A 72,089-nucleotide genomic window follows, 5' to 3' on the forward strand; every position below is an offset into this window, starting at 1 on the left:
CTCAAACTGTATCTCCACCACTGAACATTATTTTGAAGATTATATGTAGATCAGTTCTGTATATAAAGTTAAGTGCTTCTGTAAATACACTGCATTAACCTCTTAAAAGGGGTTGTTTTGTTTTCTACGCAGCATAAGTTTCATAGTTAAAGGCACAATTTCATTTCAGGGTACCCATAACCTTTGGGGGGGGGGGGGGGGGGGGGAATAAACTGCAATTTTTATTTAATTTTTCATTTTCAAATTCTGCACCATTTACTCTGAGGCATAAATAACTTTCATTATGCAGGTCAGTATGTGTAGAGATGCACCAATTACTTATGATTTACTACTTCTGCACAATAGAAACACTTAATGCATTTTAATGTGGAAAAGGTTTACCTTTTTTTTTATTATGAAACAAACATTGTATACATTTTTGTTTCTACATTAACAAAAAAAAAAACTCTTGGTGTACACTTTGATTGCTAGTATAATACATTGCAATGCATAAGTACTGCAGTGTATTATGTCAGTTAAGAAATACAGAGAGGTATCCTGAGGCTGTGTCTCTGGAGCATGGCTAAGTACTAAGAAGGCAGTTACAGAGGACGCCAGGGGGCAATGGATTTGTCAGTTACCTTGCTGAACTCCTGATATGCCGTAGTCTGAGTTATCGCCAGTCTCGACCACAAGCCGAGGATAAGCATTATATTTAAAAAGTCACCTTTCTGTGCCGATTTTTTCCATATATACACATGTTGTAAAATTATGTCAATGGGCGACAAAGAGAATTAAAAACATATCTAAAAAGAAATTTTATTGCTGTGCAGTGCAAAGATTTCACATGCATTCAATGCAGACTAGCACAATACTTAAAAAAAAAAAAAAAAAAAAAAAAAAAATATATATACACATTTATAACATTCAAACCCCTGTTCACATTTACCAATTTGAATCACAAACATGAACAGAATAGGAAGCCAAAAAGGTTATAATAAATTGCCCTTCCTTCCATTAAATCTTTACAAAAAGGCAGAATTGAAAAAGACAAAAACAAGGAAAAACTAGGAAAAGGTACAAACGAAATGCAGGGGCATATTCTGTTAATATATTTTAGCAGAGGGAGATAAACACTCTAGCCCTTCCAGGAGGGGATGCCATGTGGGACCCCAATGGCATTTTGAAATTGTTGCTCAAGTGTGTTTATTGTACAGTGTGAACAAGACGACTGCTAAAAAATACACAACGCAAACAAGTGCATTGGGCTTCTCAAGTTCTTTGTTGCGGGGCTGCTGGGTACAACGGTCCACCTTTCTTGTTGAGCACTACAGTGATTTTCAGGTCTTACTATGTGCACAAATATCCCGTAGGAGTAAATGTTCCACCTTATTAGGAATGGAGCATAAACTGCAAAACTCCTTTCCACTTAATGTGCTGAAGTCAAAGCATGCAGCAGTCTATCCGTGTGTGTGTGAATGCCTGTGCTCAGTATCCCATTGCCCCTTTCATTTCCTGGTCTTTCCATCAGTCTCCAGTGACCTGTGTAGCTTGTCCATCATTTCCCTGACCGCTCGACTGGATGAACAAGGGCTGTGCGATATCCTGGCCAGCAGGCATGGTAACTTGCTGGATCTGATATAATTGCTGAAAAACAGGAAATGGACATTACACAAAGCCATAACTGGGAGAGAACGGTTGTTTTAAGACATTTAGAAATTCCGTTCTGGACTTTACCTGTCCATCAGTGAACTGGCTGAATTGCTGTTGACCTTGCTGCACTTCTGCTTGTGTTAACTAAAATAAAAGTATCTGTAAGTAACATATTTCTTAGGTATATACTGTACTAATACCTCTTAGCACTGATTCTGTATCTCCCATGATTAAAATATAAGAAACAGAAAAATTTTCACGAGTGCATTTGCCAGCAGTATTAACCCCCATTAAAACCAAACATCTGGTCCGATCGTGTTGATCCTGCTTACTCAAAGGATACCTTATTTATGGTTCTACATGGCCCTGTTAGTGAAAAATGTATTAATATGCAAATGGGACAATTTGAGCACCAAGCGGCTGGACTGAGCCCCCAGAGCACCACCAGGCAGCTCCGGCCACTCCCCTCTTAATTGTTAGGGGCAAACCCTTCACCTGGTCCTGTATTCTTGTGCCTGTGCCGTTGTTTCGGGTATCAGCGCCCGTGCAAAGGATCTGCTGCTGTTTCCCAAGCAGTGAACACCATGAAGTGGAGGCCGCAGCTTCAGAAAGAGTTGAGCAAAGATCTGCTTGACTCCTTCACCCAAAGCAGCCACTTGTGGGTCTATACTGATGTCACTGACATACATGCCGATAACCAGAATAGCAAAAGCACAAGAATACAGGGCCAGGAGGGGATGTCTGGTTCTGTCAATCAAGGGGAAGGGGGCAAGTGGTCAGAGCTGCAGGTTGGCAATAGGGTGCTTCAAGGGCTCAGGCCAGCCCCTTGTTTCTCCAATGCTCTTACATGCATATAAATAAAAAAATCTTAGTTTCTTGGGAACAGTGCCAACAAAACAAAATATAAGTCGGGTATAGTTTGAATCAGCAGGATCAAACCTACTAGGCGGAATGCCTGGCTTAATAAAGTTGATCCTGCTGACAGATGCACTAAGCAAATAAAATGTCGGTTGGTGGTGGTGACTGCATGTGTGTCACCACCACCAGATGTACATAAATATATTGGTGCAGGTTCAGTAATGGATATAGGTATAAACCATACAAAAAACATGTATGATATACTAAGCCAAAAGTGCATACACTAAGTGCCAGAGATAAAACACCAGGGTACACACACCACACTTGAGGCATGTTTTGCCAACAGGAAATCCTGTACCCACCCCCCACACACCCATTTTTTTGGAACATCCATAACATGCCAAAGAGCTGTTTTTAAAAGAAAAAACGTGTACATACTTTAAACAGATTGAGTCATCTGGCTCCACAAGCCGTAACAGATGAGATCACCAAGAGGTAAAGGCAGTGGCCTACAACCTGGTAGTTATATATGCTTAAAAGGGAAAGTCTACCTGGGAGCCAAAAGCACTGACTGTCCCTCTGGAAACATATATCCTCCATATTTCTTGCCTTACTAAGGCTCCATTCACAGATCCGCAATTCCGTTACGCATTTTGCGGAACGGAATTGCGGACCCATTCATTTCTATGTGAATTGCGGGTCCGCAATTCAGATCTCGAAAAAACAGAACATGTCCTATTCTTGTCCGCAATTGCGGAAAAGAATAGGCATTTTCTATTAAGTGCCGGCGATGTGCGGTCCGCAAAATGCGGAACGCACATTGCTGGTGTCTGTGTTTTGCGGATCCGTAAAAAACACACGGATGTGTGAATGGACCCTAAATCTGATGCAGTGTTATTCTAATCAACAGCATTATATAGGAATAATGCCGACAAAAAGCCTTGTCACAGTTATACGTGAAATAACAATCTTACCTGCTGCCCATTGGCTGTTAAGGTCTGAATCTGTCCCTGCACAACCTGCGTTCCAGACACTGGCTGAGCAAGACGAATGTACTGAAGCTGCCCCGTGTTGAGCTGCACCTACAGGAAAGCAGGGAATGCCATCAAAAGCAAACAAGCATGAGAGGCAATACAGATTCTCTGTCTAGTCCAATGGCCTGAGCATGCATGCTCCATCTGTAATGTTCTCCCATGTTCAAAAACAAGTAAAAAAAAAAAATCACATATAAATAAACGAAACAAACAGTCAATGGTCAAATTCCCTAGTAATCACAGGATCTCAGCTAATGCACAACACGTGTATTAGTAGAGGTGGAAGCACTGAGATCTTGCATCCCTGGCAAGGTATGACGACTCTGATAAGGATATACTAACATTAAAGAGAACCTGGCATATTGAACATGGTGTCTGACTTGCAGGCAGATTATTATAGAGCAGGAGGAGCTGAGCAGATTAGTGTTAGGTGTGTGGGAACAGACACAATAAAACTTGTATTTTACACATTTAGATTCTACTCATTCTGGACTTAGGATCGCCTCCCTGACTTTATTCAGTGATTGACTGCTCTCTCTGTATACACAGTCATACAGGGAAGGTTGTCAATCACTGATTCGACCATCTCCTCCACTTCAAATACCAGAATGAGCAGGAATTTAAAGATTGTAATATTGATGACCTACCCCCAGGATAGGTCATCAGTATCTGACCGGTGGGGATCCGACACCTGAGACTTGTGCTGACTAGCTGCTCGAGGCGGCAGTGCTTGCAGTAACGCTGCGGCCTTCTTGCTGCTTTCCCTAGGCCAGTGACGACACGTTCATCTGTCATGTGGCCTTGGTGCAGCTAATCCCCACAGAAGTGAATGGGGCTGAGCTGCGATACTAAGCACAGCTGCTATACTATGTACGGAGCTTTGCTTGGTGAGCATGGAGAAGGCCGCAGCTCTCACAGGAGCATCAGTCCCACCAATCAGATACTGGTAGCCTACCAAGAGGATAGGTCATCAGTATAAAAATTTCAGAAAACCAGTTTTAAAATTAATAAAATACACATTTTACTGAATCTTTTACCATAAAACGATATATCAATCTGCTGAGCTCCTCTTGCTATATTATATACTCCCTGCAGCTCACAGCCCATGTTCAATTTGTCATGTACATGTCCAAAGAAGTATGGTAGTTTATGGAGAAATGCAAAGGAACTCGAGCCCCTGAATCTCTTTATTAGAAAATCGCTTGAAATCCAGTACAGGAAACCTTTATAGTTGACGCTTGTCAGCTGAAAGTATGTGAAATAAATCTGGCAATGTTATGTCGCTCGCCAGTTCCTGTCATACTGTTAGAAGCGTATCTATGGGCGAATTGGTTCGGGCCAAACAACAATGTCTAGCTGTCAATGCTTGAGATCACGGGGATATCCCGGCTGAATGTTCAAACATGCCTCACATACTGTGATTAAGAACAGATTGGACCTGATCTGTCCCAAATTAGACTCCGATTCAGGCTCAAATAAAAAACATTCCCCTATACCGTTTGGAATTTTCTTCCATCTGTAAACATATTCACAAATAGCTATCTGTAGTCCATCAGGATCCGGATCTGTCTTTTCTATAGGATACAAGTGTGTCCAGGAGGGCTCCTACACTTGGACAATTAAGATCTCCTAGTTTGAGCCCATCATCTAGGAGGTCCCAATTTCATCATGGCTTTCCCCGAGGGGAACCTATAGTTGCAGGCGTTGTTCTGTTATTAAGGTTTCACACTCTTGTACCACAGGCAGGAGTTGTAGATTGGATTACTTGCACATCTTGCAATCTACAATACATGCGTCGCCTGCACTACATGTACCTTGAAGACATGGATCAGATGGCATATTTTTGATGCATTTAAAGACCAGCCTATTTTGACCTGCAGTATCTTTATATTTTTTGCAGGTTCACGATAAAAACATTTCTAGCATGTCTCTTGGCCATCTAGGGGAGCTGATCAGAGAACGTTCAGAGACTTTTTGGCCTTTTCTGTTGAGGATATGTGCCCCCTTGGTCTGAATGGAAATAGAGATTTCATCTTGCACTACTATGCTGTTCCTTATTTATTTCAGGGGTTTTGCCTTTGATTGTACCCAGTCATGTGCTACTCTGAAGGGCCATCATTGGTTCTTGGCACCTTTTAGTACCCATTTGTTCACCATGTATTTTTGGTCTATACCGTTAGCCGAAAAGTGATTTGCCAATTAAGACTCGGAGATTCAGATGTTGGGGTTCTTTTGCATTTGTCCATCTACAGCGTTTCCTGCAGGTCCGTGCATCCTCTGGTAGTCGCTGAGCTGGCTTCTACTTTTTCTTTTTGGTAGTTTACGGTTACACAAGTCAACACTTCATGTAGCATTACAGAACGTATAACAGAAAACCAGGGAATTAAGTACCTACCGTTGTTCCTAAGAGAAAATTAGCATCTAGTCCTCACCTAGGTATGGAATTACTTACATTTCGTATAAACCACATGCAAAGCATTAGCTAGTTTGAATACAGGAGATCTGAAAACAATGCAACTAACCAGGCAAATAAATTATGAGGAAAGCAAGTCGCTAGTTGTCATACATACAGGAATCTGCTGGATCTCTCCGGTATTGGTGATTATTTGCTGCATAACTTGCATAGTTTGTCCACTCTGACCTTGCTGGTTCTGACCTTGTGGTTGAGCCTGGAGAATTTGCACTTGCTGACCTTCTCCCACCTGCATTGTTACGGGTGCATTCTGTTCAGGAAACACACAAATGGCAGATGAGAACACATTATTCAACCCTGCAAGCATATACCAGGGCTGTCCGCAAAAATGCAGATCCATTTTTTTTTTGCGGATTAGATGCGGACCCATTCACTTCTATGGGGCCCTTTTGTTCCATTCCACGGCTTAGCAAAACAAATGATACATGTCCTATACTAGTCAGTGAAAATCAAGACCTGGCCCAATTGAAGTTTACGGGTCCGCAAAAAAACGGAATGCAATCCGTTTTTTTGCAGACATGCTGAACTGTCCGCATAAAAATGGATCCGCATTTTTTAGGAAAGCATATGTCAGTCTGAATGAGCCTTTATAGATATAATATTAACTAAGGGGGGGAATGGGGGGGTTGTAAACTCCTAGTGAAGGAACCCTCACATTCCCTTTGAAAAATGCAACCATGGACCTGATGGGGACATAAAAGGCAATTATTCTCTTTTTCCTTTGAACTAATTTTTGGAAGTTTTCTCCACAAACATTGCTTTAACTCCTGGATCATCATAACCACACTCTTCTCAGCTATTTTGTGCACTTGGTGGTTTAAAAGCTGAAATCTGCAGAGCTTCCAAAATAATTTTTGCAACGTTTTTTTTTTTTTTTACGTGACTCTTAGGGCCCTTGCACACGACTGTATGCCCTCCGAGACATACAGTCCATGAGCAGGCCACATGTCCCGGAGTGGCATTGATTGGGAGCACACAGCATCAAAGATTACAATGATGCTGTGCACGTCAGGCCGCCCCCGGTGCTATTGTTCTGCAGTCATATGATTTTATGAGTGCAGGACAACAGCATCACGGGCGGCCTGACGTGCACAGCATCATTGTAATCTTTGATGTGCCGTGCAGTCCCGATCAATGCCACTCCGGGACATGTGGCCTGCTCACAGACTGTATGTCTCAGAGGGCATACGGTCGTGTGCAAGGGCCCTTAGGATGTTTTTATACTTTTGTGTGTGTGTTTTTTTTATTTGTTTATTATTAGTTTTATTAGGTAGGGCTACATTCACATCAGTGTTGGAGGCAGTTAGGAACCTCGTCGCAGAACCTGTCAAAGCTGAACATCATAACACAGCATTCTGAACTACTACTGGTAAAATGGCACACTCCCTAAGGCTCCATTCACACGTCCGCAATGTGTTTTGCGGATACACGGAGCCACGGATCCGCAAAACACGGAAAGCGGCAATGTGCGTTCCGCATTTTGCGGACCGCACATTGCCGGCACTAATAGAATATGCCTGTTCTTGTCCGCAATTGCGGACAAGAATAGGACATGTTCTATTTTTTTGCGGAAACGGAAGCACGGATGCGTAAGAGCGGATCCGCAAATGTGGATGCGGACAGCACATTTCGGCCCCATTGAAAATGAATGGGTCTGCACCCGTTCCGAAAAATTGCGGAACGGATGCGGATCCATTTTGCAGACGTGTGAATGGACCCTAAAAGAAAGCAGCTGGACCCCCTTAAAGTCAAAACAGTCTGTCTGACCCGTTAGTTTCAGCTATGTTCTGAATATGGCACTTCAGTTATTTTCGTGGTTCGGCTTCTATAACAGCAAAAAAGAAACACTGGAGTGAATCCAGCTAAAGTAAAGTGAAAAAACAAATTTTTACTTCAAATATTCAACTGGACAAAGTACTAAACTTGATTCCCTATGCTGCTTCGGGTGCTCTGCTACACAGTATAAGGGCTCAGACACACAAACGTATTTTCTTTCGGTGTCCGTTCCGTTTTGTTTGCAGACAGTATACAGAACTATTCATTTCAATAGGTCCACAAAACCACAAAAAAAAAAAAAAAAAGTGTGCATTCCGTTTCCATATGTCCGTTCTGCAAAAAAATAGAACATGTCCTATTATTGTCCGCATTACAGGCATTATTAGGGGCCAGCTGTTCTGTTCTGCAAAGAACGGAACGCACACTGACGTCATCCGTGTTTTTTGCGGACCGCAAAATACATATGATCGTATGCATAAGGCCTAATCGGTGTAGGTAGCAGCAGTCTGGGTTGATATGGGCAGTGTTTTTCCCCCTTTATTTATATTGTATTTTTAGATTTTTTCCACTGTAACTGGGCCCCCTACGGGGGGCATTCAGGGATAACATGTCTGCCAGGTCCAAATAAAGCAGCGGTATTGTCATTGCCTCTTTTCACCACCTAACACTCATTGACGGCCGGGAATAAATTACTTTTTATCTAATGCCTGCCTCTGTAAAACAGAAAATTCATACTTACCTGCTTCCTGCTGCTACAGGGTATCTATGTTCCGGCCCCTGGACTGTTTACATCTAGCAACACATGGGCATGGCCACATGCTCTGCTACCAATGACTGGCTTCAGCAGTGACAGGTACACAATAAGCTAGTCACCAATGAAGCATGTAACCATGGCCATGCCGTGCCGGATGTCATAACTGCGGGACCAGATCATGGCCACAACGTTTACGGATACAGGTTGCGAGCATTAGTTATTCCCAGAAAACCCCTTTAACCTCTTCAGGACACATGACGTACCGGTACGTCATGTGTTGTCCCGATCACTGCCGTCCGGCTGGCAGTGATCGGAACAACGTGCCTGCACAAATCATTGAGCAGGCACCTAGGCTAAATGCGCGGGGGGGTCCCGTGACCCCCCCCATGTTGGCGATCGCAACAAACCACAGGTCAATTCAGACTTGCGGTTTAATGCGCTTTTTGCCGTTTCTGATCCCCGCGGTCCACATTGCTGGCACCCTGGTATAAACGGCTGACATCGTTGATGCGATGTCAGCCGTTTAACCCTTTCCATACAGCGGTCCGTACGGACCGCTGTATGGAAAAGGTTAACAGCGCAGGGAGCTCCCTCCCTCTCCGATAGGGGGGCTGCTGTGCCTTTGCAGCCCCCCGATGGGAGAGGGAGAGAGCCCCCAGACAGCCCCCCGAAGCCCCGTCCTCACCCTTCCCCGTCTGCGAAGTTGTGGCAGACGGGGAAGGTTCCCATGGCAACAGGACGCCTGCTCAGGTGTCCTGCTGTCCATGGTGCTGAACAGATCTGTGCTGAAAGCATAGATCTGTTCAGTGTAAGTAAAATACAGTGCAGTACCCTATATAGAGTACAGTACTGTATTATACAGACATCAGACCCACTGGATCTTCAAGAACCAAGTGGGTCTGGGTAAAGTAAAAAAAAAAAAGTGAAAAAAAAGTAAAAATCAAAAAACACATTTATCACTGATTAAAAATGAAAAAAATTCAATTCCCTACACATGTTTGGTATCGCCGCGTCCGTAACGACCTGATCTATAAAACGGTCATGTTACTTTACCCGAACAGTGAACGCCAGAAAAATAAAAAATTAAAAACTATGATGAAATTGAAATTTTGCCCACCTTACTTCCCAAAAAAGGTAATAAAAGTGATCAAAAAAGTCGCATGTACGCCAAAATTGTAACAATCAAACCGTCATCTCATCCCGCAAAAAATGAGACCCTGCTTAAGATAATCGCCCAAAAACTGAAAAAACTATGGCTCTTAGACTATGGAAACACTAAAACATCATTTTTTTGTTTCAAAAATGAAATCATTGTGTAAAACTTACATAAATTAAAAAAAAGTATACATATTAGGTATTGCCGCGTCCGTATGGACCGGCTCTATAAAAATATCACATGAGCTAACCCCTCAGGTGACCACCGTAAAAAAATAAAAATAAAAAAGGTGCAAAAAAGCAATTTTTGGTCATCTTACGTCACAAAAAGTGCAATAGCAAGCGATCAAAAAATCATATGCACCCCAAAATAGTGCCAATCAAACAGTCATCTCATCCCGCAAAAAATGAGACCCTACTTAAGATAATCGCCCAAAAACTGAAACAACTATGGCTCTTAGACTATGGAGAAACTAAAACTTTTTTTGTTTTAAAAATGAAATCATTGTGTAAAACGTACATAAATAAAAAAAAATTGTATACATATTATGTATCGCCGCGTCCGTGACAACCTGCTCTATAAAATTACCACATGATCTAACCTGTCAGATGAATGTTGTAAATAACAAAAAAAAAAAAAAAAAAAAAAAAATGTGCCAAAAAGGTATTTCTTGTTACCTTGCCGCACAAAAAGTGTAATAACTAGTACCAACAAAACTGCCACCCTATCCCGTAGTTTCTAAAATGGGGTCACTTTTTTTTTAGAGTTTCTACTCTAGGGGTGCATCAGGGGGGCTTCAAATGGGACATGGTGTCAAAAAAAACAGTCCGGCAAAATCCAGCCTTCCAAAAACCGTATGGCATTCCTTTCCTTCTGCGCCCTGGCGTGTGCCCGTACAGCAGTTTACGACCACATATGGAGTGTTTCTGTAAACTACAGAATTAGGGCCATAAATAATGAGTTTTGTTTGGCTGTTAACCCTTTCTTTGTAACTGGAAAAAAAATATTAAAATGGAAAATCTGCCAAAAAAGTGAAATTTGGAAATTGTATCTCTATTTTCCATTAAATCTTGTGCAACACCTAAAGGGTTAAAAATGTATGTAAAATCAGTTTTGAATACCTTGAGGGGTGTAGTTTCTTAGATGGGGTCACTTTTATGGAGTTTCTACTCTAGGGGTGCATCAGGGGGGCTTCAAATGGGACATGGTGTCAAAAAAACAGCCCAGCAAAATCTGGCTTCCAAAAACCAAACGGCGCACCTTTCACTCTACGCCCCGCTGTGTGGCCGTACAGTAGTTTACGGCCACATATGGGGTGTTTCTGTAAACGGCAGAGTCAGGGCAATAAAGATACAGTCTTGTTTGGCTGTTAACCCTTGCTTTGTTAGTGGAAAAAATGGGTTAAAATGGAAAATAAGGCAAAAAAATTAAATTTTCAAATTTCATCCCCATTTGCCAATAACTCTTGTGCAACACCTAAAGGGTTAACTACGTATGTAAAATCAGTTTTGAATACCTTGAGGGGTGTAGTTTCTTAGATGGGGTCATTTTTGGGAGGTTTCTATTATCTAAGCCTCACAATATGACTTCAAACCTGAACTGGTCCATAAAAAGTGGGATTTTGAAGATTTCTGAAAATTTCTAAATTTGCTTCTAAACTTCTAAGCCTTGTAACATCCCCAAAAAATAAAATATCATTCCCAAAATGCTACAAACATGAAGTAGACATATGGGGAATGTAAAATCATCACAATTTTTGGGGGTATTACTATGTATTACAGAAGTAGAGAAACTGAAACTTTGAAATTTGCAAATTTTTGAAATTTTTTGGTAAATTAGGTATTATTTTGTGCAAAAAAAATAATTTTTTTGACTTCATTTTACCAGTGTCATGAAGTACAATATGTGACGAAAAAACAATCTCAGAACGGCCTGAATAAGTCAAAGCGTTTTAACGTTATCAGCACTTAAAGTGACACTGGTCAGATTTGCAAAAAATGGCCTGGTCCTAAGGTGTAAAAAGGCTGTGTCCCTAAGGGGTTAAAAGCAGTCATGCCAAGAGACGTGGCTGGAGACTTAGAAGAACCTTCACCATCAGCGTTCAAAAGATAGCCTAAATGTCTCACTTCTAACACCTTACCAATACAAAAAGAAGTGTAACAGAAGAAGCAAATATTCATCTGACCTGTCCCTGCTGCGGCTGGGCAATAATAATCTGGCCAGGCTGAAGGGTAGTTGTTGAAGTTGTAGTCTGCTGGCCTGCTGCCTGCCCCTGGACTTGCACAGCTGTTGGTTGTTGGGCCAGAGTAAAGTAGTACTGGATGGGTTCTGCTGGGGTCACTGCTTGCCGAACCTCTTCCTAATCAATACAAGAGCATAAAATAAAAGATGAATAAGCGTAAAACACTATAAAACTTTTTCACCGTAATTTAGCACACGTGTTATGATTTAGTGTACTTCATCTTACCATGAAACACCAAAATCTGCAGGCGATTCCATGCCAGGGGGGGTAAACACCCTTCTCCCAGCCGCCCCATATTCACAGCTGAGAGTGTAGGATGTTTACAAGCCCTGCACACAGGCTTAACTCCAGGAGAAGAAAGATTTCATCCGTCCTTTACCTTACCTGTCACCCGCACAGCTGGCAAACACCCAGACAAGTCTCATAAAGGTCTCCATTGTGGCTTGCCTTGTTATTCGGAAGCAAGGGGCAAGGTGTAAGAGATGCTCCCCACTAATAATTATCAGAGTCTCACCGCTGGAGGAATGTCAGACGAGTGAAAGATGCAGACAAGGTAGCTATTATGTTACAATAAAACCAAATCCGAGTTGCGGTGTAATCTCACACAGGGAAGAGCAATTACAATCAATTGTCCTCACGTATATGCCTTACATCACCAGAGTCTAAAACAAAACCAAGAGACAATTTATCTTTAGGAGCTAAATCATTTATGTGCAACGCCAACTGCGGTCACAGAATAATGCTCCTATGCAAACCCAATCTAATAGCATTAACCCTTCTTCCACTCTGCAGGTCCCATGCTAGTGCTCGGCGACAGAAATAACGTGCTGTGTGATTCTTTTCTAAATCACAGGATAGTAGGGGCCTGACCAATCACGAGAATGGAGACCCCTTGCCCCCATATGAATGAAGTGACAGGTTGAGTATTTCTGCTGCCAAACCATTCCTTCCCTACAAGGCTGCCGGACACAACCGAAGTACAGAGCTGTATTCATCTATTTCCAGCAGTCCCAGAGGATGACTGGAGCGGCAATAGACATTCACAACCTGCCACTCCCACTGACATGGGGTAAGGACCCTAGGTTTCCCGAGTAGTGTGGGTTTCTAGTAGGGATCGACCGATTATCGGATTTACCGATATTATCGGCCGATATTCAGGATTTTGAACGTTATCGGTATCGGCATTTATTTTGCCGATATTCCGATAACGTCCTGGGAACACAGATCGCGCTGCTGACAGCGCTCTCCGTGTTCCCTCAGCAGCAGCACAGGGGAGAAGGAGCAGTGTCTCCTCCCCCTGTGCTGCTGCTGCCGCTCCAGCCAATGGGAGGACAGGGGACAAGAGGAGGGGAGGAGCTATGGCCACTGCGCCACCAATGAAGCTTAATCTTACATTAATTCATATACAGGAGGCGGGAGCTGCAGGATCACATAGCCAGCTCCCGGCCTCTATGAGCTGTAGCTGCGATCTGCGGTAGTTAACTCCTCAGGTGCCGCGGATCGCAGCTACAGCTCATAGAGGTCGGGAGCCGGCTATGTGATCCTGCAGCCAGCTCCCGCCTCCTGTATATGAATAAATGTGAGATTAAGCTTCATTGGTGGCGCAGTGCGCCCCCCCAAGCCCCCCAGTATCAGACATTGGTGGCGCAGTGCGCCCCCCCTCCCCCCCCCCCCCCCAATATTAGGCCTTGGTGGCGCAGTGCGCCTCCCCCCCAAGCCCCCCCAGTATTAAGCATTGGTGGCGCAGTGCGCCCCCCCTCCCCCCCAGTATTAAACAGTGGTGCGCCCCCCCTCCCCCCCACCCCAGTCGCAGTGCGCCCCCCACAGGATTCCCTCTCCCCTGCTCCTCCGATCGGAGCCCCAGCAGTGTAATGCTGGGGCTCCAATCGGTTACCATGGCAGCCAGGACGCTATTGAAGCCCTGGCTGTCATGGTAAGCTCCATGCTGCTGTGTGCACAAAGCACACAGCAGCAGGGACAGTGTGAGCTCCTATTCACCCTGATAGAGCTCTATCAGGGTGAATAGGACAAGGGTTCTAGTCCCTAAGGGGGCTAAAAGTTAGTTAAAAAAAAAAGTAATAAAAATAAAAACACCAAAATATTAAATATAAATGAAAAAGAAAGATTTACAAAAAAAATAAAAATACACATTAACAATAAACATTAATTTTCAGCAGATTTGTGGGAATTTTAATTTTTTTTTCAAAAATGAAAATTCCCAGAATATCGGTATAAATTATCGGCTATCGGCCTGAAAGTTCACAAATTATCGGTATCGGTATCGGCCCTAAAAAATCAATATCGGTCGATCCCTAGTTTCTAGTGCTAGGTAGCTATCCCATCTTGTACTCCATTCACCCACCACTGCGATTTACTTGTCCCCCAGCGTCTTTGAATTTCCCCATTTCGCTCATACTAAACCCACCAGTGTCACAGACAGCACATTACCCGAAGAGATGTAGTCTGGAGGAAACCAGAGCACCCTAACAAAGGTGCAAACTGCCACAGAAGACAGTGTAGATGAATGCTAATTACAAAATACAGCATGTAATCATTTTTGACATTCCCCAACTAAAGTTATTTTCCCTTAAAGGGGTTGGCCTACCTGGGATATTGGTGGCATATAATATGCAACAAGTGTTCGATAAATGCTGGTTTCAACTCTGGGGTCGGCTCCTATCTAGAGGACGGGCACCCAATGTGAAGGAGGCGCATTTGATCACTATTTCAATAATAGCCGCACAAGTGCGCTCGGGAATCAGATGCTCATGAATGAGGACTTGTCAGCATGCACTGGAGCCATAAGGTAAGCGTAAAAACACAATGTATAAAACCAGTACCAATTCTCATTATTGAGGTTGCTGAACGGTTAAGGTGCCCGCTTCATTTCACCCGTGAACCTTGGCAGAGAGTAGCAGTCAACAGCTGTAAACATCCGACTGAAAGCCTTTTCCACGGTTTCACAGCTTCCAGTCAAGGATGTTTACAGCAGCTGAGACTGCCCGTAGATAAAGCAGAGCTGGAACCAGACATGTGGCACAGTTTACAGGACAAAACAGTGGTAATCAATTTCAGGCACCAAGTCTCCCACTGCTGGCTCCATTCACAATTCTACTCTTCTTACTGTCAAGGGAATCCGCTTCTTTGGGGTTTCTTTACACACATTTTGCAAAAAAAAAAAAAAAGTTCAGGCTTATTTTATGTGGCCGTTTATATTCTGTAACACTTTGCACAGGTAATCATCTTGGCGGTTTTGAAATTAAAAACAAACAAAAAAAAAAAAACACTAAGATAAAAGCACCACCTGCCACAAAAATGGAACAAACATCAAAAACAAAAAGTGTATGTCAAACTTGTAGCCCTCCAGCTGTTGCAGAACTACTACTCCCAGGATGATGGACGTTATAGTTCTGCAACAGCTAGAGGGCCACGAGTTTGACATCCCTGATGTACACCTTTCAATATTTTGCCATAAAACTTTTTTGAACTTTTAGAGTAGATCAACGTAGGATAGATTTTGGGCGCAGGTTTCAGCACAAAGCCTCCAATTGAAAGCAGGGTGGTTTTGGTGCAGATATGTCACAGTTCATGCCTCCTAGAAGTTTATTTTTGCCACGCAGTTTTTAAGACCATGCCAACAATGGTCCATTCTTAGCGTGGTTACCCCTCACAAAGCTACAGAGGGAGCTTGCTTGTGGTTTAGCTCCATTCAATGAAGCTAAACCTAGTGCTTGACCGCTTGAAACCCCACAGCAGAAATAGCAACCTAGCACTGCGGTTTATGTCGTGGGGTGCGCAGAGGATTTTGTCGCTGTCAAAATCCTCTTTGTGAACCTACTCTAAACAAAAAAACAAAATCAGCAGGAAATTTTTACTTCAAAACAGGTTTGAATATCAATAGCCTTGGTGTAGTCTGCATGCACCGTACAGCGTCACCATCTGTAGAAAACGTACCTGCCGTTTTGGAGGCTTTAACTCGTCCCTAGGAACAATGTCAATTAGGAAATCGAACTGGTCAAATTTTGTGATCGCCATCGCAATGTCGTTCCTCTAAGAAGATAAACAGAAAATATATTCTTAGTAGTAGTTCAAGGCCTGAATGGAAATACAAGAATAAAAAGGGTTTAACTACTATCAGATAAGTATGCAAACTGTCTACTTGAAGAACGTATGATGTCAATCACTATGCAGCCATCCATTCACTTGTGCCATACCGCAGTCTACACTAGAGGTACACATGCGGTACATCTGGCTCCACTTCCCCAGAACAGCAGATAAACACTAAGCATGTGACAATTTCATCCTCCAGAGTAGACACATGCAGTTTTTATTCCCACTGTTGGCGAAGCAGCGGCACTGCACGCGCGCCGACAATAAGCCGAGGCAGAGGCACTGCACGCGCGCCGACAATAAGCCGAGGCAGAGGCACTGCACGCGCGCCGACAATAAGCCGAGGCAGAGGCACTGCACGCGCGCCGACAATATAGCCCAAGATGCAAGTGCAAATTTACTTGATGATATGCCTGGAACTGTCAATCAGGGGGATGGGGACGTGGGAAGAGGTGCAGAAGCTCTGGTTCGCCCCTCTGTGCACTGAAGATCTAATTTACATGTCACTAAAAATTGATACATCTTGAGAATGGTGCAACGAAGACACAGAAAATAAGGTATAATGCTACTCACTAGGATCAACCCTACCAGGCACTGGGCCTGATTTAATTAGGTTGATCATGATGACAAGTGCTCTTTAAAAGCGTTGTCTGGCTGTTCCCTGACTGGTCTCTTCTTCCGTGTGCCTCATGACAATCACTGGCTGAGCAGGCATTTCTCATGTGTCAGGAGGGAACAAAAAGCAGAGAGCCGTGTCTGGTGCTGCAGCTCTGTCCCATTCACATAAGACTGAGCTACAATACCAAATGTACAGTACTGTTCCTGATAAATAATGAAGGGGATGCTCCTCTTACCAGCATGCCACAGCTGATCGGTAGGTATACCGGGGTAAATCACCCTTCAGTCTAATCCTGATGATAGGCCACCAACGTCAAACTCTTCCCATAATAGCAAATCCCCACCATTACCTGCAATGTCCTCCTTTTGTTGTCTTCTGTGTGAATCCAGGCACGCAGGGTCAACTCTGTTATAAAAATCTGAGCAGCTTTGGCAAACAGAACTGGGGCTTCAGCGCTGATCATCTAAATCACAAATGAACATAGTTAAAGTCTAAAACAGAATAAAGGCCATTTTAGGCTAATTTCACATCTGCGTTTTTTACTTCAGGTTTTAAGATCTGGCAGAGGATGTCAAAACCTTAATTAAAAGGAACCGTTCCATTCAATACATCCTGATGGCTCCATTTCGGCTGAACCAGGCTGTATTAAATGAAAATTAAACAACCCCGATCGGGCATGTAAATCACTGTAAGTCATAGCCAAGAGTGATCCGTCTCGAAAATATCATTGTAAGTCAATGTGGGATGGATCCACTTTCTTTAGTGTCAGAGAAAATGGATCCGTCTGCATTGACCTACATTGTGAGTCATGCTCCGCATCCCAGGACGCATTCAAAAACGCTGCTTTGTCGGCAGCACATGGCCCTGTCAGATTTCTCCAGTTTTCTCTTGGTGATACTGTGCCCCCATGCCAATCAGTTGTTCGGGGGGTAACTACAGTGCCGTCCACTGAGCAGAGGACAGAGCTGGTTACTACAGTGGTGCTCCCATTCACACTTCAGTAGGAGGAGACCTGCAGTAACCAGCTCTGTCCACCACACAGTGGATGGCGCTGTAGCTCCAGCACCAGAGATGGTGCAGAACAGCCGATGTGTCAGACCCCGGTAAGGCTAGGTCTACACGACGACATTTGTCGTGCGACAAAAAGTCGCGCGACAAATAGGGCGCAACAGTTGTCGCGCGACATTTTGTTGCACTAATGTCGCGCGACAATTTTTATAATGGCAGTCTATGGTGTCGCACTGCAACATGCGACATGTTGCGACTGCGACGCGACAGTCGCAGAAAAATCCATCTTAGATGGATTTTCTGCGACTGTCGCGTCGCAGTCGCAACATGTCGCATGTTGCAGTGCGACACCATAGACTGCCATTATAAAAATTGTCGCGCGACATTGGTGCAACAAAATGTCGCGTGACAAATGTCGTCGTGTAGACCTAGCCTAAAGCAGCTTTTGATGGCCTATACTGAGGAAAAGCAATTAACATAAAAGGACTAGAACTGCTCCGTCTCTTAGCGCGATTTAGTCTCATACTGAAAATCAAACATACATATAAAGACATCTTTTATGCATAATTGACCATCATTCCATTCAAGCAGGTTGGAAGCCCGTCAATCTAGAAGTTATCCCCTATTCAGTCGACGGGACAACATCTTTGCTATCTCAATAAGTTTAACCCTTTAATGAACAGTAAAATGTAAAAAAAAAAAAAAAAAAAATGTATTACATTTTTTTACTTATAGCCTTCCCAAAGCCATAACTTTTATTTTTCCATACCTCTATGAGGACTTTTCTGCCAGTTTTATGGGTTTTGTTTTTACAGCGTTTTGTGAATGAGGCATAAAACACCATGAGCAATGCCTGCAGGAGGTTAACAAGTCTTGTGCATGCGAGAATGAGCTAATGAGGGGGGCAAGGCTGTCTCCTTGTAAAGTTTAGCTTTCCAATAAAAGAAATAGGCTGGCACGGCTGGTGTATGTATTCAACTAAATATCAACCGACAATACTGCATAACCATGGAGTGCTGACACATTTTAAAAGGTCAAATAAAGAAATAAAGTTACATTTCACTCTCAAATTCTAAGCTCTATGCAGCCATGTTTTTTTTTTTACGATTCCAACACCGGTTACAGTGAGAATCCAAAACAACCAGCAAGTGGGGAGAGAAATATTATATATATATATATATATATATATATATATATATATATATATATATATATATATATATAATGTGCACCGAAATGAAAATTCTGGTCCGAAACCGAAAATTCAGGATGCCCTTGACCGAAAGCCGAAACCGACTTTTTGCCCAAATACTTTTAAAATACTTTTTTAAATGATATTTATAACAGTGCCATCCACAGACCCCCACCCACCCCATAACAGTGCCATCCACAGACCCCCCCACCCACCCCATAACAGTGCCATCCACAGACCCCCCCATTGCCGCTCCAGTACAGACTAGTTATAAAATGTGTACAATTAATAAGGATTCTATTCATGAGGCCCCCTATGCAGTAGAACATTCAATATAGCCACATCCTACTCACAGGGCTGTTATCTTAATGCTGCCCGGCCGGGCAGACGAGCGGCAGTGTCACGACTGACGTCACATGCCTGCGCCGCCTCCTTCATTCAGAAAGTAGGCCGGGCACATGACGTCAGTCGTGACGCTGCCGCTCGTCTGCCCGGCCGGCCAGCATTAAGATAACAGCCCTGTGAGTAGGATGTGGCTATATTGAATGTTCTACTGCAGAGGGGGCCTCATGAATAGAATCCTTATTAATTGTACACATTTTATAACTACTGGAGCTGGGGGCCGGAGCACAGTGAACGCACCGGCCCCCAGCTCCTCCCCGCTATTTTCTGCCGATATGTACCAATATCGGCCGAAATGGATTAGGCCCATTATATATATAATAAAATAAAATAAAAAGGAAGGGAATTTGTCACCAGAATACAATGCCTTGGAGGACTAGCTCAGCTGAATGTAACGATACCTTTCACTTAGCAGTCCATTGCTTAATTATAGAGAGTATAACTGTCATATTTTTTTTTATTTTTTTGAGTATTGGGTTGTGGTGATTATTATCTCCTAGGTGGCCCTATTTCAACTTTTCACTGGGTATTCAATTACCCCTTAATTCCACAGTTTTGTTCCCTCTACTGCCTACTTTTACCTGTGCTTAAAATCAGGTTGCTATGCAGGGTCTGTCCTCTGTGTTGAAGGACGGAGGACGCAGAAGCAGGCAGCGTGCAGGCTCACATTACTGACAGCCAGAGACTGTAAGTAAATTATTAAAGCCAGGTCCTCCCCAGCAGCTGATAACAGTGCCTGGGCTGTGTGCACTTCTCCCTGTCCCTGCGCTTGGCAGACGCTCCCTCACTCAGCAGACTGGAGAATGCAGAGTCGAAGCAGCGCAGACCAGGGAAGGGAGATCTGCCATCTGCTCAGTGTATAAATAAAAGCAACATGTGGTAAGAGGACCCCTTTGTGCTGCAGGAGATTAACCCTTTGGGGGGGGGGGGGGGGGGAGGCTCTGGTTACTGACACTTTTGGGGGGCTATTGTTACTGGCTAGTGAGGGCAGGCGGGATTAGCCTCAGGGTGAGGCCAGTGGCGGCCATCTTAACTGAATAGTGAAATTGCAGTTTTATGCAGACTGGTTGCTAAGGGCTGAATCTTATTAAATATGGGGTAAGTCAGTCTAATAGTAACTGATTCTGGAATATCATGTTATTTGTAACTACATATAGGAAAATTAGGGTCTAAATGTGATAGGTATCCTTTAAATCCATATGCAAATGAGCAATTAAGTGCATCGGGGGCAGGCCCAAGCCATCCTTGCTCCTCCTGCTTCCTCTGCCGGCCCTGCCCTCTCCTTGATTGACAGGGCCAGGTTCCAGCATAGTTTGTGTGGCAGTTTATATTTCTAAGGCCAAGTTCACACTTCGGTTATTTGGGCAGTTTTTTTCCCCATCAGTTAGGCCTCATGCACACGACCAGTGTGTTTTGTGGTCCGCAAAACACAGATGGCGTCCGTGTGCGTTCCTCAAATCTGCGGAATGGCACGGACAGCCTTTAATATAACTGCTTATTCTTGTCCGCAAAGCGCGAACAAGAATAGGACATGTTATATTTTTTTTTTGAAGACCACGGAACGGAGCAACGGATGTGGACAGCACACGGAGTGAAGTCCGCATCTTTTGCAGCCCCATTGAAGTGAATGCCAAAACTGCAGCTCGGATGCGGACCAACACAACGGCCGTGTGCATGAGGCCTTATTGTGAGCCAAAACTAGGTGCAGGTCAAGAACACAGAACAGGAGCCGATCTTTCCATTATACCTTATCTCTATGTAGGCCTTCACTATGAGTGAAGTTATCACAATAACTGATGGAATAACTTAATTGTGAACTCAGCCTTAGGGCCCTTGCACACGACCGTATGCCCTCTGAGACATACCGTCCGTGAGCGGGCTATATGTCCCGGAGCGGCATTAATCGTGTGCACGGGGGCGCACAGCATCATAGATTACAATAGCGGATTTTAAAAATCTCCTGGGAGAGATAGATATTTACGCTTCACAGAGCTGGAAAATTCGAGTGGCGGTGAATAACAAGTGATACATCAAAATACAGCAATTACCGCAGGAGTACAGATATCTATAAAGAGACCCAGTCTGCAGAGCAGTGAACGGAAGGACCAGGCAAGAGGCTGTACAAGGAGGACGTCCCAGACGTCAGCCTTACTTTAGATACCTGACCTCCCAAGCGATTTATCTGCTTATATCGAATTTTATACATCAAATTTGCAAATAACTTTTTCGTCACATAAGCAAGTTCCAAGACTTTCACATAACATCAGTGATAACTATTGGGAAGAAATTTAACAATCACCTTTTTAATATTGTATTATTTATGCATCATTAGGTTAAAAGCTATATTATTTGTACACACAGAAATATTTGCTCACGGATATGTTCAAACACTTTGTCGTATATTTGTTATAGAATTATTTAATTACGGATACACTGTCGAATATTTGTTATACTGATTTATTCACACTGCACATTTTTACTATACAATGGTAATTCTTATTTGACTGCAAAGAGTTGAAATTCGAAGTTAAAATAATCGCAGAATATTTAGTATCGTCGAATATTGCAATTATTATAATCACCGAATATTGTAGGGGTAAAATTTTTATTGTATATTTTTTCTTAATAAATTCAAATTATTTTAAACTGTTAGATGGTGAGTGCCTGTCTTGATAACCATTTGATTGGGTGAATCATCAAAAAGCAGAGCACCTTGACCATACTTTGGATTTGGGTGAGCCACGGTATATTTGTTATATAGATTACAATGCTGCTGTGCATGTCAAGCCGCAAGTGGGACTATTGTCCCGCACTCATAAGATCATATGAGTGCGGGACAATAGCCCTGCGGGTGGCCCAACGTGTACTCCTATGCGCACGATCAATGCTGCTCTGATACATATGGCCCCGCTCATGGACTGCATGTCTCGGAGGGCGTACTGTTGTGTGCAAGGGCCCTTAGGCTACATTCACACAAATGTATTTTGTTTCCGCGTCCGTTACGTTTTATTTTGCGGATAGGCTGCAGATTTATTCATATCAATGGGTTCGCAAAAAATGCGGACAGCACACTGTGTGCTGTGCGCATCCGTATGTCTGTTCCATAGCCCCTCAAAAAAGATGTCCAAGAATAGGACATGTACTGTTTTGCGGACAAGGATAGGCATTGTTACAATGGATTCGCAAAAAAAAAAAAAAAAAAAGCCGGATGCCATATGGGGCGCCCCGGGAGCCGCACGGATGGTAAGTATGCTGCTCCCCTGCTCCCCACTACACTTTACCATGGCTGCCGGGACTTTAGCGTCCCGGCAGCCATGGTAACCATTCAGAAAAAGCTAAACGTTGGATCCGGCAATGCGCCGAAACGACGTTTAGCTTAAGGCCGGATCCGGATCAATGCCTTTCAATGGGCATTCATTCCGGATCCGGCCTTGCGGCAAGTCTTCAGGATTTTTGGCCGGAGCAAAAAGCGCAGCATGCTGCGGTATTTTCTCCGGCCAAAAAACGTTCCGTTCCGGAACTGAAGACATCCTGATGCATCCCGAACGGATTTCACTCCATTCAGAATGCATTAGGATAATCCTGATCAGGATTCTTCCGGCATAGAGCCCCGACGACAGAACTCTATGCCGGAAGACAAGAACGCAAGTGTGAAAGAGCCCTAAGTGGAAACAAAAGAACTGGACAGGTAACCTACTGGATCTCGTCCAACCAGGACATAAATCATGGAGGGTATGCCATCCCCATACATATGAAATTCTTGGCAAGATCCACTAAAAATACTGAATGTGTATAGGTAACACATACTAGATAAATGCTAATTCTCTTTAAGAGCTGCCAGGATAATTGAAGCTAGTGATAACTGTCCTGTTGAAACCTACACATAAATACACAGGAATATGAAGCAAAGCTTTTGGGAGAATTTAAAGGGAACCTGTCACCGGGATTTTGGGTATAGAGCTGAGGACATGGGTTGCTAGATGGCCGCTAGCACATCCGCAATACCCAGTCCCCATAGGTCTGTGTTCTTTGATACAGGACTCATCTCAGGTTAATTTGCATATGTATGTGAGACGAGTCAGGGACAGGACTCATCTCAGGTTAATTTGCATATGTATCAAATTGTTTTTTTTTGTACACAATAAAAGCACACAGAGCTATGGGGACTGGGTATTGCGGATGTGCTAGCGGCGATCTAGCAGCCCATGTCCTCAGCTCTATACACAAAATCCTGGTGACAGGTTCCCTTTAAATACAAATTTTGATTTGCACAGGACACACTAAGGAAAGTTACCCATTAAGGAGGACCGGTCACATCTCCTGACTTGTCCATTTTAGTAACTACTTCCATTCCCAGTGTAATACCAATTCTGGAGCATCTATTCATATAATTCTACATTGTGCCATTCCTCTATTATTCCTTCTAGAAGTATATGAATGAATTGCCAAGTCTGCAATAGGTACATCTAGGTTATTACCAGTTGGGGAGGGGGTCTCAACACAGTCTTTATAGTGGCAAACTGCAGGGATACCTCCTCTCCCAACTGGTAACACCCAGCTGTACCTATTGCCATTCATTCATGCACTTCCAGAAGGAATAATAGAAGATCGGCAACATAAGGGTCACATGAAAACATGCTCCAGAACTGTTACTACATGGGGAATGGAAGTAGTTACTAAAACAGACATGACAGCAGAGGCGACGGGTCCTTGTTAATGAAAACCTCCCCCACATGTAAAGCTTGCAAAAGGTAAAAAACTCACTTTAACATCTTCATCAAGCTTCATGATTTTTTTGATTCGAGCCAATGGAAGCTCCTGAACACGGAAATCTTTCTGTGTGGAGAAAACAGAAAATATTTGTCTGATGCTTAGGGCCACGTTCACATGGTTAACCAGAGGCACAGATCCTTCCATTATACTTTGGGGCATCACTCCAGCCTGGTGGTGGGGCCTTTGTGAGACACCCCTTCAATACCACAGCTTAGGTACTATATACGTTTGGCAACAGACACAATATCTCTGCAGTCGTAACCCAAGCAATAGACCCTTCCATCAGCAGGTTATATTGTCAGCATGAAAGAGGATTATAATTTCTTATAAGAAAAATGGATTCCATAAGGCTCATTTCACACGAGCGATACAGAATGAGACAGGGTCTGCTCAGGGAAAAACTGATGGTTCTGCATGCAAGTTGAATCAGTTTTGTCTGCGACTGCATTCCGCCCTTACTTTTTCTACACAGATGCAATCAGTTTTTGATGCGTTTTTTTTTTTACGCACATAAAGGAAACTGAACAACGCTCAACATCTCCTAGCCACCATCAGTGAAAAACGCATTGTATCCAGATGCCTTCCGTTTCTCCACACAAACCCCATTGACTTCTATGGAGCCAGGGCTGCATGAAAAACGCAGAATATATATAGAACATGCTGCGATTTTTCCTGAACGCAGATAGGATCAGCGATAAACAACGCTCACAGACCCATTGAAACAGTCCTGACGCAAGGCGTTCACTACACGCATCGCATCTGGATGGAAAACTGGCATAGGGAACATGATAAATATAAAATGACTTTCATTTCCCCTATTTCAGACATGAACTCTTACCACTGTTAGGTTTCGGATATCCTCCATCACCCTTGGCCAGAAGGACTGCAAGCTCTGCTGTGCATCACTGTTTGCACCGAACCCTCCATCAGCAGACATGTTCAAATCTGAAAGACAAAGTGAAACATTTGGATGGATATCTTCTGGGAAACACACAGAGAAATGGTAGATTTAATGCCCTGCAATGTCCAGTTCTGTGGCAATACGCAATGCACTAAACAAAGGCCCCATTGAGACAGGAGCTTCACCTGCACGACCGCCATAAATTCCAAGTGCATGTTCTGCCATGCTGTATCGGTGGCCAGACTCCATACACTTGATATTAATGAAATGGCAGATTCTGTCCCCCCCCCACATACACTTTACATAGGTTTGAATAATTCTGTGAAAAATGGCATGTTGGGTAAGATATTAACTATTAGCATATTGTGAATGGCGGCCTGTAACAGACCTGCTCTTCACTGCTGTCTGCCGGCGGTCGGCTTCTAAGAACCCCCTTCATGTTCTCTGTGAAGAGTGAACAATCCCTGCACGCAGCTCGTGACATATACAAGTGCGCGGTGTGCTATGAATCATGGACAACGTGGAGCTAAATCTGGCTTCACACAAGTCTGATTCCGCGGTCTGAGAATGGGTAAACCGAACCGCTAGCAGAGCAAAGCCATTACACAATTACTACTGCCGACCTCTAATTAAAAAGCAAATGCCTCTCTCCACGTGGCGACAGGAACGCAAACCCCCTAACAGCGAAGATCCTGTCACAGGCTACACAGTCCACACCGACTGCTGCTGCCCTCCACTCTCTATATCAGTGATGGCTAACCTCCAGCACTCCAGCTGTGGGGAGACTACGACTCCCAACATGCTCCATGTTCTGAGAACGTAGTTTTACCACAGCTGGAGGATAGCCATTACAGCTCTGTATCTATAGAGGGGCGGCAGCAGCAGTCAGTGTGGAGCAAGTCTCCACAGTAAAGTAAATAGAAGACAGAGGAGCGCTGCTAAGGCACAACATGGGCCACTTTACAGCTATAGAGAAATGTCCAATTTTATTAGTATATTACAAAAATCACCAGTATCACTGCCCCTAAACATTACAAAAAATAAATAAAACTTTAAGCACTGATGGGCAAAAAAAAATGATTCCATTCTGCTCTGCATCCCCTCAGCTTCAGTAGAGAACAGGGACACAGAAGGTGGTGAGTAATGTCCCGGCTGTGCCAGCCAATTCCATTCTTCTATTTCCAGGTATCAGACCAGAAATGCTGCACTGCCCATGTCAGGAAGCAGTCGTCTGAAGTCACAGGGACGTTGGATACCATGATGCTAGGACTGAATACTGCCCTTCAGCCTTAATCTCATATTCAAAGGGATGGCCATAATGGACAGTTACACTTAAAGGGGTTGGCCACTCTTTAAATACTCTCCACTACAGTGTGGCAGGCAGGGAAAACATGACGTTCATTAAACACACCTGCCTGCTTCTCTGTCAGTTACAAGCCACGCCCCCTTAGTCCTGCTCTACCTTGCAGCCGAGTTCGTCCAGGGGTGCATGCGACATGGAGGAGCTTGAGGGGAAGTGCAGTCTGCTCCTGTCAGTGGTCGGCTCCCTGCTTCCCGCTCCAACTGTGACAGGAATCAGCTGCTTGTTCCCTCTCTACAAACAGCTGATTCCTGTCAGAAGCTGGCTGTGATAAAAACCTTCCAAGTCTCTACTGCAGAAGCTACTTAGTCAACCCCCCACCCCCCGCACTACCACCACAGCCGACCCGCTAAGCCACACCCACCGGTCCCGTTATTTTCATCTAATGAGAGTGCTGTGTGTGTGATTCAGAGCAAATAAATACACCGTAGCACGTCCAGTAGTGAAAAGAAAGTGGGATCCTTTATTCACCCATGCGACGTTTCGGTCCGCTTGCTGGGACCATTCTCAAGCCGGATGCAGATCAGTCTGACAAACGCATGGAAATACCGGATCCGTCTCTCCGGTGTCATCTGGAAAAACGGATCCGGTATTTATTTTTTTCACAGATTTAAAAAAGGTATGCGCATGCACGGACCGGAAGAACGGATTCGGCACCAATACATTTCAATCGAGATTAATGCCGTGTTCAGTATTTTTGGCCGGAGATGAAACTGCAGCATGCTGCAGTATTTTCTCCGGCCAAAGAACATAAGAGGGAGCATCCTGAACAGATTGCTCTCCATTCAGAATGCATTAGGATAAAACTGATCAGTTATTTTACGGTATTGAGCCCCTAGGACGTTACTCCATACCAGAAAAGAAAAACGCTAGTGTGAATGTACCCCAATACTGAGCATCGGTACAGGGAAGAGGAGACGCCAGGGTTTCTCAATGGGCATCTCATTCTCCCTGGCCATGCCGCAATCCAATCACATCAGAGAGCGTCACAGCCAGAGAGAAGGAGACACCCAATGAGAAACCCTGGCGTCTCCTTCTCCCTGTACCGATGCTCAGTACTAGCATACTGAGCGCGAAAACTACAGGGGGGCACAGCAGGGCGCAGGAGAGACAATTTTAAAAAAAAACAGGCAGGGTGGCAGCATCAGCAGGAAGTACCCTGCAAGAAACAGCATTTATCTTGAATAACACAAAACCATGAAAGGTCTTCTTTAAGTTTAGTTACCATCAAGGGCACTGTTTTCCCTCCCAAACCATTTTTAAGGTCTGACACCTATAATTTACCCAGGTCTGACACCAAATATATCTCCCCCCCCCCCCCCTCACTGTTCTACTAAAACCAACTCAAAGCATCACAGATTTCTAAAGGAGAGGTTGGGTGCTTCTTTGGAAAATGGGCAGTTAAAATATTTACTGAATTCCAGTGCGATCTGTGACACAAAAGTAGGGATCGACCGATTATCGGCCTATATTCAGTATTTTGACCGTTATCGGCCTCTATTTTGCCGATATTCCGATAACGTAGTGGGAACACAGATCGCGCGCTGACAGCACTCTCCGTGTTCCCTCTGCAGCATAGGGGAGAAGGAAGCAGCGTCTCCCTCCCCCCTGTGCTGCTGCTGCTGCCAATGAGAGGACAGGGGACAAGAGAAGGGGAGGAGTTATGGCCACCGCGCCACCAATGAAGAGAAATCTCTCATTAATTCATATACAGGAGGCGGGAGCTGGCTGCAGAATCACATAGCCGACTCCCGACCTCTATGAGCTGTAGCTGCGATCCGCGGTAGTTAACCTCTCAGGTGCCGCGGATCGCAGCTACCACTCAGAGGTCTCGAGCCAGCTATGTGATTCTGCAGCCAGCTCCCGCCTCCTGTATATGAATGAATAAGAGATTTCTCTTCATTGGTGGCGCAGTGCGCCCCCCCAAGCCCCCTAGTATTAATCATTGGTGGCGCAGTGCGCCCCCAACCCCAGTATTAATAACATTGGTGGTGCAGTGCGCCCCCCCACCCAAGCCACAGGATCCCCTCTCACCAGTGTAATCCTGGGGCTCCGATCGGTTACCATGGCAGCCAGGACGCTACTGAAGCCCTGGCTGCCATGATAAGCTCCATGCTGCTGTGTGCACAAAGCAAAGAGCAGCAGGGACAGTGTGAAGTCCTATTCACCCTGATGGATCTCTATCAGGGTGAATAGGACAAGGGTTCTAGTCCCTAAGGGGGCTAAAAGTAAAAAAAAAAAATAATATATAATATTAAAGTATAAATGAGAAAGATAAAAAAAAAAATCTACACGTTAACAATAAACATTACTTTTCAGCAGATTTGTGTAGGATTTTTATTTAATTTTTAAATGAAAATTCCTAAAATAATGGTATAAATTATCAGCTATCGGCCTGAAAGTTCACAAATTATCGGTATCTGCCCTAAAAAAAAATCAATATCGGTCGATCCCTACACAAAAGGAAAAAAAAATGTAATCAAAAAGGGTGCACAAGCTTTACAACACTTAAAGGGGTTGTCCACCTTTTACTATTGATGACCTATCCTCATAGGTCAATGATATCAGAACGGCAGGTGTCCGATTCCCGGCACCCCCACGATCAACTGTTTGAAGAGACGACAGCAGTCGTACGAGCACTGCATTCTCTTCTCTGCAATTCCTGCGGCGAGCGGGTAAATGGAGGTGTGCAGTGTAATTACAAGTATGGCGTCCCCATTCACTTCTATGGAACAGCTCTGTAGTCTTTACTTGGACACGAGCGCTGCCTTCTCTTCAAACAGCTGATTGGTGGGGGTGCCGGGAGTCTGACCCCTGCTGGTCTGATTCTGATGACCTATCCTGAGGATAGGTCATCAACGATAAAAAGCCTGGACAACCCCTTTAATACATAAGTTCCAAAACAACTTCAAACGGTTTTTAGGGCTCGCTTGACAAAGGGGGTGTAGCTTCATGAAAAGGGACACGATTTTATAAGGAAAAGGGGCATGGTTTAAAGTGGCACTGACCAACAAAATTATAAAAAAATTTTTTTACATAAACTAAGCCAAGAAATGGGTAGTGTAAAGTTAGACTACGATTTATACGTGCGCCAGATTTATCATTCAGTGCTAGCCACTGTGTTAAATAAATGTCTAAATGAAGCCTCCAAAGCTGTTGCACGACATTCACCTGCAAAGACTAGTATTACTAACACTTCACACGACATGGAAAGACTACACAAAGCATAACTGATAACGAAGGAGGGAAAAAAGCTAAGTCAACTTTTACTACAGTTTATCCTTTTAGAATTAACTCCCGGCTTTGGCTAATGGGAAAAAAAACGTCCTCACAGATTGTTTTCCAAGGGCATATGTTACTAAGGTGGTGGGAACCAAAAGCACCCACTGGAAAGCACTCATTATAGAAAAAAAGAACTTCAAAAGGAAAAATAACCATGGTGTTTGATTTACTCCTCCCTCGCATCCTTCAGATATCAGCCATCACGCGTGTCCCAGAGACATTAGAAGGCCAACGGATCCTCGTCTTCCCTGCTATGTTTATTCCATAGAATTAACTTCTATGAACAAATCTAGAAATCCAAATTCTATCATCTTTCTGTAAGGCTCTTACTGTACTGGTCAGCCTTGGTCCCAAAGCTTGTAGCTACAAGGCATTTGTTGATGAAATCTTACCCCTCTATCCATCGTCAGAATCTTCCAAGGACACGCACTGTCTACCAATTATGTTCTTATGGTGGGCTTTATAGCCAGAAATGCCCTCCATTTTACAGCCTGGAGAAGCAAACCATCTGCAGATTATTAACTTTATACTGCAAGCTGAACATTCTCATCCTGCTTAGAAGAACTGTCTTCAGGTCTTCTAAATGACATGCAAGATACCTGGAGGAACAAGTAGCTATGAAAGTGCTTGTTCTTACCAGATTTCTACCGTAAGGCAAAGGCCTGGACACTTTTTGCTCACTTAACGTGCTACACAAAAGTTTGTCCTTCATTCTCCCAACTCTAAAGCAGCAGCATTTCAAGGTCATACCAAGTGAAAGAGGCCCAAGATGGAGAGAAGTCAGAGAATTAGACAAGAATGACATCCTCCAAGCATCCTAGTAGTCTCTGCACAAATGCCTCAATCCCCTACGAGAAAGAAATGAGCAAGACAAATCCCTAACCACGGGGATGGGGGATGGAGGTGCCTGGGCTGCACACACACCACACATTCCTATGACCTTCATACCTGGTGTGAAAACCTCTAGCCTAAAAGCAACCCTCTCGTCACAACTAGGACTCTGGCTTGCCTAGGTTGGAGCTGGGGTTACCGTTACCTATGTGCAAGAATGAGTGGTGAGTTATGGATGCAAAGAGACTGCTTACCTGCAAGGTACAAGGGCAAGTGGAGGGGGGGAGCAGATAGCTTTCAACACGCATAATAAATACGATGCACTCATCGGAGGCGATGACTGGAGACCAGTAGATCTAAAGTTGGGTGGTTTAGGCAATTTCATTCTACATAACAGCTGTTCGATGGTGGCAACCGGGGAGGTGAAACTGAGCAGGTAGGGGGGCAGCAGATCTAGGTTAAAAGGTATAACCCCTCTTCCTGCGTTGTACCCTGTGTGGGGCATGAGCTGGGAATGGTGTAGGGGTTTTCGGTAGTCACATATATACACACACATAGGTCGAGTGCATTCTGTACTGGTTCTTATCACTGCCTATCAATAACACAACGGCAAAGAGGAATCCACACTGCACTGTGCAAGAGGTGCAGCAGAAGGTATGCCTGGAATGCAAGGGGCCATTTTCTTAGACAGTACAAACTTGGATTCCTCCGAAAATACAAAAAAAAAAAAATCATCACACAGCTTTACTTTACCAAGATAGTGAAGGGTAAGAACTTACCAGGGCAACCGGTACCAGTTCAGGCAGTTCCCATTTCATGAGGCCACAGCAGAGCACTTACATTTCTCCCCTTCAGCTTCACTCTCACCAGCCCTCCCCCCTCTCGGGAAAGAGGGGGAAAAAAAAAAAAAAAAAAAAACACACAGAAGGACAAAGGCATGAGGACATGCAAGGAAGAGACAGTGCAACATCCATCCCAAGGCCAAACTCAGTCAGCTCTCCCTGCAAACTCCTCGCCATTTTTCTTTGTCTTTCAGCTGACCCCTGTCTAAAGAAAAAACTCCCAAGTCTCCAATAAAAAAATCCGGCAGCCTCCTTCCACTTTAACAGTCAAAGGCATTCAATCTAACCTGCTACATGACACCAGCGCCCGCCTCTGCCCCCACCCCACTGGCTGCAGCCTGTTATTGCAGGGCACTGCTCGCTGGCTATTGGCAGATGGCGTTATCAATCAGCTCTACTGTAACACTTCCTGCTTAAAGTTACCTTGAGACAAGCAGGGGTCAGAGCAAGAGACTTTAAAGAACGGAGTACATTCATTAAAACCTATGAGCTCTTCAATGCAGCATTGTTCTCGGCTGCTCACCCTCAGCTTCCTCCGTGCTGCTGTGTCACAGCTCAGCAAATACTACCCCCGTCTACACCAGAATAAAGGACAACTTCCTTCCATCAGGGTTATTAACGTCAAATGACATACACCGGGGCTTGGCAGAATCCACAGACATTGTAAACCCAGCCACAAGCTTAGAAAAGTAGCAGCACTTCACACAGCATATGCAAAAAAATAAATAAATAATTATATATATAAGCAACATATTCCGCAGCGCTTTACAATCAGGGGGATGTTTGCGGACTTCAAGCAGAAAAGTTAACCGGGGTTCACGTTGCAGATTCTGTATAAATATGGTATAGCTCATGACAGACCCCAATATAGTCAGGGGACCATCAAGCGCCATTCATGTCTGACATGTGACAGGCCTAGCACTTATTTTCAGTGTTCTGTACCTCATTTAATCTGAAATACCTGGAGTAATGTGTACCAATGCTGCAGACCATAGGTTTTAAAGTTTTTAGATTTTTTTTATTATAGCCGTCACGACCATGGTCATGGCCGTGACTCCGGTAACCGCAGGCAGTTGCCTGCGGTCTGGTCTTGTTGTCAATCACAGTTGAGGGCTGAAGTATGTTGCCTCACCTGTGGTTGCCGCTGGCAACATAATGTATGTGGCAGCATAGCAGCCTGAGCTAGTGCTAGGCAGCTTGCTGTAAAGTGCATGCGGTTGCACCTGGCAACCTGTCTTTGTAGGTGTGCCTTGTGTCTGTTTGGTGTGCACAAGGGGTTTATGCATGTGTGCACTTTCCCTGTTTGTTGTGCACGAGGTTTATGTATGTGTGCACTTCCCCTTTAAGTGGCTACCTTACCCTCTCTGGTGTTGCAAGGGTTAACTCCCTTCCCAGTGTGTCTGTGTGGGTGTGACCACTGGCTATTTAGCTTCTGCTGAGATCAGAGGTCTGAGGGGTACTCCAGGCATGTTGCTGGAGTCATCCTCCTGATATCCTTATACCAGTGAGGGCCACCCTTGTGGTCATAAAAACATGTGGTGATGTTATGTTTTATGTTGGTTTCCTTTCTATGTTTAGTGCAGCTATGGATCTGTGTTTGTGTGTGTGTGCTGTGTCCATTTATGTTTGGTGTGGACATCAGCTTGTGAGCACGGGATCCAGTCAGCAAGGCTGTGGCATGTAGGTTTGGAACTAGAGTAGGTCACCTGCCATAGCCATGTGTCTGTATATGTTTCCACTTCCTTGCAGTTTGGCCAGTTGAGACTACTGTTTCTCCGCGTCCAGGAGGAACAGGTCGTCTACTCAGCTCCTAGCTCAGGGATCTGCGGAGGGTTAGTAGGGATGCGAGGTCCCTGAGTATGAGCCCTCCTACCATCTGGGTCGGCTCATACAGCTAGGAGTCAGGGTCAGAGTTAGGGACGATTTGGAGGTGACCTGCTCCCTAATTCTGTTGTCCTGGCCAAGCAGCTTCCGCATATGTGTAACATCGCACGGCTCAGGGTTTTCCCCATCCTCAAGCCTTGACAATAGCGTTTTTTCAGTACTGAATGCAACTTTTAAAAAGGTTGTCCTACAGAAATCATCACCTACCACTTATCCGACTCCTGACACCCCCACGATACCGAGTCCCTCCCTGAATGCAGCGGTAGCGAGCATATTAGTACACCACTCCACTCATTTCTATGGGACCGACAGCACTACCAATCCACTCACAGAGGGTACTCTGGGACCCCTCAGGATCATGGGGGAAGGGGGGTGACCAGCAGCAGCAGGACCTTGTGCAATCCAATATTTGTCACCTATTCTGTGAATAGGTGATTAATCATTTTTGTGGGGTAACCTCTTTATTAAAGGGGTTGTCCGGGATTACAAGAACATGCCTGCGTTCTTCCAGAGACAGCGCCATACCTGCTCTTGGGTTGTTTGTAGTACTGCATTACGGATTAAGTGAATGGGGCTGAGATGTAATATTGCACACAACCCATGAAAGGATGAGGGACTATTTTTTGGAAGAGAGCAGCCATGGCTCTCTAAAGCTACTTTAACATCTGTGTCTTTCTTTTCCGGTATTGAGATCTGGCAGAGGATCTCAATACTGGAGAAAAAGGCTTCTGTTTTGTTCCTATTCATTGTCAATGGGGACAAAACTGAACTGAACGGAATGTAGTGCACCAGAATGTATTTCGGTTCTGTTTAGTTGCGTTCCCATACCGAACAGAAAACCACTGCAAGCAGCAATTTTCTTCTCTGGCATGGGTCAACGGTGCTTGATCCGTTTTTGTGGACACAATAGGAAACGGATTCGGCACCCATTGACTTATAATTGTTTTAGTGCCAGATCAGTCATATACAACCAGATCCAGAACAGATGCAGACGGTTGTATTATCAAAAACTGAAGGGCTTTTGCCGATCACTACCGGATCAGGCAAAAACGCATATGTGAAAGTAGCCTAATCTTGAACACCTTTGAAAGGGTTGTCCAGTTTGTTTGTTTTTTGTTTTTTTAACAAAAGATGGTCTGATTGGCAAGGGTCCCACACCCTGATCAAGTGTCAAGTACAAAATGGCTCAGGAACTAAACAGCTCCATCCACTGTGTAGTGGTCAGAGCTGGTTTCTGCAGCACTGTTCCCAGTGAAGTGAATCAGAAACATAGAATATGTCGGCAGATAAGAACCATTTGGCCCATCTAGTCTGCCCAATATACTGAATACTATGAATAGCCCCTGGCCCTATCTTATATGAAGCAAATGATGGCCAATGGGATAGAGAAGGCGCTCATAGGGTAAGTAAATTCAAACAAACAAATTTCTAATGAAAGAAATGGTTTGCTCACCTACTGCGGTTGCATCAATTGGATGCAACTGCAATGGAGATCAAGTATAGATAAGGGATGGTTGGTGCAGCCAAGATCCGTCCTAACACCTTGGGCAGGGGCCACCCTGCCACTAGGGTAATGGAAATGAAGAGAAGTACGCTACACCTTAAGTGGAGCGTGTGGACTGCTGGGGGCGCACGAGACAACCAAACAAGGACCGTGTTTTAATTTCGGCAGTATTCCATTTATTTATAAGACAACGCGTTTCGGGGTAAAGTCCCCTTTATCAAGTCTGAGCCGGGAAGGTTAGGAGAGTGTCACGGCTCATCTGATGAGCCGTGACACTCTCCTAACCTTCCCGGCTCAGACTTGATAAAGGGGACTTTACCCCGAAACGCGTTGTCTTATAAATAAATGGAATACTGCCGAAATTAAAACACGGTCCTTGTTTGGTTGTCTCGTGCGCCCCCAGCAGTCCACACGCTCCACTTAAGGTGTAGCGTACTTCTCTTCATTCCTATCTTATATGAAGGATGGCCTTATGCCTATCCCATGCATGCTTAAACTCCTTCACTGTATTTGCAGCTACCACTTCTGCAGGAAGGCTATTCCATGCATCCACTACTCTCTCAGTAAAGAGAGCAACACTGTAACCAGCTCCATCTACTGAGCCATTTTGGCAACACCACCACTGTGTATTAGCTGATCAGTGTGGGGGGCAGGGTGTCAGACCTCCGCAAATCAGATAGTGATGACCTGTACTGAAAATAGGCCATCACTTGTAAAAAGAGGTAGTGCAGTGCAAATATATCGATGACCTAACCTCAGGATACGTGTCAGACCGACCCCCTGCCGATCAGATTGAAGAGGTAGCAGTGCTTGTTCGACTACACTGTAATTACAACTGACAGTCCCATTCAAGCATTACACTGCGCTGCAAACGAGACTAGTGTTGAGTGAAGCGAGCTTCGGATGCTCCATCCGAAGCTGCTTTGTTCAAAACTTCATATTAATATTCTACAGAGATTCATCTCCGTACAATTTTAAGAATGTAAGTTACTCATGAAGTCGCGTGTGACGTTGAATAACTTCGGTAGTTGATTTTTAAAGTGGAAAACCACTTTAAAACCGAACTCTGCTTTGGTTCTGACTAGTACCTCAGAACCAAAAGCAGACTTCGTGAATACCTTACTTTGGCTCATCGGAGCCCATACATTCTAATACTGTACGGAGAACAATCTCCAGACAGTATTATACCAAAGTTTTGAACGAAGCGACTTTGGATGAAGCATCTGAAGCTCGCTTCGCTCAACCCTAAATAAGATAGTTTAAGTGAAAGCAGCGCTCGCATGAGCAAAGCTACCTCTTGAAACTGATCGTGGGGGTCCCTGCCGATGTGATATTGATGACCTATCCTGAGGACAGGTCATCAGTACCTTTGCACTGCACCTTTTAGTAAGCAAATCCTAGAGAAAGACTATAAAGACTTGTATCACATTGATTTAAAAACACAGCCGTTTTCACCCATAGAAGTAAAAAGAAATGCCCTGACATTCCACAAAGCCATGTCTTTTGGCCACACTGTGAACTAGGCAGGGTTGGTAACGGCAATCTTAAACCTCATGTCTGTACAGATGTCAATGTAACCAAAAGAAAGGCTCAGATGCCATGAAGGTCTGGGACGCTCACCCCATACACGTTCACAAGAGCATTTGCTCGGCCTGGAACTGGAGTCACACAATGAAATGACGACCCCTCATGAATAACAGCACCAAACTCCGGAGATACCTGCATTTCTCACATGACAGGAAAACAACTGTGCCCCAATATTTTGTATTGGAGGGGAGCTTGATCTCACTCTTGCAATACTCTGGACAGGGACTAAAGGGGTCCCAAATACCACACCCATTGCCTATCCACAGGAGAGGTGAAACATTTACGACTGCTGGAGGTCTTCCTCCCCACCAAATCACTAGAACAGGAGTCCCGAAGATACTTGCACATGTGTGGACACCTCTCCTTTTACTTCACTGGGACAGGAGCAGTACAGTGCTCGATGATATCAAGCAGGTCCATCGAAGTGAAAGAGGCGATGGGCGCACATGTATACCACTCAGAGGACTCAGGACTCCAGTTCTCAGGATCACTGGGGCCCCCCTGTGATCACCCAATTATCTAATATGTGCCTTCAAAGACAGTAGGGGAGATTTATGAAAAATGGTGAAAGGAAAAATTGGCTTAGTTGCCTATAGCAACCAAATTCCTTTCATTTTTCAGAGCCACTTTGGAAAACAAAAGGTGGAACCCGACTGGCTGCTATGGGGAACTAAGCATCCTATATTTTGCAAACCGACTACCATTTTGCCTCTGCAGAATAAGGGCCCATTCAGATGGCCGTAGTGCTTTGCAGATGCGCAAAACACGGATACCTGCCGTTTGCATTCCGCAATTGGTGGACTGCACATGGCCGCAATTCCTAGAAAAATAGGAATAAGACTTACCGATAATTCGGTTTTCCAGTTCATCCCTCATTACAGCCCAACAGAAGGTTGTTCCCCTTTGACCTTCTTGGGACAGGAAACAGAAGTTAAAATGTCCCTCCCACATTCACCCACCAGTGGTTTTCCAGATTGCTACACCAGGATAGATGCAACCGATTTATTAAAATCATAAAAAAATTCTTATATGCAATATTTACATAGTAGTTAGTAAGGGAGGGCATGTACAGATGCGGTCAAAACGAATTACTGGCAAGTCTAATTCCTATTTTCCAGGTCATCCCTAATGACAGCACCACAGGAGACGTACCAAAGTATAATTTAGGGAGGGGGGACCAAATCTAAGGACAACATATCTCAGATATTTATCATTAGATAAAAATACCATTTCATAGAATCAGGAATAAATCTGAGAAACTTTTTGATTCTGCCAGAAAAGTAAATCTTGATGACAGAATTTGTGAATCCAGTCGTAACTCTGAATGTCTCTGTCTGCATCCTTGATCAACAGACTTACCTCTGTTTATAGACTTAAATACTTAGAGGAATAAGAAATTGTCTTATTAGACATCAAAAGGATGCCCTTTACCTCTAAGCTTAGTCTATATGGCAAGTACCATTGAGTAAAAGCAGCTCGCTCTAAAATCTGATAAAATACTGTAACATCACATACAACCACTACACTGAGTAAAAGTTTACTGTAGACCCCCATTGCAGTTCATTCCCAAGAGCTTAATTGTTATAATCTGAAACAACTAACTCCGGAATGTCTACAAGGTATATGTAATAAAACAGCGCCAAGCTGACAGCACTGGCATATGGCTGGCATGGACATAAACGATGAGGTAACCAAACTGTACCATTAACTTCATACCTGTCCAGGACAAGCTTGGATCCCGTACTGGAAGGCGTTGGTATGAACTCAAGGGAGAAAAAAATTATAGTTGATATAGCTTCTTTCCCATGGGAAATTAGAGAAGTTACCGAATAGGTTCTCTTTACCATTATGTGTGTTGCTTTCTGTTGTTGTGTTTTTTTTTTTTTTGAGGCTATGTAAGGCCTCGTTCACATCAGCGTTCAGCCTTTCCGTTCTCCTGCTCCGTTATAGGAGCAGGAGAACGGAAAGGACGGATTGGGCACATAACTGAGACGAGCGGAGCCTACGGACCCCATAGACTACAATGGGGTCCGTTAGTTTTACGCTCAGAAAATGATTTTGGAGCGGAGACAAAAGGAGGCGAGAGCTGGCTGCAGAATCACATAGCTGGCTCCCGACCTCTGAGCGGTAGCTGCGATTTGCGGCAGTTAACCCCTCAGACACTACTTCCTTCTCCCCTGTGCTGCTGAGGGAGCATGGATCGCTCTGAGAGTTCGTTATCAGAATATCAGCAAAATAGATGCCGATAACTTTCAAAATCCTGAATATCGGCCGACAATATCGATAAAACCAATAATTGGTCGATCACTAGTTTTTATCGTCTCCATTTGAAATTTCTTGTAGACCAGGGATTTGTTCAGTTTCTTCAAATTTAAAATGTTCCATTTGGTTTCTTCACCCCAAATAAAAGGGGAATAGAATTCTTTGCCCCTGTGTCTTGGGGACTGGACAAACTACTCCCTTGTCTAAAAGAGAAAAAAAAATAAAAAATCTCTGATTCTAAAGCTTTTCTTTTCTCTGGATTTTTGGGACGAACTGCGAGTGAAAAAATTTTTGGGACGAGAAATTAACTCCAGCCGTTATCAGTTTTCTATTACACTTAGGATACACTTGTTCAGAGAAATGGACCTCCAGGCTGGAAAGAACTGAAACAGTCTTCCTCCAACCTGACTTCTGGCGTCATCGCGGTTTGTCTCTTGGTCTGTTTTCCTGGGTTTTGAACAAAACCCCCCAGATCTTTTAGGATTTTTTTCTCTTTCACTTTTATTACTTTGCCTACCCCTTTGTCTTTTAAAACTGGCCTGGGGTTTACGGGAAAAAAAAAGTTTTCTGGGGAACAAGAAACCCCTTCTTTTTGTCAGAGTCTCTCTAAGATGTCATCAAGAGAGGAATCAAACAATCTAGAACCTTCATATGGGAGAGAGCAAAGTCTAGACTTGAACCCTTGATCCCCTTTCCATGATTTAAAGGGATTCTGTCATGAGATTTGAGGCCTATAACCTAAACATATGGCCAGGTCCCTACTAATACCCTGAATCCGAAACTGACCGTATTAAATGTGCCTGTGGCTCTATTAGCATATAAAACAGGTTTTTATAACCTGTCATTCACCTACCTAATCTGCCCAAGGGGACGTCGCTTCACTAAGGGTGCTCGGCTGCAGCAATCTCTGTCTGGTGCCCAGCGCCGCCTTCCCACTAGAAATCGCTGCCCTCCCCTTCGATAGAGCCGCCTTCCTCACCTCAGCACCTCCTCCGAAATAGTCCGCTCCCTCAGCCAGATCCAGTGCGGCTGTGAGAGGATGGCTGCAATAGGGCAGTCCAGGCAGGTTTGAGCGAAGTGCGCCGGACGGCGCATGCGCACTTCGCGCAACGAGGCCGATGCCAGGAGTCCGCACGGGCGCATCAGGATATACCTAGTGCGCACGCACGGGATCTGACTGATGAGAGCAGATGATTTCGGAGGCGGCACTGAGGTGAGGGAGGCGGCGATTTCTAGTGGGAAGGCGGCAGTGGGCACCAGACGGAGATGGCTGAAGCTGGGCACCCTGTATGAAGCGACGTCCCCTTGGGCACATTAGGTAGGTGAATGACAGGTTATAAAAACCTGTTTTATATGTTAATAGAGCCACAGGCGCATTTAATAAGGTCAGTTTCGGATTCAGGGTATTAGTAGAGACCTGGTCATATGTTTAGGTTATAGGCCTCAAATCTCATGACAGAATCCCTTTAAGCCAAATAGAACGCCTTGCTGCATTTGACATGGCAGCTACTCTGGCAGAAAAACGGACCACATCAGTAGAAGCGTCTTCAAGGAAATCTGCTGCCTTGAGGAAGGTTGGGAGGGAGGATAGTTAGTCCTCTCTAGGAGTTTTGTCTCCAATATGAGATTCTAGTTGACCTAACCATAGCATTAATGACCTGGAGACCCGAGAGGCGGCAATAGATGGCCCGAGACTTGTAGAGGCACCATTCCCAAGTACGTTTAAGATAAACATCTGCTCTTTTATCTAAAGGATCTCCTAAACAGCCTAAATCCTCAAAATGGAAGAACCAATTTTTTTGGCTATTTTACATAAAGGGGCATCTACAGAGCTCTGTCCCATACGCTTGCCACTGACACGTCAAATGGATATTTTCTCTTAACAGAATTCGGTATTAAAAAAAAAAAATTTCAGGCTTTTTCCATTCTTTCTTAATCAGTGCTTCTTACAAAACGGAGAAAACTATGGAGTTTAGGGCCAAAGCCCTCAAAAACCTAGTCAGGGATAGTCTTAGGCTGTTTTACGTCCTCCAATTGCATCATGGTTTTTACGGCTTTTAACAAAGGCTCAGTATCTTCAGGTGGAAATAGCGCTTTCCCTGCTGAATCCTCATCTGAAAACATAAATCAGAAGATAAATCCTGACCTGATTCTATGTCTTCGTCTTCCCCAGAAAGATCAGAATCAGAGTCCATGTTATAGGTACACCTTTCTGGTGATTTCGGATGGCCCTGACTGAAGGATTTAAAGGAAGACTTAACTTCAGATTGTACCAAGCAAGGCCTTAATGGCTTTAGATAAGCTATGGGATTCTTCCATGACTAACTGAGCTATACAAGCTTGACATAGTGGTTTAGCATATGACAACGCTACTCTACATCCTCCACATTCTTTATGTTTAGTTTTGCCGGAAGATTCCTTAGGTGTTTTTGCTACCTACAAAAAAGTAAACACCCAAATTAGTAGAGGATCAATCTCACAGATTCATAGAGTCAAGCTTCCCCACTCCTCGGGTCCAATACCGGGCTTGTGGGCCTCGAGGGTTCCAAGGGATCGGCGCGTCTGGCGTCACCTGGTTCCGACATGTTTCGTGGAGGCTCCAGATCCTGTACAGCACTGTGTGCAGCAAGGCTCGCTGTCCTCTCCTGCTGCCGACTTATTACGCTCCTCGGCTCCTTTTAACACCAGGCCCAAAATACACCCAATCCATGAGACAGGTGAGCCCTCCCCCTTCCCGTCAGCGCTGCCAAAAACAGCCTCAATGCGCCATTTGGGAAGTGGGAAGCCGGACACCGCACTACTATCGACCTGGAGGCGCCTGTACATGACCACAGCGCCTCTCCAGCGAGGCAGGACAGACTTAGAAAAAAGAGAAAACTCCTCAGGTACCTTCTATCTGGAGGACAGGAAACCTGAACTTAGGTGTGGTGGGGGTGTGAACCATTTTATCTCTTTAGGTTTCCCGTCCTGGATGGGAGGTCCTAGTCGCATGGGTGCTGTCATGGGTGAGAGGAAAAAACAGTAAGCGATATTACATCCCTGCTCCATGCCCTACATATCCTCTTTAAATGGGGGTTAAACTTTGAGGAGTATTGCACAAAAAAAATTAAAAACATTTTTTACAAAACATTTTCCTCTCCAGTAGTGCCCCTGCCGTTTAGCCTTCTGATGCACCTTCTCCTGCATTCAGCGGTGGACTGACATGCTCTGTGGCTTCCCTGCTCCCTTTCTCCTCCGAGTGCCGTAGTGAAGCGGCCCAGACACGGTTCATTCTGTGTGTGTGTGTGAAATTACATACCGTAGTGCTGTTTATCAGTGGAAATCGCTGGGGCTGTGTAAGAGGGAATATCTTTCAAGCAGAAGTTAACAATCGCTGGGAGATGCAGGTGCTTGACTGCCATATGTGACAAGCTTCTACCCACACACAGAAATCAAAGAAACCAGTTGCACAAAGGTGAATACGAACTCAGACCGCCGTATGCTGTCCGCAAAAATGCAGATCCGCTTCTGCTGCAATGTCGACAACGAGCAGGTAAACAGAGAAGAGAACACTGCGCTCCTATAAGCACTGCTTCTTTTTATACAGCGGAGTCAGACGCTGCTCCCCAATATTAACAGTTAATCATGGGGTAGACATGAGAATTGGAAGCAGGACATGGGGCTAAAAAATTATATTATATATCGTGTTAGCCAGTAAAGAAGAGAATATATAGATTACTCAGTGGTTTATACATTTTAATGACTAGCTGAAAAGATTAAGACACAAATGCAAGCTTTCGAGGCTACTTGGGCCTCTTCGTCAGGCGTCTCCTAAGACAGTATCTGAAGATTCACATATTTATACACCAAACTACGAAGGAATAATGAGGTAGATGAGACAAGTGATGTAAAGCAGATCAATGTGAGTGGAGGAATAAACAAACAGGTGAAGCAGTAAATGGTTGGAGCAATTTTAGATGAGGATTATAGATATGAAGTGTGTCACATTCAAATACAGTGGAAAAATAAATCACCAGAGCCACCAGATTACCAAAGAGTGAGCTCCTAAAATACAAAACAAGAGGTTCATCGGGTACGTCTAGTAGTCACTGACAACCGAATTCTGGAAAATTCTAAGAAGGGTTGCTCGGAGACTACATCCAATACTACAAAATCTCAAACAATGTCAGAAACTCGCTGTCCTCTCCAACAGGAACATTCCCCTGCAAACAGCCCATACATAATGGCCACTGACAAAGTACAGATCCCCAGTACAGATCAGGACTATAAGATCCCAGGTATAGTCACCCGCACTACGTCAAATGTGGTCTATTTGACTGTATGTACCAAATGTCCTACTGTCTGTGAAACTGGTCAAAAACTCAAAAGAATGAACTCTCGTTACCATGCAATAAAAGAACAAAAGATTTGCCTGTAGCTAAACACTTTGTCAGCCTTGACCACAACACCACAGACATGAAAGTCTTGATATTAAAAAGGGAATTTCAAATCTCAGAGGGACAGGAGAATCTGAGTATACAAGTTCATGATCACCTTTGACACACTCAGATCAGGAATGAATGCGTTTAATGGATTTATGTCCTTCTGCATCTCTTAAGGAATGTGGCCCTCAGATCTCTTGGGTTCATGACAATCATGGACTGATATCAATTAGAGGACAATAAAACTTTCACACTCCTTATCTATGATTTCCACAACCATTTACTGCTACATCTGTTTGTTTCCTCCTTCACTCCTATTGATCTGCTTTGCATCACTTGTCTCATCTACCTCATTATTCCTATGTAGTTTGGTGTATAAATATGTGAATCTTCAGATACTGTCTTAATAGACGCCTGACGAAGAGTCCCAAGTAGCCTCGAAAGCTTGCAATTATGTAGTCATCCTTTCGGTTAGCCATTAATCAATGAGGAATCGCAATCTTTTATCTGATGACTGCGGAAGCTTCTGATCTCACATGCAGCGACACGTTCCTACAAGGAGATTTTGACAAGGTTCATTAAACTGCAACCAACAGATGACAAGTGAATGCAATGCGAGCAAGGACTGGCATTGGCAGTTATCCCTGTACATACACCAGCACCCTTCCTAGGCTGCCAGCACATCATGGCTAGAACAAGAAATCCCTGTCATATAAGAGTGCCTCTCACCAGCCTTCACAACCAACTGAGGTAGGTGGGCTGTACATTACCTGCCAGCCTCCTTTCTAATTTCAAAACAACATTTTAGGAACCAGGTGAATATTCTCAGTGGCACTCAGCAATACATATAGCTAGACACAGCTCTAATGTAAATGAGGACATCTCTAAACCAAGGCAGTCATCGGCTACCACGAAACGGAAGCCATGTTAAATGGACCTTATGGGTACATCAGACTGGGTACTCATACGAAACACTGACCAAATTATGAAGGTGTGAAAGCAGACTTCTAGTACCAAGCAGTGGAGTAGCCTGCCCTTTTCCATATGGAGAGACTATGCACGGCCAACCCTTCACTAGGAATAAGGGTAGAGTCACCCATGTCACTGATCAGACAGCTAATATGCCAGAAATGTATTTAGTGGGAAACCCGCAATGTACAAGGATAATGGAACATGTACATGAGACGGTACGGTGCGGTGCTTCTGGCATCAACCTGACATTACAGATCAGATCAAAGCATTCAAGATACAGGTTCTCTATATTGAGAAGACGCTAATTTATTACGACAGCTTGCAAGACTACCCTACAGCCCCTTACATGAGCCAGAAGAAGACATATTCCCTCTTCTGACCACCTCTCACAGGATACAAACTCTCCTTTATATCAGTAGGAATCTAGAACAAAAAGGCAGTTGTGTATTTTCTTTCATTTAGTGACCAATCCAAAGGCAGGTATATTCAGCGCAATGGTGGATATGGTCAACCCAACCGGCGGGTATGGTCAACCGAACGGCAGGTAAAATACCTGGATTCAGAGATCTGCCAGTGTCCCTATTTGAGCCTGCATTTCATGAGGGAACTACTCGCCATCTCTCTTTGGTGCCGCCATAGTCATCAGGAGTGCATGTCCCGCTGAGGAATATGATATCGGCTGAAACCTGCAAATCTACTGCAACATGTATGACTGAAAAATACTGTCAAAATACAGTTTAAACACTATAGCCCACATCTATCAACCCTTCCATGCCAGAAAACAGGCATCAAAAAGTCACGAAGCTTGCAGTAAGCCCGCTTAGGCTACTTTCACATCTGCGGTGTGCTGTCCGGAACAGGGTCTCAAATACGCTTCAGTTTTGTCCCTATTCATTGTCAAAGGGGACAAAACTGAACAAACCAGAACGGAGTGCACCAAGATGGATTCTGTTCTGGTTTGTTCAGTTCCCATGCCGGACACAAAACCGCTGCAAACAGCAGGCCGGATTCAGCACCAAAAACCAAGTAATTCAACGGTGTCGGAGTCGTTTTTCACAGAGGCGCCCATTGACTTACAATGGTTTGGGTGCTAGATCCAGTTCCTTCATTTGATATAATACAACCGGATCGGTTTTGAACAGATGCAGCAGGTTGTATTATTACAGGCATGCTCAACCTGCGGCCCTCCAGCTGTAGTAAAACTACAACTCCCACAATGCCCTGCTGTAGGCTGTTTGGGCATGCTGGGAGTTGTAGTTTTTCAACAGCTGGAGGACCGCAGGTTGAGCATGCCTGTATTATTACAACGGAAGCGTATTGCTGTGGTTTTCAGATCCAATGCTGGATCTGAAAACCAGACTGCAAAGTCGCAGATGTGAAAGTACTAGTAGCCTCACGCAAAAATCGGTGACGTTTATAGGACTTTTGCACCCTTCTGGCCACTTTTCAAAATAATTGGATAATGCGGGGCCGAGCCTGACTGGCACATAGACTGTCTGTCTGGTGCATAGACAGCTGAGATACGCCACAATTAACTATGGAGCATCCCATGCCCGGGGGGTGGCATAGTGTAACTGTGGCACACCCCATGCCTGGGGGGCCTAACATCACCCTTAATAAATCTCTCTCCTTGTTCACGCTAGGGTTGTAGGATGAATGGAAATATGCTGCATATAGGTTCAGTACCGACACTGTATTTCAGTACTAAGTAGGGCTGCAACGATTAATCGATGTAATCGATTATATTCGATAACTGGATTCGTTGTCGACGAATCCAGTTATCGAATAATCGCCGATTCGTTGCTATTCGGGCGGGCGGTCGCTGCATCTTTATTTTACCTTTTTACAATGACGCTCCCGCTCCTGTAACAGCCAGGCAGAGCGGACGGCGGCGTAACGTCACTCACTCACGTGACACGCCTGCTCCGCCTCCTTCATTCATGAGGTGGGCGGAGCAGGCGCGTCACGTGATTGAGTGACGTTACGCCGCCGTCCGCTCTGCCTGGCTGTTACAGGAGCGGGAGCGTCATTGTAAAAAGGTAAAATAAAGATGCAAGCATCGGGGCCGGGGCTGTTAGGGGGAAGGGGGAATCTGTCTATAGCACTGCTATGGGAAGGGGGGGAGGATCTGTCTATGGCACTGCTATGGGGAGGGGGGTCTGTGCACTGTTATGAGGAAAGGGATCTGTGCACTGTTATGAGGAAAGGGATCTGTGCACTGTTATAAAGGGATCTGTGCACTGTTATAAAGGGATCTGTGCACTGTTATAAAGGGATCTGTGCACTGTTATAAAGGGATCTGTGCACTGTTATAAAGGGATCTGTGCACTGTTATGAGGAAAGGGATCTGTGCACTGTTATGAGGAAAGGGATCTGTGCACTGTTATGAGGAAAGGGATCTGTGCACTGTTATGAGGAAAGGGATCTGTGCACTGTTATGAGGAAAGGGATCTGTGCACTGTTATGAGGAAAGGGATCTGTGCACTGTTATGAGGAAAGGGATCTGTGCACTGTTATGAGGAAAGGGATCTGTGCACTGTTATGAGGAAAGGGATCTGTGCACTGTTATGAGGAAAGGGATCTGTGCACTGTTATGCCCATAACAGTGCATCCCCCATAACTACGCCGTCCACAGATCCCCATAACTACGCCGTCCACAGATCCCCCATAACTACGCCGTCCACAGATCCCCCATAACTACGCCGTCCACAGATCCCCCATAACTACGCCGTCCACAGATCCCCCATAACTACGCCGTCCACAGATCCCCCATAACTACGCCGTCCACAGATCCCCCATAACTACGCCGTCCACAGATCCCCCATAACTACGCCGTCCACAGATCCCCCATAACTACGCCGTCCACAGATCCCCCATAACTACGCCGTCCACAGATCCCCCATAACTACGCCGTCCACAGATCCCCCATAACTACGCCGTCCACAGATCCCCCATAACTACGCCGTCCACAGATCCCCATAACTACGCCGTCCACAGATCCCCCATAACTACGCCGTCCACAGATCCCCCATAACTACGCCGTCCACAGATCCCCCATAAGTGTCGTCCACAGATCCCCCATAATAGTGTCGTCCACAGATCCCCCATAATAGTGTCGTCCACAGATCCCCCATAATAGTGTCGTCCACAGATCCCCCATAATAGTGTCGTCCACAGATCCCCCATAATAGTGTCGTCCACAGATCCCCCATAATAGTGTCGTCCACAGATCCCCCATAATAGTGTCGTCCACAGATCCCCCATAATAGTGTCGTCCACAGATCCCCCATAATAGTGTCGTCCACAGATCCCCCATAATAGTGTCGTCCACAGATCCCCCATAATAGTGTCGTCCACAGATCCCCCATAATAGTGTCGTCCACAGATCCCCCATAATAGTGTCGTCCACAGATCCCCCATAATAGTGTCGTCCACAGATCCCCCATAATAGTGTCGTCCACAGATCCCCCATAAGTGTCGTCCACAGATCCCCCATAATAGTGTCGTCCACAGATCCCCCATAATAGTGTCGTCCACAGATCCCCCATAATAGTGTCGTCCACAGATCCCCCATAATAGTGTCGTCCACAGATCCCCCATAATAGTGTCGTCCACAGATCCCCCATAATAGTGTCGTCCACAGATCCCCCATAATAGTGTCGTCCACAGATCCCCCATAATAGTGTCGTCCACAGATCCCCCATAATAGTGTCGTCCACAATTTGTTTTAATATGGCCTTTGAACATAATTTTTCAAGTAAGATCATATAAACCTCTCTGTTTGGTAATTTTGTCGTTTTTTCCGATTAATCGATTAATCGTAGAAATTAATCGGCAACTAATCGATTATTCAAATAATCGTTAGCTGCAGCCCTAGTACTAAGCAGGTCATTGTGCCCTGGTCCAGTACAAGGAGATGCTCTGGGTCCCTGTATATATCTTCCTTCAGGTTGCCTCTGCCTGGTTTTGAACCCAGGACCTGCTGTATGGGAGAGACTAAAACCAGTGAGCCACAGGTTTCACTGTTGTTAATGGAAAGATTTTCTCTGAATAAAGATCTCTGGTATCTGTAGACATATATCCCAGCGCATTGTAGGTCTACATGATTTGTGGACCAGTGCTGGCAAACCCACAGGTTCCAGCCCAGAGGTGGCACTACAAGTGGAAACCTGATCTCTCAGCAATCCAGAAACGCAATCTGTGACAGTTTCTTTACGGTCCGATATACAGTATTTTCCGCATGCAGAAGCTATTGGCTCATCGGAGCCAATACATTCTAATACTGTACGGAGATCCTGCTCCTGAAGTTTTATGCGAATCGACTTCAAATGTTACATCCAAAGTTGATTGGCTCATCCCTAGTCATCAGTAACTGACTGGTGGGGGTATGACACAGGGGACATCCACCGATCAGCTGTTTGAGAAGGCAGTAGCCCCGCGGCCTTGTGCCTACACACCCGTCGGTCACGTGGCCTGGGAGCAGCTTAGCCCCATTGAAGTGAATGAGGCTGAGAGCGATACCAAGCACAACCGCTGTACAATGAATGGAACTGTGCTTGGTGTGAGAGGGGCTCCACTGCCTTACCAAACAGCTGATCAGCGGGGGTCCGATAGGTCATCTGTAAAAAACAAAAACAGTTCTCGGAAAACCCTTCTAATGACTAAGTGATGAGAGCAGGCTGCACCCTAGTTCACACAGTGCAGTACACAGTGAGGATGAGAGAACCCCCTGAATGCAGAGCAGTGGGGCCCTAGTACATCACAGGTGTATGGTAATGGTGGCCCCCAGTATATGGTCACCAGTACATACATGAGGTAAGTAGAGGGCATACTCCTCAGACCCGGGGTGCTCATCAGTCCAGATGGGAAGGTGCACTGCTGTGCCCACCCCAGGACAGCTGCCATCACCGTACACTGAGGATGAGAGAAGCCCCTGAATTCAGAGCAGCAGATACATGAGGTAAGTGGAGGGCACACAGAGCAGCAGATACATGAGGTAAGTAGAGGGCACACAGAGCAGCAGATACATGAGGTAAGTAGAGGGCACACAGAGCAGCAGATACATGAGGTAAGTGGAGGGCACACAGAGCAGCAGATACATTAGGTAAGTAGAGGGCACACTCCTCAGTCCAGGTGGGAAGGTGCACTGCTGTGCCCACCCCGGGACAGCTGCCATCACCGTACACCGGAAAAGCAGCCGCCATCTATCACACCGAGCCTTGTTTTTTCCCCTCCTAAACAAGCTGGTTTCCGGACTAACCGACCAATCACACCGACCAGGCCTCGGCCTCCACCAATGAGCGGGGCCTGAGGCGGGGAGTGCGGCCTGTCACCGGTTCAGCCTTTGACTCTCCCATCGGGTAACCCCGCGCCGATCCTCCCCCCAGCGCCCCCTACACAAAAGGCACACTCACCGAGCGGCTCTCTGCCAGACACACGGCACTTCTCCCGTCCAATCAGCAGCCGAGGTCGCGGAAAGCACGTGACAAACGGAGAATTTCCTTATCCTCTCGTACGCGCTCCGGTAGACAAGGGGGAGGGGTCGGCGGGAACCGAAACAAGATGGCGGGGACAAGAGGAGAGAATTCACGCCCCCTTGACCTCTCTCCCGCCGTGGAAGTTTAGCGCATGCGTTTTGCCGACTAAGCCCGCCTACCTTGAGTAGATAGATATGCTAACCAGTAAGAAGTAGCGGAAGGGACGTGTGAGAGCTGTCGCCATGGTAACGCGGCCTAAACGTTGTTTCTGGAAAGACCCGCACAAGTTGTATTTGTGCCTAGGAATATGTGTGGTCACAAGCAATACTTTTCAGGGTGTCAGGTGTCGAGCTGTGCAGTGGAATGGCTTCTATTGCTCTTTGTTACCGGCCATTAGATCAAAGGCTTGGGGAGATTTATCAACCAGCCATTCAGATTCCATCTTTAATTTCTTAGAGCTCCTTTGGAAAATGAAAGATGGAATCTGATTGGTTGTTATGGCCGCCTGTCAGTTTTTCTTTACATCAGTTTGATAAATGTCCCTTGCAGGATCCAGAAAAATGGCCGCCTACAACTGTGATGGTCATTATGAACTAGGGTTGTTAATTGCGGACATTGCGGAGCGTTCATTAGTACAGCCCTTACCCCCCCCCCCCCCCATGTACGCGTTGCTTTTTTCTTCCGTGCAGCATTTTAAAATCTGCAGCATGTCACTTGTTTGTGTGCTTCCTCACCTTACATAGTGTTTTTTACCATAGACTTCAATGGAGTTGTTAAAGGGGTTGTCCAGGCTGAGAGCTGAAACCGGACATACCTCCATTTTCACCCAGGCCGCCCCCCCCTGACAGGAGCATCGGAGCAGTTCAAAGGGCAAATGCATTTTTTGGAGATCCGGTGACGTACCAGGCTCTCCATGCGGCTGCCAGGAAGCCCGGTGACGTCACCGTCACTGATGGGTGGGCTTTAGCTCTGCCCTGTAAAATGACTAGGGCAGTGCTAAAGCCCGCCCATCAGAGCCGGTGACCAGTGATGGCCCGCGAACACATGCGGGCTGCCATCTTAACTCACATGTCCGGCGATGCACAGGTAATTCCTTACCTGTGCCGCAGTCCGGTCTGAAACAAATGCGGTCTCCGGGAGCAGGCAGTACCGAGAACAGCCGCCGGGGGCCTTCATCAGGCTGTTCTCGGAACTTCCTGCTCCCGGTGACCGCATTTGATTTCAGACAGGCACAGGTAAGGACTTACGTATGCATTGCCGGACTTGTAAGTTAAGATGGCAGCCCGCATGTGTTCGCGGGTGAACACGGCGAACTGGCCATCACTGCCGGTGACGTCACTGAACACACTGCTGGGCAGAAGCTTCCACCCGGCAATGTGTTATTGTAAATAAAAGAGCCCTTGCCCTGTGTGATTTAGCACAGGGCAAAGGACAGCATTGGAGCATGAACTGCTCTGATGCTCACGTCAGGGGGGCTGCTGGGGTGAAAATGGAGGTTTGTCTGGGTTCAGCTCTGAACCAGGACAACCCCTTTAACCACTTTAACCCCGCTAGCTAAAACCCCCTTAATGACCAGGCCACTTTTTACACTTCGGCACTACACTACTTTCACCGTTTATCGCTCGGTCATACAACTTACCACCCAAATGAATTTTACCTCCTTTTCTTCTCACTAATAGAGCTTTCATTTGGTGGTATTTTATTGCTGCTGACATTTTTACTTTTTCTGTTATTAATCGAAATTTAACGATTTTTTTGCAAAAAAATGACATTTTTCACTTTCAGCTGTAAAATTTTGCAAAAAAAACGACATCCATATATAAATTTTTCGCTAAATTTATTGTTCTACATGTCTTTGATAAAAAAAAAATGTTTGGGCAAAAAAAAAAAATGGTTTGGGTAAAAGTTATTGCGTTTACAAACTAAGGTACAAAAATGTGAATTTCTGCTTTTTGAAGCAGCTCTGACTTTCTGAGCACCTGTCGTGTTTCCTGAGGTTCTACAATGCCCAGACAGTAGAAAAACCCCACAAATGACCCCATTTCGGAAAGTAGACACCCTAAGGCAGTGATGGCTAACCTTGGCACTCCAGCTGTGGTAAAACTACAACTCCCAAGATTCCCCCCTTGGTTGGCTGCTCTCAGAACGCTGTAGAAATAAATGGAGCATGCTGGGAGTCGTAGTTTCACCAAAGCTGGAGTGCCAAGGTTAGCCATCACTGCCCTAAGGTATTCTCTGATGGGCATAGTGAGTTCATAGAACTTTTTATTTTTTGTCACAAGTTAGCGGAAAATGATGATTTTTTCTTTTTTTCTTACAAAGTCTCATATTCCACTAACTTGCGACAAAAAATAAAAAATTCTAGGAACTCGCCATGCCCCTCACGGAATACCTTGGGGTGTCTTCTTTCCAAAATGGGGTCACTTGTGGCGTAGTTATACTGCCCTGGCAATTTAGAGGCCCATATGTGTGAGAAGTACTTTGCAATCAAAATGTGTAAAAAATGGCCTGCGAAATCCAAAATGTGCTCTTTGGAATATGTGCCCCTTTGCCCACCTTGGCTGCAATAAAGTGTCACACATCTGGTATCGCCGTACTCAGGAGAAGTTGGGGAATGTGTTTTGGGGTGTAATTTTACATATACCCATGCTGGGTGAGAGAAATATCTTGGCAAAAGACAACTTTTCCAATTTTTTTATACAAAATTGGCATTTGACTAAGATATTTATCTCACCCAGCATGGGTATATGTACAATGACACCCCAAAACACATTCCCCAACTTCTCCTGAGTACGGCGATACCAGATGTGTGACACTTTTTTGCAGCCTAGATGCGCAAAGCGGCCCAAATTCCTTTTAGGAGGGCATTTTTAGACATTTGGATCCCAGACTTCTTCTCACGCTTTAGGGCCCCTAACATGCCAGGGCAGTATAAATACCCCAAATGTGACCCCATTTTGGAAAGAAGACACCCCAAGGTATTCCGTGAGGGGCATGGCGAGTTCCTAGAATTTTTATTTTTTTGGGCACAAGTTAGCGGAAATTGATTTTTTTAGTATTTTCTCACAAAGTCTCCCTTTCCGCTAACTTGGGACAAAAATTTCAATCTTTCATGGACTCAATATGCCCCTCACAGAATACCTTGGGGTGTCTTCTTTCCGAAATGGGGTCACATGTGGGGTATTTATACTGCCCTGGCATTTTAGGGGCCCTAAAGCGTGAAAAGAAGTCTGGAATATAAATGTCTAAAAATTTTTACGCATTTGGATTCCGTGAGGGGTATGGTGAGTTCATGTGAGATTAAATTTTTTGACACAAGTTAGTGGAATATGAGACTTAGTAAGAAAAAACAAAAACAAACAAAAAATTTCCACTAACTTGTGCCCAAAAAAATGTCTGAATGGAGCCTTACAGGGGGTGATCAATGACAGGGGGTGATCAGGGAGTCTATATGGGGTGATCACCCCCCTGTCATTGATCACCCCCCTGTAAGGCTCCATTCAGACGTCCGTATGATTTTTTACGGATCCACGGATACATGGATCTGATCCGCAAAACACATGCGGACGTCTGAATGGAGCCTTACACCGGGGTGATCAATGACAGAGGGGTGATCACCCATATAGACTCCCTGATCACCTCCGTCATTGATCACCCCCCTGTAAGGCTCCATTTAGCTGTCCGTATGATTTTTTACGGATCCGCGGATACATGGATCGGATCCGCAAAACACATGCGGACGTCTGAATGGAGCCTTACAGGGGGGTGATAAATGACGGAGGTGATCAGGGAGTCTATATGGGTGATCACCCCTCTGTCATTGATCACCCCCCTGTAAGGCTCCATTCAGACGTCCGCATGTGTTTTGCGGATCCGATCCATGTATCAGTGGATCCGTAAAAATCATACGGACGTCTGAATGGAGCCTCACAGGGGGGTGATCAATGACGGAGGTGATCAGGGAGTCTATATGGGTGATCACCTCTCTGTCATTGATCACCCCCCTGTAAGGCTCCATTCAGAGGTCCGTATGTGTTTTGCGGATCCGATCCATGTATCAGTGGATCCGTAAAAATCATACGGACGTCTGAATGGAGCCTTACAGGGGGGTGATCAATGACAGGGGGGTGATCAAGGACAGGGAAGTGATCAGGAAGTCTATATGTGTGATCACCCCCTTGTCATTGATCACCCCCCTGTAAGGCTCCATTCAGAGGTCCGTATGTGTTTTGCGGATCCGATCCATGTATCAGTGGATCCGTAAAAATCATACGGACCTCTGAATGGAGCCTTACAGGGGGGTGATCAATGACAGGGGGGTGATCAGGGAGTCTATATGGGGTGATCAGTGGTTCATAAGGGGTTAATAAGTGACAGGGGGGGGGTGTAGTGTAGTGTTTTCTGGTACTTTGCACAGCTACCTGTGTCCTCTGGTGGTCGATCCAAACAAAAGGGACCACCAGAGAACCAGGTAGCAGGTATATTAGACGCTGTTATCAAAACAGCGTCTAATATACCTGTTAGGGGTTAAAAAAATCACATCTCCAGCCTGCCAGCGAGCGATCGCCGCTGGCAGGCTGGAGATCCACTCGCTTACCTTCCGTTCCTGTGAGCGTGCGCGCCTGTGTGCGCGCGTTCACAGGAAATCCCGGCTCTCGCGAGATGACGCATATATGCGTGACTCTGCGCAGAGCTGCCACCTCCGGACCGCACATCTGCGTTAGGCGGTCCGGAGGTGGTTAACAAAAAAAAAGCACCAAAACAGCGATAAATAGTGTGGATTTATGTGTGGTTTTGGTGCATATTTCTTGCAGATTTTCTTACCACAAACCTGCATTGTGCGCAAGGGGCCTAATCGGTTTTGAGTCAAGAAAATAGACACTAGTGGCAAGTGATGGCTCCAAAGGCAGCGCCAAATGTTTTTTTGAATCCCCATATATTATGAGAGCCTGGGCCCACCAGAGGGTCTTCTCATACTCTGGTGGGCTGGTCCAACAATATAGATAGATGGTGGACAGGTATGAGGTGCACTATACGGCCTCTTTATTACCAGTAGCTGATCTTCAACTGTTTTCACATTGCATCCACAAGACTCAATAAGTAGGAAGCTCTTAGTCTAGGAGGGAATTAAGGGATTTTCCAGAGTTTGAAAGATTGGCAGCTGCATATGCAAATGAGCACATGACATGACATCATTCCATGACATCGCAGTGATAGTCCCTGTATAAGTGACACTTGAGACTGCTCATTCCTTTGCAGGAGGGCGACCTGCTTGGTCAGAGGCCAGAGCTGGTATGTTTGGAGGTTCTCCAGCTTCCTCTATGCTCACAGGACACACTGGGAGGATTTATTATTAGGAACAGTGTGGTGATAGAGGTATCCAGATATTAAAATTATTTTTAGGAGTAGGCAACCCTTCCCTTTGCATTCTGGTTTTGGGTCATAACCTCGTCCATGTTCCCTTCCGAAAACCAGGTCAGGAGATTGTAGCCATAAAATCTGTAAGGTGGAAGCACTTCAGAGACCCCTATCATAAAACCTGAAGATAGCATGAGGGTCAGACACAAACCTTTCGCAGACAAGAACCTTTAGAGGGGGCTGGAAAAGGCTAGCGTCCTCTACAGCCGAGGTCACACATGAAAACTCCTATCTTGAGATATACATAAAAAAAGTACGTGGTTTAATCCATATGTGGGTCGCATGCTTCCACCTGAGAACTCAGGCCACGTATATGCGTCTACGGTATCAGAATGAAATAGATCCCAGTAAGGCTACTTTCACGCTCCGCTTGTGAGTTCCGTTTGAAGGTTCTCACAAGCGACCCCGAACGGATCCGTCCAGCCCTAATGCATTCTGAGTGGATGCGGATCCACTCAGAATGCATCAGTCTGGCTCCGCTTGGCTTCCGCTCTGCTCAGCAGGCGGACACCCGAATGCTGCTTGCAGCGTTCGTGTGTCCGCCTGGCCGTGCGGAGGCAAACGGATCCATCCAGAGTTACAATGGAAGTCAATGGGGGCGGATCCGTTTGAAGGTGACACAATATGGTGCAATTTTCAAACGGATCTGCCCTCCATTGACTTTCAATGTACAGTCTGGACGGATCCGTCTGAATACAAATTACACTTAGACTTTTTTCTGAAATATAATGCAAACTGTTCCGTTCTGAACGGATACCATCGTCTGCATTATAGGAGCGGATCCGTCTGTACAGATACCAGACAGATCCGCTCCGAACGCAAGTGTGAAAGTAGCCTAACAGGGAGCATTTAGATAACTCAAGCTATCCTGCCATTACCTCCGCCATGTTTAGTACGCACGTGTACGGGACATTTGGACTAAGTGAATGGAAGTAATATGAAGTCGCTTGGATGAATACCAGAAAAGATACAGTCAGGTCCATAAATATTGGGACATCGACACAATTCTAACATTTTTCCGCTCTGTACACCACCACGATGGATTTGAAATGAAACAAACTAGATGTGCTTTAACTGCAGACTGTCAGCTTTAATTTGAGGGTATTTACATCCAAATCAGGTGAACGGTGTAGGAATTACAACAGTTTGATTATGTGCCTCCCACTTGTTAGGGGACCAAAAGTAATGGGACATTTGGCTTCTCAGCTGTCCCATGGCCAGGTGTGTGTTATTCCCTTATTATCCCAATTACAATGAGCACATAAAAGGTCCAGAGTTAATTTCAAGTGCACTATTTGCATTTGGAATCTGTTGCTGCCAACTCTCAAGATCAGAGCCAAAGAGCTGTCACTATCAGTGAAGCAAGCCATTATTAGGCTTAAAAAACACAACAAACCCATCAGAGAGATAGCAAAAACATTAGGCGTGGCCAAAACAACTGTTTGGAACATTCTTAAAAAGAAGGAATGCACTGGTGAGCTCAGCAACACCAAAAGACCTAGAAGACCACAGAAAACAACTGTGGTGGATGACCGAAGAGTTCTTTCCCTGGTGAAGAAAACACCCTTCACAACAGTCGGCCAGATCAAGAACACTCTCCAGGAGGTATGGTTTATATCTTGTGGTGAATACACAGGGTTCACCACAAGATGTAAACCATTGGTGATCCTCAAAAACAGGAAGGCCAGATTAGAGTTTGCCAAACGACATCTGAAAAAGCCTTCACAGTTCTGGAACTACATCCTATGGACAGATGAGACCAAGATCAACTTGTACCAGAGTGATGAGAAGAGTATGGAGAAGGAAAGGAACTGCTCATGATCCTAAGCATACCACCTCATCAGTGAAGCATGGTGGTGGTAGTGTCATGGCGTGGGCATGTATGGCTGCCAATGGAACTGGTTCTCTTGTATTTATTGATGATGTGACTGCTGATAAAAGCAGCAGGATGAATTCTGAAGTGTTTCGGGCAATATTATCTGCTCATATTCAGCCAAATGCTTCAGAACTCATCGGACGGCGCTTCACAGTGCAGATAGACAATGACCCAAAGCACACTGCAAAAGCGACCAAAGAGTTTTTTAAGGGAAAGAAGTGGAATGTTCTGCAATGGCCAAGTCAATCACCTGACCTGAATCTGAATGATCATGCGTTTCACTTGCTGAAGACAAAACTGAAGGGAAAATGCCCCAAGAACAAGCAGGAACTGAAGACAGTTGCAGTAGAGGCCTTGGAGAGCATCACCAGGGATGAAACCCAGCGTCTGGTGATGTCTATACGTTCCAGACTTCAGGCTGTAATTGACTGTAAAGGATTTGCAACCAAGTATTAAAAAGTGAAAGTTTGATTTATGATTATTATTACCCATTACTTTTGGTCCCTTAACAAGTGGGAGGCGCATATGCAAACTGTTGTAATTCCTACACCGTTCACAGATTTGGATGTAAATACCCTCAAATTAAAGCTGACAGTCTGCAGTTAAAGCACATCTTGTTAGTTTCATTTCAAATCCATTGTGGTGGTGTATAGAGCCAAAGATGTTAGAACTGTGTCGATGTCCCAATATTTATGGACCTGACTGTCCCAGGCATGGGTCGTAAAGGGTCATTACCATACTTGCTGGCCTCCTCTTACATCACAGGGGGGGAGGGGTTGTGGGGGGATCTACAGACTCTTTTTATAACACATGTATGGAGAAAAGCAAACTGTCATTTCTTTTGGAATCACTAGCTTGATGGATTGACCGATATTTCTACTTCTCCAGGCAACTGGACTTCGAGTAACGTCTTAAGTTCTGTTTTTATCCCTTTTATTTTCCATACTGTTATTTTGCACTGTATGTATATGTCTGTGTATTTTATGTTATGTTTTCTATGATAACCCCATTGTTTGTACTGTTCCTTTTTTATATTAAAATTTCACTTTAAAGGGGTTCTGCAGTTTGTTTAAACTGATGATCTCTCCTCTGGATAGATCATCAGCATCTGATCGACAGGGGTCCGACACCCGGGACCCCCGACGATCAGCTGTTAGAGAAGGCAGCAGCGCCGCAGCCTTTTCACTGTTTACCGCTGGCCCAGTGACGTCACGACTAGTATCAACTGGCCTGGGCGCGGCTAAACTCCGTTCCCTTGAATGGAGCTTAGCCGCGCCCAGGCCAGTTGATATTAGGCTACTTTCACACTAGCGTTCGGGCGGATCCGTTCTGAACGGATCCGCTCATAATAATGCAGACGGAGGCTCCGTTCAGAACGGATCCGTCTGCATTAAAATGGCAAAAAAAAAGCTAAGTGTGAAAATAGCCTCGGACGGATCCGTCCAGACTTTCAATGTAAAGTCAATGGGGGACGGATCCGCTTGAAGATTGAGCCACATTGTGGCATCTTCAAACGGATCCGTCCCCATTGACTTACATTGTAAGTCTGGACGGATCCGCACGCCTCCGCACGGCCAGGCGGACACCCGAACGCTGCAAGCAGCGTTCAGCTGTCCGCCTGTCCGTGCGGAGGTGAGCGGAGCGGAGGCTGAACGCCGCCAGACTGATGCAGTCTGAGCGGATCCGCTCCATTCAGACTGCATCAGGGCTGGACGGCTGCGTTCGGGTCCGCTCGTGAGCTCCTTCAAACGGAGCTCACGAGCGGACCAGCGAACGCTAGTGTGAAAGGAGCCTTAGTCGTGACGTCACTGGACCAGCGGTAAACAGTGAGAAGGCCGCGGCGCTGCTGGAGCACCGCTGCCTTCTCAAACAGCTGATCGGCGGGGGTCCCGGGTGTCGGACCCCTGTCGATCAGATGCTGATGATCTATCTAGAGGATAAATCATCAGTTTAAACAAACTGCAGAACCCCTTTAATTTGAGCCTTCTATCCATTCCATAACCTTAGAAGAAGTGTTACGTACATTGAGGTATTAACCTGTGAATGCTGGTTGCATAGTGAGTTGTAGAATGTTCTTAGGTGTTATGTAATGCAAGGTGTCTCGTCAGCCTGATCTGACGAGTAGTGGCAGCTGAGACTGATTCGTTTTGGATGACACAGTGCTGGGGAGGGAGGGGGGTCTGCCCCCTGCTGCCTGGCAGCACCCGATCTCTTACAGGGGGCTGTGATCTGCACAATTAACCCCTCAGGTGCTGCACCTGAAGGGGTTAATTGTGCGTATCATAGCCCCCTGTAAGAGATCAGGGGCTGCCAGGCAGCAGGGGGCAGACCCCCCTCCCTCCCCAGTTTGAATATCATTGGTGGCCAGTGTGCGCCCCCCCCCCCTCCCTCCCTCTATTGTATTATCATTGGTGGCCAGTGTGCGCCCCCCCCCTCTATTGTATTATCATTGGTGGCCAGTGTGCGGCCCTCCCTCTATTGTATTATCATTGGCGGCCAGTGGCCAAAGCTTTTATGCAGACGGATCTTCGGATCCGTCTGTATGAAAGTAGCCTACGGACTCGGGTCACGGACACTGATGCCAATCTTGTGTGCATTCGTGTTTTTTTACTGACCCATTGACTTGAATGGGCCGTGAACCGTTGTCCGTCCAAAAAATAGGACAGGTCATATTTTTTTGACGGACAGGATACACGGATCACGGAGGGGGATGACAAACGGTGCATTTTCCGAGTTTTCAACAGACCCATTGAAAGTCAATGAGTCCGCCGAAAATCACGGAAGGAAAACTGAACAACGGCCACGGGTGCACACAACGGTCGTGCGCATGAGGCCTTAGTCCGTGATACTTATTGATATGAAATAGATATGATATGCACATCTAGTAGCTGATCTTGGGCTCCTTTCACATTGCGTCCAAAGGATCCAACGAATGGGAATTTTTCAGTCTGGAAGGGAATGAACGGTGTTTTACACAGTTTAATCATTTTTCTTCCCCATCTTCCTTGAGTCATAACTTTTTTATTTTTCTGTTCACATAGCTGTACGAGGGTTTATTTTTTGCAGGACAAGTACTTTCTAATGCCACCATTTAATATGGCGTACAATGTAGTGGGAAGAGGGGGAAAAAATTCCAAATGGGGTGGAACTGAAAAAAAAATAACACAATTCCATTTGTGCCCTTCTTTCTCTGTGTCAGTATGATCACAGCGTTACCACATATGTATAGGTTTTTATGTCTAAATAGTGTAAAAATAAATTTTGAGACTGTCTTTGAGACCAGTTGATTTACGAAATGACATACACAAAGCCCAAAAAAAAAAAATCGCTGAAAAAACTGAAGATAAAAGCATCCTGCACGGTATGATATATAAATGTGCGGATGTCCCTGGCCATATCATTGAAGAAAATCACAGAAATAAGATAATAATGCACTTAGTAAAGTAGATGCAAGCATTATATATGGACAAAGTCCTCATTCTTAGGCCTCATTCACACGACAGTTGTTATATTCCGTGTCCGTTATGCCGTTTTTCGTGATTTTCTGCGGACCCATTGACTTTCAATGGGTCCGTTGAAAACTCTGCTAATGCACCGTTTGTGATCCGTGGTTCCAGTCCGTCAAAAAAATATACCCTGTATTTTTGCAGAAAAAGGTTTGCGGACCCATTCAAGTCAATGGGACCGCTAAAAAACACGGAGGCACACAAGATTGTCATCCGCGTCAGTTTTTTTCCTATCATTTGCATGGCAAACCTGTCTTAGATTTTTTTTTTACTTTCCTTCATGTCTGGTGATCCTCCAAAAATAAAGGAAGACACACGGAAACGGAACCCCATTTTGCGGAACGGAACACAACAACAGTCGTGTGCATGAGGCCTTATATGATAAAATCTGAGACACTTAGCAAATATATTTTGATGAAAACGCATCTGAGCCCGCCTACCAAGCGCCAAGGTGGTCTCAGGTCAGGCGGGTCCTATGCTAAACCTACCTAAGCCATTGGGCTTCTATGTTCAGGAGCGCAGACGCCGCACATATGGTGTGCTGCTCCTAGTCACCTCCATGTGCATCAAGCAACCAATGGGAGGAGGAGCAAGCACAGCCATATGTACCACCTAATCAAGGCGCTCTATTGGACAGGAAGGGCAAAAGTGCAGAGGAATGCTACGCTCAAGATAAAATAGGTGCACATTCACACTTGAAGGTGCCACTCCCTCAAGCAAATACTACATAGACAAAAAAATCACAGAAAAAACTAAGATAAAAACATCCTTCATGGTATGATATACGAATCTGCGGATGTCCCTGGCCATATTATTTAAGAAAGTCACAGAAATAAGATAATAATGCACTTAGTAAAGTAGATGCAAGCATTATATATGGACTAAGCCCTCATTCTGATATGATAATATCTGAGACACTTAGTCAATATATTTTGATCAAAACACATCTGAGCCCGCCTACCAAGCGCCAAGGTGGTCTCAGGTCAGGCGGGTCCTACACTAAACCTACCTAAGCCGTTGGGCTTCTATGTTCTGGAGCGCAGACGCCGCACATATGGTGTGCTGCTCCTTGTCACCTCCATGTGCATCAAGCAACCGATTGGAGGAGGAGCAAGCACAGCCATATGTACCACCTAATTAAGGCGCTCTATTGGACAGGAAGGGCAAAAGTGCAAAGGAATGCTACTCCCAAGATAAAATAGGTGCACCTTCACACATACACAAAGCATCTCGTGAATTCTGGGGGAAAAAATATGCAAATTATTAGGTCTAACATCTGCTGCGATAGGCTTTAAAAAGGTCATTTGAATATATTTCCCACAATGCCAGAGGGGCATCGCCTGGCCTACAATACTGCACACATGTATTCTTTATAATGGGGGCTTTCTAGCATGAGGAATCCACAGAAAAGAGACCTGAACCAATGTCCAGAAAATGTGAATATACTGATATCCAGAAAACAAATTTAGGCCTCTTTCACACGAACGATACGGATTGTGTCAGGATGCGTTCAGGGTGCATTCAGTAAAACTCGCACCATTTCGCAAACTAGTTCACTCAGTTTTTTCCACGCGGGTGCAATAATGAACATGCTGCGATTTTAGTCAAAGTAATTTTTATTGAAATATCAGAAATATATATCGCTTTCAACAGAAGTGATACAAGTCATATGAGGATTATACTTTACATATTATTTGAAAGGCATTGGTGCATCCACATTATGATACATTTTTATATCGTGTCTTCTCGATATGTTTTATTTTAAGAAAGGGTAGAGTCTAATTAACCTACAAAAACATTTTAGCAACTTCTATTGCAAACGTTCTTTTGTCATTTATGATACATAAAATTATCAAAAACTTTTACAGAATGTTACAGGTTCACATGACCTGTAGTATTTAACTGTATATAAACGTACATACAACGGTAAATTAAGGGTGATCGGCCCCTGTCAATGACTTCCGCTTCCATTAATTCTCCGGAAAATGTTTTAACCAGGTGTCCCACTTTAGTTTTATGTAATTGCTTTTCCCTGCACATATTCCATATATTTTTTCGTTTATGTAGTTCTTCGAAACCATCTTGATTTTTCACACAACACAGAACTGAGGCGGAAAAAACGCTAATGAACACAGACCCATTGAAATGAATGGGTCAGGATTCAGTGCGGGTTCTCTCTCTCTCTCTCCCCCTTCCCCCCCTTTGGTGGGAATTAGTAAAATGGGAGCAGTATTACAGCAGTTATATGCTTAAATATAGAAGGCAATCCTACAGTAGTCAACAATAGTCATATTATTATACAAAGGAGGTAGTATTATCTTTCTCTTGCTTATTGGCTATTAATATATTGGAAGGAGTATTACAGCTGTTATCTCCTTTCATGTAGAAGGTAATACTATAGTAGTCATAATGTTATTAAAAACAGGCAGTATTACTATCTCTTCCTTAGTAGGTATAAGTATTACAGTAATTATATTATTGTACATAGGAGACCATCGCTCTCCTTTAGTATCTATCTATCTATCTATCTATCCCACCATATTCTGACCCACATAACTTTTTTATAGTTATATCAACTGAGCTGTGTGGGGGCTCATTTTTTGCAGGGCAATCTCTAGTTTTTGTGTAAGAGAAGTGATGAAAAATGACAAATTGGCCATTTTGACCCCTTTTTCAGTTAACTTTTATAGTTTATATATATATATATATATATATATATATATATATATGTATATATTATATTATTATTATTTTATTTTTTTAGGTTTTTTTTTAAACTATTTTGAAGCTCATATTTGAGCCTACAAAATCCTTTTTTTTTTTTTTTTTTTTTTTATTTATTTTCAAATTGTTCAGAATTGCTCTGTCACCGCCAGTTCTGTGAGAAGGTCTGGCAGACGTCCTTCTCTCCCTCTTGCATGACGTTCTTTGTTTTAGTTTCACTTTGTCACCTCCTTTCCTTCTCCCAAGTGTCACCTATTTAGACTAATCGTCTCCCTTTATATTCCCTCCCATACTGCCTCACTTTGCGGTTTATGCTACTTCCTGGATGAAGTGTTCACTGCTGGAGGCTGCTGCTACTGTTTGCTCAGATAAGTCGTACTTTATTGAGTTTCCTTGCTGGCTTGATTCTAGGTGACCCTGACTCCGTCCGTATTAAGTGCAGGGAGCCTGTGGTCGTGTCCCCTCACTATTATAGGGTTTTCAGGTGTCACACAGTCTTAGGTACGTGGGCATGCAATCGTCTACCATTAAGACCCTTGCATGGGCATAGCAGTCAGGGAGAGCTCTTAGGGTTTTACAGGGCTCATCTATATGCTCCTTAGTTTGGGATCAAGCCAGTTGGACGTTTATTCATAAGTTCCAACTATCTGCATGGATCCGGCCTTTTCGCTGCTGGTGGGGGCACGGCCCCTCCGATCGGTGGATGAATTTTTTGTAGCCCTGGGGCAGATATATGATGACCCGGATCGTATTGCTCTGGCTGAATCTAAACTGCGTCTTTTATGCCAGGGTAAACATAGACGCAGAGATATATTGTTCTGAATTTCGGAGATGGGCAGCTGATACTGGTTCGAATGATGCTGCACTCCAAAGTAAATTTTGCCATGGTCTTTCGGAAAGATTGAAAGATGCATTTGCTTTTCATGAGACCAGCCTCGTTAGAATCTGCCATGTCTCTAGCTGTTCGTATTGACAGGCGTCTTAGAGAGAGAGGAGAGACTACTCTTTTCTGTCATATTCAGCCCAAGGACAGTGGGGCTGTCTCATTCAGTGCACAGGGGTCTTAGTCTGTCTCAATCCCCTCTGAGGAGGAGGCGATGCAGCTGGGTTTGCTTGCCACGGATAGTAGAGGATTCAGCTCTCAGAGGAGGGTTTGTTTCTGTTGTGGGGGTATAAATCATTTGGCTGATGTTTGCCCCTCTAGGAGATTCATGGAGTTTTCTGAGGGTAATAAAAAAAAAAAAACAACTCTGAAAACTTTCCATTTGCTACTATTGGCAAGGTTGATGCGGAAATTGAAGGTTTGTCGTTTGCTTGTAGTTCCCGTTTTCTCCTACCTGACAGGGTGGCGCTAGACAGCAAGAACATTGTTTGCGAGATTTTTGTAGATAGTGGAGCAGCTGTCAATCTCATTGATAATGAATTTGCAACAACGCATGGTTTCCAGGTGTGCATTTCGGAAAAGGATATACCTGTTTTTGCTATCGATTCAGCTCCACTTTCTCAAAGATCGTTAAAGGGCATAGTTCACAATATCCGTTTGACTGTGGGTGACGCTCATGTTGAGGATATGTCATGTTTCGTCCTAAGCGGATTACCTACTCCTCTAGTGTTGGGGCTACCCTGGCTCACTAAACATAACCCCACCATTGATTGGCAAGCAAGGCAAATAAATGGTTGGAGTGCGTTTTGCAGAGAGAATTGCCTCACGGCGTCTCTTTCAGAGGTTTCTACCAAGACTGTACTATCTTTTCTCTCTGAATTTTCGGATGTGTTTTCCGAGAGTGGTGTCCAGGAGTTGCCCCCTCACCGGGAGTATGACTGCCCTATTAATCTCATCCCAGACGCCAAGCTGCCAAAATCACGTTTATACAATCTCTCCCAACCTGAAAGAGTCGCTATGCGTACTTATATCTCTGAGAGCCTGAGAAAGGGACACATCCGACCCTCGAAGTCACCTGTTGCTGCTGTTTAGTTTTTTTTTGTTAAGAAAAAAGATGCTTCTTTAAGACCTTGTCTGGATTTCAGGGAGCTGAACCGTATCACAATTCGTGACCCATATCCACTTCCTCTGATCCCGGACCTGTTTAACCAGATTGTTGGGGCTAAAGTTTTTTTCTAAGTTGGATTTAAGAGGGGCATACAACCTAGTCAGGGTCAGGAAAGGGGACGAATGGAAGACGGCCTTCAATAACCCTGAGGGTCATTTCGAGAATTTGGTTATGCCCTTTGTTTTGATGAATGCTCCGGCCGTCTTCCAACATTTTGTGAACAGCATTTTTTTTATTATTTGATGGGGAAATTTGTTCTGGTGTATCTAGATGACATTTAGATTTTTTTCTCCTGATTTCAAGACTCATCGGGACCACCTACGTCAGGTCTGCGGGAGAATAAATTGTACGCTAAACTGGAAAAATGTGTGTTTGCAGTTCCGGAGATTCAATTTCTTGGTTTCCTTCTCTCCGCTTCTGGTTTTCACATGGACCCTGAGAAGGTCAGCATTGTGCTTGATTGGGAGCTTCCTGAGAATCAGAAGGCGCTGATGCGGTTTTTGGGTTTTGCCAATTATTACAGAAAGTTCATTTTTAATTATTCCTCTGTTGTTAAGCCACTCACTGATATGACTAAAAAGGGGGTAGATTTTTCCTCGTGGTCGGTAGATGTGCTAAAAGCCTTTTCTAGTGTCAAAGAGAGTTTTGCTTCCGCTCCCATTTTGGTACAGCCTGATGTCTCTCTACCTTTTATTGTTGAGGTGGACGCTTCTGAGGTGGGTGTGGGTGCGGTCTTATCTCAGGGTCCCTCTCCTGCTAAATGGTGACCGTGTGCCTTTTTTCTCAAGGAAACTCTCTGCAGAGAGAAATTACAATGTGGGAGATAGGGAGTTGTTGGCCATCAAATTAGCTTTTGAGGAATGGCGCCATTGGTTAGAGGGAGCCAGACACCCTATTACTGTGTTTACCGACCATAAGAATCTGGCCTACTTGGAATCGGCCAAGCGTCTGAACCCGAGGCAGGCCAGATGGTCTTTGTTCTTTTCTAGGTTTAATTTTGTTGTTACGTTCCACCCTGGGGTTAAAAATGTGAAGTTGGATGCCCTGTCACGTTGTTTTCCGGGAGGGGGGAACTTTGAAGACCCGGGTCCCATTTTGGCTGAAGGGGTGGTCGTCTCTGCTCTTTATCCTGATTTGGAGGCAGAGGTTCAGGCAACCCGGGCAGAGGCTCCTGATCTTTGTCCTCCTGGGAGGTTGTTTGTGCCTCTCGCTTTACAACACAAGGTTTTTAATGAGCACCATGATACTGTCCTTGCTGGGCACCCGGAGAGTAGAGCCACAGTGGATCTCATTGCTCAGAGATTCTGGTTGCCGGCTCTTCGTAAGATGGTTGAGGGTTTTGTGGCAGCCTGCGAGACCTGCGCTCGTGCCAAGGTCCCTCATTCACGGCCATCGGGTTCTCTCCTCCCGTTACCCATTTCTTCCCGTCCTTGGACGCATCTGTCCATGGACTTCATTACGGACGTGCCTCGTTCCTCGGAGAAGACTGTGATTCTGGTGGTAGTGGACCGTTTTAGCAAAATGGCGCATTTAATTCCCTTTCCTGGGTTATCCAATGGTAAGACATTTCCCCACCTTCATCTCACCTCCCAAAAATCATAATATCAATTGATAAAAAAGTTGTTTGTACCCCAAAATGGTATTCAACCTGCAAAAAACAAGCCCTCACATAAGACCATCTTCATAAAAATAAAAATAAATGGCATTCAGAAAATCACGACATAAAAACATTTTTAAAAAAATTCCTTGTGTAAAATAGCATTACTTAAACTATATATTTATATATTTATATATATTGTGACACAGTGAGGGGTTGTGTCTGGCAAGACAGTATTTTCCTCCGAGTATGTGTGTCTGGGCTGGTTTCCAGCCAGGTGAGGTCAAATACCGGACCAGAGTTTATGTGCTGGTCTGGGTTTTGGCAGCACATGGCTGTTCTAAAATAGGCAGCTGGGCTCAGCAGAGAAGTCTCTGTTTTTGGGATCTGAGGCTTTGCGCCGTGCTGGAGGGCTTGAGAGCCGCACCCTGAGAAAACAGGACCCCTAAAGCCTGCTGTGGACTACTGGAGGCAGAACTGCCAGCAAGGTGACTTGTGTTATATGAACTTTCCATTGTGTGTGAATTAACACCAAGACTGAAAAGTTACGTGCTGTTTTGTGCAATTGCTTGAAGTGTGAATAAACACTGACGTTTTGAGTTAAGAACTTGTTGTTGCCTCTGTCCTGCGCCCGCTTACCCTATCTACCAGAGCGAAACCCTACAATTAGTGGAGGATGCAGGCAAGAGCAGTGAGGCTGGCGTGACTGCCAATATTTTTGGTTTCTGCATTTTTCTGGCACGGTTGTATGTCGTACATTAAACCAGCTGTATTACAACCAGTGCCCCAAGACAAAATGGAGGCTGTTGTGAAGGCCCTCATGGAGGCTAATCTGCAGCAACACGTGGCTAATAAGCAGCAGCAGGAGATTAACCAGTTCCTGCTACAACACGTGATGGCTTTGCAACCCCGAGCGTCCACGATGCCTGGAAAGCAGTCTGTGCCACGATTTCTAAGATGACCCCTGCAGAAGATCGAAACCTACCTGGCGATGTACGAGAAAGTGGCCATCAGAGAAAAGCTACCCTGTGACCACTGGGCTGAGGTCGTCGCTTCATTCCTGGCATCCAATTCCCAGCTGGTGTATTTCGACTTGCCGGACGATCAAGTGGCCGACTACCAAAAAGTAAAGGGTGAGATTTTTGCAAGACTGGGGGTGAATGTGTCGGTCCTGGCCCAGCGGGTACATCAGTGGGGGTTTAAGCCGGCTGAGCCTGCGAGGACCAAGAATTATGACTTACTCCATCTCTTGCGAAAGTAGCTACAGCCTGATGTGCGAGTCCCACGGCTATGCTTGATAGAGTATTGGCTGATATGTTCTGGTGGGCTTTGCCACCCCCTCTCCAGCACTGGATCGGTCAGGTGTCCCCTGGCAACGCCCTAGAATGGTAGACCTGGCGGAGCGCTACGAGGCTACTAAGAATGTTACAGGGGGTTCTTTTGGGAGAGGGGCAGTCAAACCCCATAAATCTTCATCCCAGACCCGGCGACTTGTACCGACCAAACCCACCCGGGGTGTACCCTCTACAGACCGGGCTCCGATAGTGTGCTGGTGGTGTCAGGAGCCCGGCCATGTAAGGTGGAACCCATGTATACTAACTATGGCCACCATCAGTCGCTATATGCCAGAAAGCTGTGTGCAGCAAGTACCCCAAAAACTCTAAACCAACTGTGCAAGGTGGAGGTAGGAGACACTCCAGCAGAGGCTCTGCTGGACTCAGGGAGTCTGGTGTCCCTAGTAAAGGCTCCCCTGGTACGGTCAGCGGAGTATACTGGCCGGAAAGTCGGGGTCATGTCCATCCATGGAGACTTAAAAGACTATCCCACCATCCTGGTGTTTCTAACCACAGGGGCTGGCAGATGGACTCACGAAGTGGCAGTTGCCCCAAATTTACACTACAAACTTATTATAGGGAAAGACTTCCCGGCACTGTGGCCTGCTATGAGAGTGACTGATACCAATGAGACAGGGGTAAACCTAGCACAGTGGCCCGACTCAGGGGGAAGACCAGAACCCTGGGAACCTGAGGCAGTAGGGGTGACCGCCACTTCGGTGGAAGAGGGGGAGATAACCCTGCTAAGTGTGATGGTGGGAGACGTGGAGAACTTGCCGCCATCCTGAATTGGCAGACCTCATTGTCTCCGGCAATAATTTTGGTACCGCCTAACGTCGGCACCCAACCCTATTCTGCGCCTGGGAAAATGTGTTAATAGTAGATGGTGAACCACAACAACCTGGGGCAGAGTCAGTGTTTCCCCGTTTTATGGTTCATCAGAATATGTTGTATTGGTCCCCAAGGCTTATCGCAAGCTTGTGTTAGATCTAGCCCACCAACACGTTCTTGGGGGTCACCTGGGGCTGCAGAAAATTCAGGATCGTATTCTACAGCGTTTTTACTGGCCCAGCATATTCAAAAAAGTGGAAGAGTTTTGTAAGTCTTCCCCGACCTGCCAGATAAATAGCCACGTTTCCGTAGTCCCCTAGTACCTCTCTCGATTATCAAAGTACCGTTTGACCGAATAGATATGGACCTCATTGGCCCAGTACCGAAGTCCGCCAGAGGGCATCAACACATCTTAGTCATTCTATACTACCCCACTCAGTACCCGGAGGCGGTGCCACTGCCACATACCTCAGCCAAACTCATAGCTAAGGAGTTAAAAGGGTTGTCCGGGTTCAGAGCTGAACACGGACATACCCTTATTTTCACCCAGACAGCCCCCCTGAGGCTAGCATCAAGGTATTGAGTGGGTTCGGCATGCATGTTGGTACCTGCATCCCTTGTAAGTAATGGAGGCTATTATGACACCAAAAATGGTAAAAGGCAGAGTGGACCCAGCATGCATGTGGATCCAACACTTCCTGAACTTTATGGCGCATAACAGGTAGTATTTAGTGTTAGGACCCGTCTTACAGAGATCGCCTAGACGTACGGCAGATGGGCTTAAATGGTTTCGTACAAAATGCATTTGTAAGTATCTCACTTTATAAATAAGTGTAGCATTAGCACTATAAGATTTTTTGTGACTATGGCATTATTGTACTTTATCTGTTTCAGGGTGCTGTTGCATTGTCTTTTTTTCTGTATGTGAGAAAAAGCTATGGGACACATTGTCCCACAGGTAATTCCCACACCATGTCACTAATTTTATGTAGAGTCATGCAAATTGGTTGTACTGCTGTCGGCATATATACAGGGAACAAATGTCCTCAACATGCATCCACAGTGTATGGGCCCCCAGGAAGAAGCTTAGGCGAAATGTGTGTTGGGGTTGGTGAGCCTTGTGTCTCTCCCGGTCTGTATGACAATGTTAGCTATTTTGCACTTGCATTATTGTTAAGGGTATTACCTTGTGGATTAGATTTACACTGTGGATGCATGTTGAGGACGTTTGTTCCCTGTGTATATGCTTACAGCAGTACAACTGATTTGCATGACACTACATACAATTAGTGACATGGTGTAGGAATGACCTGTGGGATAATGTGTCCCAAAGCTTTTTCGCACATACATCATTGGTAAGAGTATTGCCTCTGTAATTTTACTTGTACTGTGGTGAGCATATTGGGGATGCTTGTTCCCTGTGTAAATACTTATAACAGTGTAACTAATCTGCATGACATTTGACGCAATTAGTTACATGGTGTGGTAGCTACTTATGGGACAAAAAGCCCTGGATTATAATGTGTAATATGTCCAATGATACCTACCAATGCCTACTGTCTCTTGGTTAGGTCATACTTTGTACCGGGAGTATCTCTGTGAGACACTTGTGCTGATCAGTTTTTATATTTGATACGTTAATGAATTATTTTGTAATAATAAAGATATATTTATTCATCATTTATGTGTTTTACGATTTTTTGATTGTTATTGATGTGGTGTAGCACACACTTTTTAGTTTGGTAGTCTGTCTACTTGTTGTTGGTTTTGCGAACTCTGTAAGTTGCAGCACATAAAACAACTACGGACATCCATTTACCATCTGCAAATGGACGGTCTGGTAGAACAGTCTAACCAAACATTAAAAAATATGTTAAAAAAGGTAGTGTCTAAAGATTGAAAGGACTGGGACCTCCTTCTGCCCTATATAATGTTCGCAGTGCGAGAGGTACCTCTCGCCCTTCGAACTGCTATATGGCAGACACCCTTGCGGTCTCTTGCACGTGGCCAAAGAGGCGTGGGAACAACAACCCACTCCACATAAAAGTGTCATTGAGTACATTACCCAGATGCAAGATCGGATAAAGACAGTGTTGCCTCTTGTTAAGGAGCATATGAAGGCAGCTCAGCGAGCCCAGAGTCGGGTCTATAATCGGCAGGCTCGGGTCCGGATATTTAACCCAGGTGATCAGGTTTTGGTTCTGGTGCCGACAGTGGACAGTAGGTTCCTGGCTAGGTGGCAGGGGCCCTACGAGGTACTCGTTAAAATTGGAGATGTAAACTACAAGGTACACCAGCCAGGGCGGCGAAAGCCAGAGCAGGTTTACCATGTGAATTTACTCAAACCGTGGAAAGATAGGAAACCTGTACAAAAGACAGCCTGCGCCGGGTTTTCTAGGAGAAGAGGTACTGACTCCTCTGTCTGATGCAAGAGAGGCGGCTGCCTCAGTAAAAATTGCTGACAGCCTCTCCTCTAAACAGACTCAGGAGGCCAGGGCGTTTGTTAGTCGGAACACGGATGTGTTCTCGGACCTTCCTGGACGCACTTCCATAATCCAGCATGAGATTGTCACTGAGCCTCAGGCAAAAGTCAGATTAAAACCGTACCGGGTACCCGAGGCTCGGCGACAAGCCATATCGGAGGAGGTGCAGCTAATGTTGCAGCTAGACTTCATTGAGTAGTCAAAAAGTGAGTGGGCCAGTCCTATAGTATTGCTACCCAAGCCGTTTTGTAACGACTTTCGAAAACTTAACGAGGTTTCCAAATTTGATGCTTACAGCAGTACAACCGTCGAGAGGTTAGGACAAGCACAATATTTGTGTGTTTTGGACCTCACAAAAGGGTACTGGCAGGTGCCCTTAACGGAGGCTGCCAAAGAGAAAACTGCCTTCATCACGCTTCGGCTTACCTGGACGATATTGTCATCCACAGTACCCTTCGGAAAGCTGGACTAACCGCTAACCCCAAAAAATGTGAGATTGGGTAAGAGAGACTAAGTACCTGGGGTATGTCATTGGGCGCGGAGTCATCAAATCCCAAGTGAACAAAATAGAGGCAATACGGAATTGGCCCCGACCTGTCACCACTAGGTAAATAAAGTAATTCCTGGGAATGGTGGGCTATTATATGAGGTTTGTTCCCCACTTTGCTACTCTAGCCATGCCCTTGACAGGGCTCTTGAAGGGACAAAAATCTATGATGGTTTGCTGGGATGATCGGGCGGAAGAGGCTTTTGCCGCTTTGAAGTCGGCCCTGTGTGGGTCACTGGTTTTGGTGATGAACAACTACAAGAGAGAGTTCGTGGTAGAAACGGATGCCTCCGAAGTAGGCCTCGTGATGTACTGTCTCAGGAAGTCAACGGGGAGGAGCATCCCATTTTCTATCTAAGCCGAAACAAGG

The 72,089-nt window shown here is 45.1% G+C and overlaps 1 protein-coding gene across 2 annotated transcripts; it reads right to left on the reverse strand.

Moving 5' to 3' along the window:
• Positions 1 to 371: 371 nt before the first annotated feature.
• NFYC (nuclear transcription factor Y subunit gamma) lies at positions 372 to 49,511 on the reverse strand. 2 transcript variants are annotated; one of them, XM_044286679.1, is made up of 10 exons: positions 49,290 to 49,511; positions 24,868 to 24,974; positions 24,021 to 24,092; positions 17,004 to 17,117; positions 15,880 to 15,975; positions 11,869 to 12,042; positions 6,095 to 6,247; positions 3,465 to 3,572; positions 1,717 to 1,776; positions 372 to 1,626 (listed from the first exon to the last, which is right to left on the reverse strand). In XM_044286679.1, the coding sequence occupies exons 2-10, from the start codon at positions 24,964 to 24,966 to the stop codon at positions 1,507 to 1,509; spliced, it is 996 nt and encodes a 331-aa protein (XP_044142614.1). In that variant the 5' UTR covers positions 24,967 to 24,974; positions 49,290 to 49,511; the 3' UTR covers positions 372 to 1,506. The 2 variants fall into 2 exon arrangements, with proteins under 2 accessions (XP_044142614.1, XP_044142615.1); XM_044286680.1 differs by lacking the exon at positions 49,290 to 49,511 and adding an exon at positions 31,183 to 31,510.
• Positions 49,512 to 72,089: the final 22,578 nt, after the last annotated feature.

Source organism: Bufo gargarizans, chromosome 3, assembly GCF_014858855.1.
Source record: "Bufo gargarizans isolate SCDJY-AF-19 chromosome 3, ASM1485885v1, whole genome shotgun sequence".
Taxonomy (NCBI): domain Eukaryota; kingdom Metazoa; phylum Chordata; class Amphibia; order Anura; family Bufonidae; genus Bufo; species Bufo gargarizans.

What these genes read in the sequence shown, in the direction of transcription:
- NFYC (XM_044286679.1), bottom strand. Translation starts at nt 24,966, where the DNA reads ATGTCTGCTGATGGAGGGTTCGGTGCAAACAGTGATGCACAGCAGAGC. An exon ending in CCCAGCCGCAGCAGGGACAG is followed by an intron (nt 6,248 to 11,868) that starts GTCAGATGAATA and finishes TTTCCTGAACAG; the next exon opens with AATGCACCCGTAACAATGCA. An exon ending in GAGAGATCCAGCAGATTCCT is followed by an intron (nt 3,573 to 6,094) that starts GTATGTATGACA and finishes GCTTTCCTGTAG; the next exon opens with GTGCAGCTCAACACGGGGCA.